Source organism: Salvelinus namaycush, unplaced genomic scaffold, assembly GCF_016432855.1.
Source record: "Salvelinus namaycush isolate Seneca unplaced genomic scaffold, SaNama_1.0 Scaffold990, whole genome shotgun sequence".
Classification (NCBI taxonomy): Eukaryota; Metazoa; Chordata; class Actinopteri; order Salmoniformes; family Salmonidae; genus Salvelinus; species Salvelinus namaycush.
The window spans coordinates 38,968-95,613 of NW_024061742.1; the positions used below are offsets into that span (position 1 = coordinate 38,968).

General features: G+C 47.0%; 1 protein-coding gene across 4 annotated transcripts; it reads left to right on the forward strand.

Moving 5' to 3' along the window:
* The first annotated feature begins 18,598 nt into the window (after window positions 1-18,598).
* LOC120043671 (cytoplasmic protein NCK1-like) lies at window positions 18,599-55,428 on the forward strand. 4 transcript variants are annotated; one of them, XM_038988222.1, is made up of 3 exons: window positions 18,599-18,686; window positions 49,735-50,489; window positions 54,778-55,428. In XM_038988222.1, exons 1-3 carry the CDS (start codon window positions 18,680-18,682, stop codon window positions 54,976-54,978), a joined length of 963 nt encoding a protein of 320 aa, XP_038844150.1. In that variant the 5' UTR covers window positions 18,599-18,679; the 3' UTR covers window positions 54,979-55,428. The 4 variants fall into 4 exon arrangements, with proteins under 4 accessions (XP_038844150.1, XP_038844149.1, XP_038844151.1 ...); XM_038988221.1 differs by lacking the exon at window positions 18,599-18,686 and adding an exon at window positions 19,559-19,725; XM_038988223.1 differs by lacking the exon at window positions 18,599-18,686 and adding an exon at window positions 32,520-32,581.
* Window positions 55,429-56,646: the final 1,218 nt, after the last annotated feature.

Genomic DNA, 56,646 nt, shown 5'->3' on the forward strand with positions numbered 1-56,646 from the left:
ATAGTCACATAGGCAGGAACTGTCCTAACCTTAACCTCAGTCACACTAGGTCAGGAACTGTCCTAACATTAAACCTCAGTCACACTAGGTCAGGAACTGTTCCCTAACCTCAGTCACAACTAGGTCAGGAACTGTCCTAACCTTAACCTCAGTCACACTAGTCAGGAACTGTTCCTACTAGTCAGAACTGTCTAACCTCAGTCACACTAGGTCAGGAACGTTCCTAACCTCAGTCACACTAGGTCAGGAACTGTCCTAACCTTAACCCAGACACTAGTAGAACTGCTGAACCTCAGTCACACTAGGTCAGGAAACTGTCCTAACCTCAGTCACCACTAGGTCAGAACTGTCCTAACCTCAGTCACACTAGGCAGGAACTAGTCCTACCTCAGTCACACTAGGTCAGGAACTGTCCAACCTTAACCTCAGTCACACTAGGTCAGAAACTGCCTCCTAACCTCAGTCACACTAGGTCAGAAACTGTCCTAACCTCAGTCACTACTAGTCAGGAACTGTCCTAACCTTAACCTCAGTCACACTAGGTCGAAACTGTCCTAACCTCAGTCCACACTAGGTCAGGAACTGTCCTAACCTCAAGTCACACTAGGTCAGGAAACTGTCTAACCGTAACCTCAGTCACACTAGTCAGAACTGTCCTAACCTTAACCTCAGTCACACTAGGTCAGAAACTGTCCTAACTCAGTCACCACTAGGTCGAATCTGTGCCTACCTTAACCCCAGTCACACTAGGTCAGAAACTGCTCACCTTAACACCAGTCACACTAGGTCAGAAACTGCTGTAACCTCAGTCACACTAGGTCAGAAACTGTCCTAACCTCAGTCACACTAGGTCAGGAACTGTCCTAACCTCAGTCACACTAGGTCAGAAACTGTCCTAACCTCAGTCACACTAAGTCAGGAACTGTCCTAACCTTAACCTCAGTCACACTAGGTCAGAAACTGTCCTAACCTCAGTTCACACTAGGTCAGGAACTGTCCTAACCTCAGTCACACTAAGGTCAGGAACTGTCCTCGCTAACCTCAGTCACACTAGGTCAGGAGCTGTCCTAACCTTAACCTCAGTCACACTAGGTCAGGAACTGTCCTAAACCTCAGTCACACTAGGTCAGGAACTGTCCTAACCTCCAGTCACACTAGGTCAGGAACTGTCCTAACCTTAGTCACACTAGGTCAAGGAACTGCTGCTTAACCTCAGTCACACTAGGTCAGAAACTGCTGTAAACCTCAGTCACACTAGGTCAGAACTGCTAACCTCAGTCACAACTAGGTCAGAAACTGCTTAACTCAGTCACACTAGGTCCGAGAACTGTCAACTAACCTCAGTCACACTAGGTCAGGAAAACTGTTAACCTAACCTCAGTCACACTAGGCAGAAACTGTCCCTTAACCTCAGTCACACTAGGTCAGAAAACGTCCTCCTTAACCTCAGTCACACTAGGTCAGAACTGTCCTAACCTCAGTCACACTGGGTCAGGAACTGTCCTAACCTCAGCACACTAGGTCAGGAACTGTCCAACCTTAACCTCAGTCACACTAGGTCAGAAACTGTTCCTAACCTCAGTCACACATAGTCAGGAAACTGTCCCTAACCTCAGTCACACTAGGTCAGGAACTGTCCAACCTTAACCTCAGTCACACTAGGTCAGGAAACTGTCCTGTAACCTCAGTCACACTAGGTCAGGAACTGCTGTAACCTCAGTCACCCCTAGGTCAGAAACTGCGTAACCTCAGTCACACTAGGTCAGAAACTGCTTGTAACCTCAGTCACACTAGGTCAGCAAACTGTCCTAACCTCAGTCACAACTAGGTCAGGAACTGTCCGTAACCTTAACCTCAGTCACACTAGGTCAGGAACTGTCCTAACCTAACCTCAGTCACACTAGGTCAGGAACTGTCCTAACCTTAACCTCAGTCACACTAGGTCAGGAAAACTGTCCTAACCTCAGTCAAACTAGGTTCAGGAACTGTCCTAACCTCAGTCACACTAGGTCAGGAGACTGTCCTAACCTCAGTCACACTAGGTCAGGAACTGTCCTAACCTCAGTCACAAAGGTCAGAAACTGCTGTAACCTCAGTCACACTAGGTCAGAGAAACTGCTGTAACCTCAGTCACATAGGTCAGAAACCTGCCTGGCCTAACCTCCAGTCACACTAGGTCAGAAACTGCTGTAACCTCAGTCACACTAGGGTCAAGAACTGCTGTAACCTCAGTCACACTAGGTCAGAAACTGCTAACCTCAGTCACACTAGGTCAGAAAACTGTCCTAACCTCAGTCACACTAGGTCAGAACTGTCCTAACCTCAGTCACACTAGGTCAGAATCTGTCCTAACCTTAAAACCCCAGTCACACTAGGTCAGAAACTGTCCTAACCTTAACCCAGTCACACTAGGTCAGAAACTTGTCCTAACCTACCCCAGTCACACTAGGTCAGAAACTGTCCTAACCTTAACCCCAGTCACACTAGGTCAGAAAGCTGTAACCTCAGTCACACTAGGTCAGAAACTGTCCTAACCTCAGTCCACACTAGGTCAGGAACTGTCCTAACCTTAACCTCAGTCACACTAGGTCAGGAACTGTCCTAACCTTAACCTCAGTCACACTAGGTCAGGAACTGTCCTAACCTTAACCTCAGTCACACTAGGTCAGGAACTGTCCTAACCTTAACCTCAGTCACACTAGGTCAGGAACTGTCCTAACCTCAGTCACACTAGGTCAGAAACTGTCCTAACCTCAGTCACACTAGGTCAGAAACTGTCCTAACTCAGTCACACTAGGTCAGGAACGTCCTAACTAACCTCATCACACTAGGTCAGAAACTGCTAACCTCAGTCACACTAGGTCAGAAACTGCTGTAACCTCAGCCACACTAGGTCAGAAACTGTCCTAACCTCAGTCCACTAGGTCAGGAACTGTCTAACCTAACTCAGTCACACTAGGTCAGGAACTGTCCTAACCTTAACCTCAGTCACACTAGGGTCAGAAACTGTCCTAACCTCAGTCACACTAGTCAGGAACTGTCTAACCTAACCTCAGTCACACTAGGTCAGAAAACTGTTCCTAACCTCAGTCACACTAGGTCAGAATCGTCCTAACCTTAACCCAGTCACACTAGGTCAGAAACTGTCCTAACCTTACCACCAGTCCACTAGGTCAGAAACTGTCCTAACCTCAGTCACACTAGGTCAGGAACTGTCCTAACCTCAGTCACACTAGGTCAGGAACTGTCCTAACCTCAGTCACACTAAGGTCAGGAAACTGTCCTACCTTAACCTCAGTCACACTAGGTCAGAAACTGTCTAACCTCAGTCACACTAGGTCAGGAACTGTCTAACCTCAATCACACTAGGTCAGGAACTGTCTAACCGTAACCTCAGTCACACTAGGTCAGGAACTGTCCTAACCTTAAACCTCAGTCACACTAGGTCAGGAAACTGTCCAACCTTAACCTCAGTCACACTAGGTCAGAACTGTCCTAACCTCAGTCACACTAGGTCAGGAACTGTCCTAACCTCGTCACACTAGGTCAGGAGCTGTCCAACCTTAACCTCAGTCACTAGGTCAGGAACTGTCTAACCTCAGTCACACTAGGTCAGAAACTGCTGTAACCTCAGTCCACACTAGGTCAGAAACTGTCCTAACCTCAGTCACACTAGGTCAGGAACTGTCCTAACTCAAGTAACCCCAACTAGGGTCAGAACTGTCCTAACCGTACCTCAGCTCACACTAGGTCAGGAAACTGTCCTAACCTTAACCTCAGTCACACTAGGTCAGGAAACTGTCCTAACCTTAACCTCAGTCACACTAGGTCAGGAACTGTCCAACCCAGTCACACTAGGTCAGGAACTGTCCTAACCTCAGTCACACTAGGTCAGGCAGCTGTTCCTAACCTTAACCTCAGTCACACTAGGTCAGGAACTGTCCTAACCTCAGTCACACTAGGTCAGGAAACTGTCCTAACCTCAGTCACACTAGGTCAGGAAACTGTCCTAACTTAGTCACCACTAGGTCAGGAACTGCTGCTAACCTCAGTCACACTAGGTCGAAACTGCTGTAACCTCAGTCACACTAGGTCAGAAACTGCTGTAACCTCAGTCACACTAGGTCAGAAACTGCTGTAACCTCAGTCACACTAGGTCAGGGAACTGTACTAACCTAAGTCACACTAGGTCAGGAACTGTCCTAAACCTTAACCTCAGTCCACACTAGTTCAGGAACTGTCCTAACCTTAACCTCAGTCACACTAGGTCAGAAACGTCCTAACCTACTAGTCACACTAGGTCAGAACTGTCCCTAACCTCAGTCACACTAGGTCAGGAACTGTCCTAACCTAACGTCACACTAGGTCAGGACTGTCCTAACCTTAACCTCAGTCACACTAGGTCAGGAACTGTCCTAACCTCAGTCACACTAGGTCAGGAACTGTCCTAACCTAGTCACACTAGGTCAGGAAACTGTAACCTCAGTCACACTAGTCAGAATGCTCCTTAACCCATCCACTAGGTCAGAACTGTCCTAACCTTACCCAGTCACACTAGGTCAGAACTGCTGTAACCTCCGTCACATAGGTCAGAAACTGTCTAACCTCAGTCACACTAGGTCAGGAACTGTCCTAACCTCAGTCACACTAGGTCAGGAACTGTCCTAACCTCAGTCACACTAGGTGAAACTGTCCTATACCTCAGTCACACTAGGTCAGGAAACTGTCCTAACCTTACCTCAGTCACACTAGGTCAGAAACTGCTGTAACCTCAGTCACACTAGGTCAGAAACTGCTGTAACCTCAGCCACACTAGGTCAGAAACTGTCCTAACCTCAGTCACACTAGGTCAGGAACTGTCCTAACCTAACCTCAGTCACACTAGGTCAGAAACTGTCCTAACCTCAGTCACACTAGGTCAGGAACTGTCCTAACCTCCAGTCACACTAGGTCAGGAACTGTCCTAACCGTAACCTCAGTCACACTAGGTCAGGAACTGTCCTAACCTTCAACCTCAGTCACACTAGGTCAGGAACTGTCCTAACCTTAACCTCAGTCACACTAGGTCAGGAACTGTCCTAACCTCAGTCACACTAGGTCAGGAACTGTCCTAACCTCAGTCACACTAGGTCAGGCTGTCCTAACCTTAACTCAGTCACACTAGGTCAGGAACTGTCCTAACCTCAGTCACACTAGGTCAGAAACTGTCTAACCTCAGTCACACTAGGTCAGGAACTGTCCTAACCTTAGTCACACTAGGTCAGAAACTGCTGTAACCTCAGTCCACTAGGTCAAAAACTGCTGTAACCTCAGTCACACTAGTCAGAAACTGCCTGTAACCTCAGTCACAATAGGTCAGAACTGCTGTAACCTCAGTCACACTAGGTCAGGAACTGTCCTAACCTCAGTCACCCTAGGTCAGGAACTGTCCTAACCTTAACCTCAGTCACACTAGTTCAGGAACTGTCCTAACCTTAACCTCAGTCACACTAGGTCAGAAACTGTCCTAACCTTAACCTCAGTCACACTAGGTCAGAAACTGTCCTAACCTCAGTCACACTAGGTCAGGAACTGTCCTAACCTCAGTCACACTAGGTCAGGAGCTGTCCTAACCTTAACCTCAGTCACACTAGGTCAGGAACTGTCCTAACCTCAGTCACACTAGGTCAGGAACTGTCCTAACCTTAGTCACACTAGGTCAGAAAATGCTGTAACCTCAGTCACACTAGGTCAGAAAACTGTCCTAACCTTAACCCCAGTCACACTAGGTCAGAACTGTCCTAACCTTAACCCCAGTCACACTAGGTCAGAAACTGCTGTAACCTCAGTCACACTAGGTCAGAAACTGTCCTAACCTCAGTCACACTAGGTCAGGAACTGTCCTAACCTCAGTCACACTAGGTCAGGAACTGTCCTAACCTCAGTCACACTAGGTCAGAAACTGTCCTAACCTCAGTCACACTAGGTCAGGAACTGTCCTAACCTTAACCTCAGTCACACTAGGTCAGAAACTGCTGTAACCTCAGTCACACTAGGTCAGAAACTGCTGTAACCTCAGCCACACTAGGTCAGAAACTGTCCTAACCTCAGTCACACTAGGTCAGGAACTGTCCTAACCTTAACCTCAGTCACACTAGGTCAGGAACTGTCCTAACCTTAACCTCAGTCACACTAGGTCAGGAACTGTCCTAACCTTAACCTCAGTCACACTAGGTCAGGAACTGTCCTAACCTCAGTCACACTAGGTCAGGAACTGTCCTAACCTTAACCTCAGTCACACTAGGTCAGGAACTGTCCTAACCTTAACCTCAGTCACACTAGGTCAGAAACTGTCCTAACCTCAGTCACACTAGGTCAGAATCTGTCCTAACCTTAACCCAAGTCACACTAGGTCAGAAACTGCTGTAACCTCAGTCACACTAGGTCAGAAACTGTCCTAACCTCAGTCACACTAGGTCAGGAACTGTCCTAACCTCAGTCACACTAGGTCAGGAACTGTCCTAACCTCAGTCACACTAGGTCAGGAACTGTCCTAACCTTAACCTCAGTCACACTAGGTCAGAAACTGTCCTAACCTCAGTCACACTAGGTCAGAAACTGTCCTAACCTCAGTCACACTAAGTCAGGAACTGTCCTAACCTTAACCTCAGTCACACTAGGTCAGAAACTGTCCTAACCTCAGTCACACTAGGTCAGGAACTGTCCTAACCTCAGTCACACTAGGTCAGGAACTGTCCTAACCGTAACCTCAGTCACACTAGGTCAGGAACTGTCCTAACCTTAACCTCAGTCACACTAGGTCAGGAACTGTCCTAACCTTAACCTCAGTCACACTAGGTCAGGAACTGTCCTAACCTCAGTCACACTAGGTCAGGAACTGTCCTAACCTCAGTCACACTAGGTCAGGAGCTGTCCTAACCTTAACCTCAGTCACACTAGGTCAGGAACTGTCCTAACCTCAGTCACACTAGGTCAGAAACTGCTGTAACCTCAGTCACACTAGGTCAGAAACTGCTGTAACCTCAGTCACACTAGGTCAGAAACTGCTGTAACCTCAGTCACACTAGGTCAGAAACTGCTGTAACCTCAGTCACACTAGGTCAGAAACTGCTGTAACCTCAGTCACACTAGGTCAGAAACTGCTGTAACCTCAGTCACACTAGGTCAGAAACTGTCCTAACCTCAGTCACACTAGGTCAGAAACTGTCCTAACCTCAGTCACACTAGGTCAGAATCTGTCCTAACCTTAACCCCAGTCACACTAGGTCAGAAACTGTCCTAACCTTAACCCCAGTCACACTAGGTCAGAAACTGTCCTAACCTTAACCCCAGTCACACTAGGTCAGAAACTGTCCTAACCTTAACCCCAGTCACACTAGGTCAGAAACTGTCCTAACCTTAACCCCAGTCACACTAGGTCAGAAACTGCTGTAACCTCAGTCACACTAGGTCAGAAACTGTCCTAACCTCAGTCACACTAGGTCAGGAACTGTCCTAACCTTAACCTCAGTCACACTAGGTCAGGAACTGTCCTAACCTTAACCTCAGTCACACTAGGTCAGGAACTGTCCTAACCTTAACCTCAGTCACACTAGGTCAGGAACTGTCCTAACCTCAGTCACACTAGGTCAGGAACTGTCCTAACCTCAGTCACACTAGGTCAGAAACTGTCCTAACCTCAGTCACACTAGGTCAGGAACTGTCCTAACCTCAGTCACACTAGGTCAGGAACTGTCCTAACCTTAACCTCAGTCACACTAGGTCAGAAACTGCTGTAACCTCAGTCACACTAGGTCAGAAACTGCTGTAACCTCAGCCACACTAGGTCAGAAACTGTCCTAACCTCAGTCACACTAGGTCAGGAACTGTCCTAACCTTAACCTCAGTCACACTAGGTCAGGAACTGTCCTAACCTTAACCTCAGTCACACTAGGTCAGAAACTGTCCTAACCTCAGTCACACTAGGTCAGGAACTGTCCTAACCTTAACCTCAGTCACACTAGGTCAGAAACTGTCCTAACCTCAGTCACACTAGGTCAGAATCTGTCCTAACCTTAACCCCAGTCACACTAGGTCAGAAACTGTCCTAACCTTAAACACCAGTCACACTAGGTCAGAAACTGTCCTAACCTCAGTCACACTAGGTCAGGAACTGTCCTAACCTCAGTCACACTAGGTCAGGAACTGTCCTAACCTCAGTCACACTAGGTCAGGAACTGTCCTAACCTTAACCTCAGTCACACTAGGTCAGAAACTGTCCTAACCTCAGTCACACTAGGTCAGGAACTGTCCTAACCTCAATCACACTAGGTCAGGAACTGTCCTAACCGTAACCTCAGTCACACTAGGTCAGGAGCTGTCCTAACCTTAACCTCAGTCACACTAGGTCAGGAACTGTCCTAACCTCAGTCACACTAGGTCAGGAACTGTCCTAACCTCAGTCACACTAGGTCAGGAACTGTCCTAACCTTAGTCACACTAGGTCAGGAACTGCTGTAACCTCAGTCACACTAGGTCAGAAACTGCTGTAACCTCAGTCACACTAGGTCAGAAACTGCTGTAACCTCAGTCACACTAGGTCAGAAACTGCTGTAACCTCAGTCACACTAGGTCAGGAACTGTCCTAACCTCAGTCACACTAGGTCAGGAACTGTCCTAACCTTAACCTCAGTCACACTAGTTCAGGAACTGTCCTAACCTTAACCTCAGTCACACTAGGTCAGAAACTGTCCTAACCTTAACCTCAGTCACACTAGGTCAGAAACTGTCCTAACCTCAGTCACACTAGGTCAGGAACTGTCCTAACCTCAGTCACACTAGGTCAGGAGCTGTCCTAACCTTAACCTCAGTCACACTAGGTCAGGAACTGTCCTAACCTCAGTCACACTAGGTCAGGAACTGTCCTAACCTTAGTCACACTAGGTCAGAAAATGCTGTAACCTCAGTCACACTAGGTCAGAAACTGTCCTAACCTTAACCCCAGTCACACTAGGTCAGAAACTGTCCTAACCTTAACCCCAGTCACACTAGGTCAGAAACTGCTGTAACCTCAGTCACACTAGGTCAGAAACTGTCCTAACCTCAGTCACACTAGGTCAGGAACTGTCCTAACCTCAGTCACACTAGGTCAGGAACTGTCCTAACCTCAGTCACACTAGGTCAGAAACTGTCCTAACCTCAGTCACACTAGGTCAGGAACTGTCCTAACCTTAACCTCAGTCACACTAGGTCAGAAACTGCTGTAACCTCAGTCACACTAGGTCAGAAACTGCTGTAACCTCAGCCACACTAGGTCAGAAACTGTCCTAACCTCAGTCACACTAGGTCAGGAACTGTCCTAACCTTAACCTCAGTCACACTAGGTCAGGAACTGTCCTAACCTTAACCTCAGTCACACTAGGTCAGGAACTGTCCTAACCTTAACCTCAGTCACACTAGGTCAGGAACTGTCCTAACCTCAGTCACACTAGGTCAGGAACTGTCCTAACCTTAACCTCAGTCACACTAGGTCAGGAACTGTCCTAACCTTAACCTCAGTCACACTAGGTCAGAAACTGTCCTAACCTTAAACACCAGTCACACTAGGTCAGAAACTGCTGTAACCTCAGTCACACTAGGTCAGAAACTGTCCTAACCTCAGTCACACTAGGTCAGGAACTGTCCTAACCTCAGTCACACTAGGTCAGGAACTGTCCTAACCTCAGTCACACTAGGTCAGGAACTGTCCTAACCTTAACCTCAGTCACACTAGGTCAGAAACTGTCCTAACCTCAGTCACACTAGGTCAGAAACTGTCCTAACCTCAGTCACACTAAGTCAGGAACTGTCCTAACCTTAACCTCAGTCACACTAGGTCAGAAACTGTCCTAACCTCAGTCACACTAGGTCAGGAACTGTCCTAACCTCAGTCACACTAGGTCAGGAACTGTCCTAACCGTAACCTCAGTCACACTAGGTCAGGAGCTGTCCTAACCTTAACCTCAGTCACACTAGGTCAGGAACTGTCCTAACCTCAGTCACACTAGGTCAGGAACTGTCCTAACCTCAGTCACACTAGGTCAGGAACTGTCCTAACCTTAGTCACACTAGGTCAGGAACTGCTGTAACCTCAGTCACACTAGGTCAGAAACTGCTGTAACCTCAGTCACACCATGTCAGAAACTGCTGTAACCTCAGTCACACTAGGTCAGAAACTGCTGTAACCTCAGTCACACTAGGTCAGGAACTGTCCTAACCTCAGTCACACTAGGTCAGGAACTGTCCTAACCTCAGTCACACTAGGTCAGGAACTGTCCTAACCTTAACCTCAGTCACACTAGGTCAGGAACTGTCCTAACCTTAACCTCAGTCACACTAGGTCAGAAACTGTCCTAACCTTAACCTCAGTCACACTAGGTCAGAAACTGTCCTAACCTCAGTCACACTAGGCCAGGAACTGTCCTAACCTCAGTCACACTAGGTCAGGAACTGTCCTAACCTTAACCTCAGTCACACTAGGTCAGAAACTGTCCTAACCTCAGTCACACTAGGTCAGGAACTGTCCTAACCTCAGTCACACTAGGTCAGGAACTGTCCTAACCTTAACCTCAGTCACACTAGGTCAGAAACTGCTGTAACCTCAGTCACACTAGGTCAGAAACTGCTGTAACCTCAGTCACACTAGGTCAGAAACTGCTGTAACCTCAGTCACACTAGGTCAGAAACTGCTGTAACCTCAGTCACACTAGGTCAGAAACTGTCCTAACCTCAGTCACACTAGGTCAGGAACTGTCCTAACCTTAACCTCAGTCACACTAGGTCAGGAACTGTCCTAACCTTAACCTCAGTCACACTAGGTCAGAAACTGTCCTAACCTTAACCTCAGTCACACTAGGTCAGAAACTGTCCTAACCTCAGTCACACTAGGTCAGGAACTGTCCTAACCTTAACCTCAGTCACACTAGGTCAGAAACTGTCCTAACCTCAGTCACACTAGGTCAGAAACTGTCCTAACCCCAGTCACACTAGGTCAGAAACTGCTGTAACCTCAGTCACACTAGGTCAGAAACTGCTGTAACCTCAGTCACACTAGGTCAGAAACTGCTGTAACCTCAGTCACACTAGGTCAGAAACTGCTGTAACCTCAGTCACACTAGGTCAGGAACTGTCCTAACCTTAACCTCAGTCACACTAGGTCAGGAACTGTCCTAACCTTAACCTCAGTCACACTAGGTCAGGAACTGTCCTAACCTCAGTCACACTAGGTCAGGAACTGTCCTAACCTTAACCTCAGTCACACTAGGTCAGAAACTGTCCTAACCTCAGTCACACTAGGTCAGAAACTGTCCTAACCTCAGTCACACTAGGTCAGGAACTGTCCTAACCTTAACCTCAGTCACACTAGGTCAGAAACTGCTGTAACCTCAGTCACACTAGGTCAGGAACTGTCCTAACCTTAACCTCAGTCACACTTGGTCAGGAACTGTCCTAACCTTAACCTCAGTCACACTAGGTCAGGAACTGTCCTAACCTCAGTCACACTAGGTCAGGAACTGTCCTAACCTTAACCTCAGTCACACTAGGTCAGAAACTGTCCTAACCTCAGTCACACTAGGTCAGAAACTGTCCTAACCTTAACCTCAGTCACACTAGGTCAGAAATTGCTGTAACCTCAGTCACACTAGGTCAGGAACTGTCGTAACCTCAGTCACACTAGGTCAGGAACTGTCCTAACCTCAGTCACACTAGGTCAGGAACTGTCCTAACCTCCGTCACACTAGGTCAGGAACTGTCCTAACCTTAACCTCAGTCACACTTGGTCAGGAACTGTCCTAACCTTAACCTCAGTCACACTAGGTCAGAAACTGTCCTAACCTCAGTCACACTAGGTCAGGAACTGTCCTAACCTTAACCTCAGTCACACTTGGTCAGGAACTGTCCTAACCTTAACCTCAGTCACACTAGGTCAGGAACTGTCCTAACCTTAACCTCAGTCACACTAGGTCAGGAACTGTCCTAACCTCAGTCACACTAGGTCAGAAACTGCTGTAACCTCAGTCACACTAGGTCAGGAACTGTCCTAACCTCAGTCACACTAGGTCAGGAACTGTCCTAACCTCAGTCACACTAGGTCAGGAACTGTCCTAACCTCAGTCACACTAGGTCAGGAACTGTCCTAACCTTAACCCCAGTCACACAGTTGACAGAAAACGGTTTGTTCTTGTTGGGATTCATTAAGTAACTGGCTTCTGTTATTTTAACCTTTTTGGAGCTTCATCCCTCCAGCTCTCAGCTCAGTCTCTCTCTCTCTCTTTCTGCCAGCTCTCGATCAGAAACGCTCACAGAGAGAACGTGATTGTCTTTCAATATGTCTTCCTATGTGTTACAGATGTGACACAGTCTATGAAGTTGGCTGACTGGTACATGTGTTCCTATGTGTTACAGATGTGACACAGTCTATGAAGTTGAAAATACTATACTGACAGCTGATCGTAAAACTGTAGTACTTAGAGATTGTCCCTTCTTTGTAACAAGTACATCTAAGAAATGTATAGACGTAATGTTATTTTCCATAGTGAAGGAAATGGATTGTCCTCTAGAGTTCAGGAAGTTGGGATCCCGTCCAGATCACAAAGCAATCGTCTATATAGTGGGTCCAATATTAGACAGGACCTTTGTACGGATGATTAAATCCAATGTGAATTTCTTCACGAAGAGATTTGTGTAGTTAGGAGATAATGGGGGTTTCCCATCACTGTTCCAAGGGTCTGGAGGTAGTCTGTCAAATAGAAAATAGTTTTTTAGTGACAACTAGTTGAATGCTGTAATTTGTTGGCATGTCGCTGGTTGGAGAGGAAGACCTAGAAGGCCACCGTACCTCCATCATTCAGAATGTACAGAGATGAGACATCAAGACACCCGTCACTTATAACTTTGTCTGTTGTAGTTTCATTAGAAAGTCAGTGGTGTCTTTTTAAATGTTTGACTAATGGATGAATGTGAAAGTCCACGTCAGACCGTTTTTCAGTTAGGGAGCCGGTTCCTGAAACAACATTTACATTTACATTTAAGTCATTTAGCAGACGCTCTTATCCAGAGCGACTTACAAGTACATACATTCATACTTTTTTTGTACTGGTCCCCCGTGGGAATCGAACCCACAACCCTGGCGTTGCAAGCGCCATGCTCTACCAACTGAGCCACAACAGTTAGGGAGCCGGTTCCTGAAACGACAGGTCTTAAAGGAGGGGCTGATTTTTGTCAACCTTAAACAGGACCATAAAACGATTGAAACTGGAGGTTTTTGGGACAAAGATATTTCAATTCCTGTTCTGTCAAACATTTTATTTTGTAGTCCTTTATCGAAGGACTTTTATTCACTTCGATTTTGTAGTTGGAGGTATCATCAAAAATCTATTGTACACATTTTTAGATGTTTAATATACATGTTACTATTAGGAATCACTAATCCCACCTGCCTTATCTGATAATGAAGGATAATTCATTAAGTCATGAGGGCATTGCTGCGTTGACGTTGTAAATGTGGCACTCCGTCTCTGTAGTCACTTTTCATATAGACTTGAAAGGGGGTTTGTAACTGTATATGATACAAAGGAAAAACCCTTTGCTTAAAACATCCGTTTGTTCACTAGAAAGCTGTTTATCTGATAAGTTATAAACTAGAAATATCTGGGAGTTTGGATGAGAACTTCACTAGTCCTGTTGAGAACCTGGAGAAGAAGCTGAAGTTGAGAAAAGGTTTTATTACGGGCATAAGGCTGTGTTTTTCCTTTAGAGGCCAGACGAGAGCCTCTACGGTGTACGTTCCTGTCTGTGTTGGACTACAGCGTTGTAATAGCACTACCCTGATGATGCTGTGTATCCTGCCCAGCACTACCCTGATGATGCTGTGTATCCTGCCCAGCACTACCCTGATGATGCTGTGTATCCTGCCCAGCACTACCCTGATGATGCTGTGTATCCTGCCCAGCACTACCCTGATGATGCTGTGTATCCTGCCCAGCACTACCCTGATGATGCTGTGTATCCTGCCCAGCACTACCCTGATGATGCTGTGTATCCTGCCCAGCACTACCCTGATGATGCTGTGTATCCTGCCCAGCACTACCCTGATGATGCTGTGTATCCTGCCCAGCACTACCCTGATGATGCTGTGTATCCTGCCCAGCACTACCCTGATGATGCTGTGTATCCTGCCCAGCACTACCCTGATGATGCTGTGTATCCTGCCCAGCACTACCCTGATGATGCTGTGTATCCTGCCCAGCACTACCCTGATGATGCTGTGTATCCTGCAGCTCTTGGGGTTATCATCTACCATATATACAGGGCATTCTCAAAGTATTCCTCCAATTGGTCCACAGTTTGATACGTTACAGCCTCATTGTGAAATGGAGTATATCGGTTTTTCTCTCATCAATCTACACACAATAACCCATAATGACAATGCAAAAATAGGTTTTTAGAATTTTGTTGTATTGTATTTACATAAGTGTTCAGACCCTTTACTCAGTACTTTGTTGAAGCACCTTTGTCAGCGATTACAGCCTCGAGTCTTCTTGGGTATGACGCTACAAGCTTGGCACACCTTTGTTGAGTTTCTCCCATTCTTCCCTGCAGATCGTCTCAAGCTCTGTCAGGTTGGATCCCCCATCCTGCATCACTGCAGGAATATTTTGGTACCCTTCCCCAGATCTGTGCCTCGACACAATCCTGTCTCTGAGCTCTAAGGACAATTACATCAACCTCATGGCTTGGTTTTTTGCTCTGACATTCACTGTCAACTGTGGGACATTATATAGACAGGTGTGTGCCTTTCCAAATCATGTCCAATCAATTGAATTTACCACAGTTGGACTCCTATCAAGTTGTAGAAACATCCCAAGGATTATCAATGGAAACAGGATGCACCTGAGCTCCATTTCGAGTCTCATAGCAAAATGTCTGAATTTAATTTTTATTTGCAAACATTTCTATAAACCTGTTTTTGCTTTGTCATTATGGGGTATTGTGATGTCATAATGGGGTATTGTGATGTCATAATGGGGTATTGTGATGTCATTATGGGGTATTGTGATGTCATCATGGGGTATTGTGATGTCATTATGGGGTATTGTGATGTCATTATGGGGTATTGTGATGTCATCATGGGGTATTGTGTGTAGATTGATGAGGGAACATTTTTATTGAATCCCTTTTAGAATAAGGCTGTAACGTAACAAAATGTGGAAAAAGGGTTCTGAATACTTTCCAAATGCACTGTATCTCTCTCCTCTCTCTCTCTTCCTCTCTCCCTCTCTTTCTCTTCCTCTCTCTTTCTCTCTCTGCCAGCTCTCAGCTCAGTCTCTCTCTCTGCCAGCTCTCAGCTCAGTCTCTCTCTCTCTGCCAGCTCAGCTCAGTCTCTCTCTCTCTGCCAGCTCTCAGCTCAGTCTCTCTCTCTCTGCCAGCTCTCAGCTCAGTCTCTCTCTCTCTGCCAGCTCTCAGCTCAGTCTCGCTCTCTCTCTGCCAGCTCTCAGCTCAGTCTCTCTCTCTCTGCCAGCTCTCAGCTCAGTCTCTCTCTCTCTGCCAGCTCTCAGCTCAGTCTCTCTCTCTCTGCCAGCTCTCAGCTCAGTCTCGCTCTCTCTCTGCCAGCTCTCAGTCTCTCTCTCTCTGTCAGCTCTCAGCTCAGTCTCTCTCTCTCTGCCAGCTCTCAGCTCAGTCTCTCTGCCAGCTCTCATCTCAGTCTCTCTCTCTGCCAGCTCTCAGCTCAGTCTCTCTCTCTCACTCTCTCTCTCTGCCAGCTCTCAGCTCAGTCTCTCTCTCTCTGCCAACTCTCAGCTCAGTCTCTCTCTCTCTCTCTGCCAGCTCTCAGCTCAGTCTCTCTCTCTCTCTTCCTCTCTCTTTCTCTCTCTCTGCCAGCTCTCAGATCAGTCTCTCTCTCTCTCTCTCTGCCAGCTCTCAGCTCAGTCTCTCTCTCTCTCTCTCTCTGCCAGCTCTCAGCTCAGTCTCTCTCTCTCTCTCTCTCTCTCTGCCAACTCTCAGCTCAGTCTCTCTCTCTCTCTCTCTCTCTCTCTGCCAGCTCTCAGCTCAGTCTCCATCTCTCTGCCAGCTCTCAGCTCAGTCTCCATCTCTCTGCCAGCTCTCAGCTCAGTCTCCATCTCTCTGCCAGCTCTCAGCTCAGTCACTCTCTCTCTCTGCCAACTCTCAGATCAGTCTCTCTCTCTCTCTGCCAACTCTCAGATCAGTCTCTCTCTCTCTGCCAGCTCTCAGCTCAGTCTCTCTCTCTCTCTCTGCCAGCTCTCAGCTCAGTCTCTCTCTCTCTCTGCCAGCTCTCAGCTCAGTCTCTCTCTGCCAGCTCTCAGCTCAGTCTCTCTCTCTCTCTCTCTTTCTCTCTCTCTCTGCCAGCTCTCAGCTCAGTCTGTCTTTGTTGGCTCTTTGTTTTAGACCACATTGTTGCTTTGCTATCCACCACAGGAAAGAAAGAGATGGTCCTCTGTGTTGGACCAGCCGGTTAGGTTAGCTAGAGCTACTGTTGTCTGACCTTCTCAGCATTGTGGACCTGAAGGCTACCGTAGTAGCAGACTGACTGGCTGGCACAGCTTTGGTTTTTACTTTGTGATTGTGAATGACCATTTGATAACGAGCTAACAAATAGTTAGATGGAGGTTAAGACCGCTCTGTTCTGAAGGAACAGAAGGACTTGTTTGGCTTGTGATAAACACGGGGAAACTTTGTAACACTTTATTAAGAAAACAGGAAGATCCCCTATTCATCTGTGATCTGAGCAATCAAGTGTGTGCGGCGGGACCGCTGAGGGTAAAATCTTTGTCCTCTGATAAGAATGTTACAACAACAGGAAGAGTCTCTTGAGTCATAGACAGACACACAGCACAGCTCAGCTCAGCTCAGCAGCTATTGAGACTACTGACATGTAGCCTGATGTGATGTATAGCTTGAGCACATACAGCCTACACTGAAATCAACTGAGCAGGGTGACTGGAGCCGGGTGGCTGGAGCCAGGTGACTGGAGCAGGGTGACTGGAGCCGGGTGGCTGGAGCCAGGTGACCACAAAATGTAGAACAATGTAGAACATGTCATATTTCGGGGAGATTCTCTAGCTACATTCCAGCTGTAGAGCCACACAGCTGTTGTATGAATGTTCTGAATGAGTGAAACTGCAGGATATGAGCTGTGTGTGTTTTGGGGCCACGGCTGTTTTTAAATTTTTTTATTTCACCTTTATTTAACCAGGTCGGCCAGTTGAGAACAAGTTCTCATTTACAACTGCGACCTGGCCAAGATAAAACACAGCAGTTCGACACATACAACAACACATAGTTACACATGGAGTAGAACAAACATACAGTCAATAATACAGTAGAAAAATAAGTCTATATACAACGAGAGCAAGTGAGGTGAGATAAGGGAGGTAAAGGCAAAAAAAGGCCATGGTGGCGAAGTAAATACAATATAGCAAGTAAAACACTGGAATGGTAGATTTGCAGTGGAAGAATGTGCAAAGTAGAGATAGAAATAATGGGGTGCAAAGGAGCAAAATAAATAAATAAATAAATACAATAGGGGGAGAGGTAGTTGTTTGGGCTAAATTACAGATGGGCTATATACAGGTGCAGTAATCTGTGAGCTGCTCTGACAGCTGGTGCTTAAAGCTAGTGAGGGAGATAAGTGTTTCCAGTTTCAGAGATTGTTTTAGTTCGTTCCAGTCATTGGCAGCAGAGAACTGGAAGGAGAGGCGGCCAAAGGAGGAATTGGCTTTGGGGGTGACCAGAGAGATATACCTGCTGGAGCGCGTGCTACAGGTGGGTGCTGCTATGGTGACCAGCGAGCTGAGATAAGGGGGGACTTTACCTAGCAGGGTCTTGTAGATGACCTGGAGCCAGTGGGTTTGGCGACGAGTATGAAGCGAGGGCCAGCCAACGAGAGCATACAGGTAGCAGTGGTGGGTAGTATATGGGGCTTTGGTGACAAAACGGATGGCACTGTGATAGACTGCATCCAATTTATTGAGTAGGGTATTGGAGGCTATTTTGTAAATGACATCGCCGAAGTCAAGGATCGGTAGGATGGTCAGTTTGACGAGGGTATGTTTGGCAGCATGAGTGAAGGATGCTTTGTTGCAAAATAGGAAGCCAATTCTAGATTTAACTTTGGATTGGAGATGTTTTATGTGAGTCTGGAAGGAGAGTTTACAGTCTAACCAGACACCTAGCTATTTATAGTTGTCCACATATTCTAGGTCAGAACCGTCCAGAGTAGTGATGCTAGTTGGGCGGGCGGGTGCGGGTAGCGATCGGTTGAAGAGCATGCATTTAGTTTTACTAGCTTTTAAGAGCAGTTGGAGGCCACGGAAGGAGAGTTGTATGGCATTGAAGCTCGTCTGGAGGTTAGTTAACACAGTGTCCAAAGAAGGGCCAGATGTATACAGAATGGTGTCGTCTGCGTAGAGGTGGATCAGAGAATCACCAGCAGCAAGAGCGATAGTACATTGTATCATCATTGATGTATACAGAGAAGAGAGTCGGCCCAAGAATTGAACCCTGTGGCACCCCCATAGAGACTGCCAGAGGCCCGGACAACAGTTTGGTATTCAATATTACATTTGCTCTTGTTTTGTAGCTGGTAAGATCTGCAAACAGACATCCATGGTTCTGTCCCATCATCAAACCTTTCTCCGTCTGGATGTCTGGTGGGTAAACAGTCTCCATAGCAACGCTGGTGATATCTGCTACAATAGAAGCCGACCTTTTCCAAAACAGCGTTGTTTCTTGTATTATTGTCTTTAGAGGACTGTTTTACTTTAATGTCCTTTGTCTTCTGTCCTTTTGTCTTTCTATTATTTTGTTAACTAGCTGTTTTTTAGTTAGCTAGCTAGCTTATTTTAGGAGAGTCCCTAGCAACTGCTTAGCAACCCAGCTAAGCTAACTGCACAATTTTATAAAAATATATACTTTTTCACAAGCCTATTTTCATGTGTTGCTTGTTTAGTCTCCCATTCGGTCTTGTACTTTTCTTTTGTTTTTTCCAATGTTCCAAAACCATGGTAATTTCAATATTTATAGGAGCTCATTTTTTCAGCAGCTGCTGCTCAATTTGGAACTCTGGAATCTCTCTCTCTCTCTCTCTCTCTCTCTCTCTCTCTCTCTCTCTCTCTCTCTCTCTCTCTCTCTCTCTCTCTCTCTCTCTCTCTCTCTCTCTCTCTCTCTCTCTCTCTCTCTCTCTCTCTCTCTCTCTCTCTCTCTCTCTCTCTCTGTGTATCTCTCTTGTTTCTCTCTCTCTCTGTGTATCTCTGTGTGTCTCTCTCCTTCACCTCTCTCTCTCTCCTTCGCCTCGCTCTCCCCCGTACCTCTCTCTCTGTCTCTCTCTCCTTCACCTCTCTCTCCTTCGCCTCTCTCTCTCCCCGTACCCCTCTCTCTCCCCCGTTCCTCTCTCACTCCTTCGCCTCTCTCTCTCTCCCAGAGGGAGGCTTAGCTCGGCCTGTTCCTTTCTTTCCCTCTCTCTCTCTCTGAGACACATTGACTGGGCTGTGCTCAGTGGGAAGTTAGCCGAGGCCTCTATCCCTGCCTCCCTATTGGTTGAGTCAGGTCACATGTCCAGGGAGTGGGCTGCCTGCCCTCCTCTGGGTGTTCACATGGAATAACTCTGCAGCTGTAGTGGGAAGAGTAGAGAGAGAGAAAGAGAGGGAGCGCCCAACATGGACATGGCTAACCTCTTCAAGCACTTCTTTCGTGAGTTGACATTTCTGGTCTGATAGAGATCCTCTGCTTTTCTGTTTGGATATGACTTGGTAATGACTTAGTTTAAGATTCAGTTGTTTCTTCCCTCCCTGGGTTTGGAGGAAGAGGGGCTGTCGTTTGTTTCCCTTCCTATTTTTCCACTCAGTGATTCCTAGTTTTTTTTTCTCTGGTTTAGGGAGTGTTCTAGAATGTGTGTTGTAGAGAGAAGAGGATTATGGGAATCCAGCCATGTTGTCTGTTAGTTAGGCAAGTTAGTTGGTGTTAGTTGTACACGAGTAGAGCCTGTATTCTTCTACACTAAAGTGGGCTGTAGTTGCCTACAGTAAAGTGGGCTGTAGGGCTGTAGTTTTCTACACTAAAGTGGGCTGTAGTTTCCTACAGTAAAGTGGGCTGTAGGGCTGTAGTGTCTACACTAAAGTGGGCTGTAGTTTCCCACAGTAAAGTGGACTGTGGGGCTGTAGTTTCCTACAGTAAAGTGGGCTGTAGGGCTGTAGTGTCTACACTAAACTGGGCTGTAGTTTCCTACAGTAAAGTGGGCTGTAGGGCTGTAGTTTCCTACAATAAAGTGGGCTGTAGGGCTGTAGTGTCTACACTAAAGTGGGCTGTAGTTTCCTACAGTAAAGTGGGCTGTAGTTTCCTACACTAAAGTGGGCTGTAGTTTCCCACAGTAAAGTGGGCTGTGGGGCTGTAGTTTCCTACACTAAAGTGGGCTGTAGTTTCCTACAGTAAAGTGGGCTGTAGGGCTGTAGTGTCTACACTAAAGTGGGCTGTAGTTTCCTACAGTAAAGTGGGCTGTAGGGCTGTAGTTTCCTACACTAAAGTGGGCTGTAGTTTCCCACAGTAAAGTGGACTGTGGGGCTGTAGTTTCCTACAGTAAAGGGGGCTGTGGCGCTGTAGTTTCCTACAGTAAAGTGGGCTGTAGTTTCCTACAGTAAAGTGGGCTGTAGGGCTGTAGTGTCTACACTAAAGTGCGCTGTAGTTTCCTACAGTAAAGTGGGCTGTAGGGCTGTAGTTTCCTACACTAAAGTGGGCTGTGGGGCTGTAGTTTCCTACACTAAAGTGGGCTGTAGTTTCCTACAGTAAAGTGGGCTGTAGGGCTGTAGTGTCTACACTAAAGTGGGCTGTAGTTTCCCACAGTAAAGTGGGCTGTGGGGCTGTAGTTTCCTACAGTAAAGTGGGCTGTGGCGCTGTCGTTTCCTACAGTAAAGTGGGCTGTAGTTTCCTACAGTAAAGTGGGCTGTAGTTTCCTACAGTAAAGTGGGCTGTAGTTTCCTACAGTAAAGTGGGCTGTAGTTTCCTACAGTAAAGTGGGCTGTAGTTTCCTACAGTAAAGTGGGCTGTAGTTTTCTACACTAAAGTGGGCTGTGGGGCTGTAGTTTCTACACTAAAGTGGGCTGTGGGGCTGTAGTTTCCTACAGTAAAGTGGGCTGTGGCGCTGTCGTTTCCTACAGTAAAGTGGGCTGTAGTTTCCTACAGTAAAGTGGGCTGTAGTTTCCTACAGTAAAGTGGGCTGTAGTTTCCTACAGTAAAGTGGGCTGTAGTTTTCTACACTAAAGTGGGCTGTGGGGCTGTAGTTTCTACACTAAAGTGGGCTGTGGGGCTGTAGTTTCCTACAGTAAAGTGGGCTGTAGTTTCCTACAGTAAAGTGGGCTGTAGTTTCCTACAGTAAAGTGGGCTGTAGTTTTCTACACTAAAGTGGGCTGTGGGGCTGTAGTTTCTACACTAAAGTGGGCTGTGGGGCTGTAGTTTCCTACAGTAAAGTGGGCTGTGGGGCTGTAGTTTCCTACAGTAAAGTGGGCTGTAGGGCTGTAGTTTTCTACACTAAAGTGGGCTGTAGTTTCCCACAGTAAAGTGGACTGTGGGGCTGTAGTTTCCTACAGTAAAGTGGGCTGTGGGGCTGTAGTTTCCTACAGTAAAGTGGGCTGTAGTTTCCTACAGTAAAGTGGGCTGTAGGGCTGTAGTTTCCTACAATAAAGTGGGCTGTAGTTTCCTACAATAAAGTGGAATGTAGGTTTGTAGTTTCCTACAATAAAGTGGAATGTAGGTTTGTAGTTTACTACAATGGAGTGGAAGGTAGGGCTGTAGTTTACTACAATAAAGTGGAAGGTAGGGCTGTAGTTTACTACAATGAAGTGGAAGGTAGGGCTGTAGTTTACTACAATAAAGTGGAAGGTAGGGCTGTAGTTTACTACAATGAAGTGGAAGGTAGGGCTGTAGTTTACTACAATGAAGTGGAAGGTAGGGCTGTAGTTTACTACAATGAAGTGGAAGGTAGGGCTGTAGTTTACTACAATTAAGTGGAAGGTAGGGCTGTAGTTTACTACAATGAAGTGGAAGGTAGGGCTGTAGTTTACTACAATGAAGTGGAAGGTAGGGCTGTAGTTTACTACAATGAAGTGGAAGGTAGGGCTGTAGTTTACTACAATGAAGTGGAAGGTAGGGCTGTAGTTTACTACAATGAAGTGGAAGGTAGGGCTGTAGTTTACTACAATGAAGTGGAAGGTAGGGCTGTAGTTTACTACAATGAAGTGGACGGTAGGGCTGTAGTTTACTACAATGAAGTGGACGGTAGGGCTGTAGTTTACTACAATGAAGTGGAAGGTAGGGCTGTAGTTTACTACAATGAAGTGGAAGGTAGGGCTGTAGTTTACTACAATGAAGTGGAAGGTAGGGCTGTAGTTTACTACAATGAAGTGGAAGGTAGGGCTGTAGTTTCCTACAATGAAGTGGAAGGTAGGGCTGTAGTTGTTGTTTTCTACACTAGAGAAAGCTGTAGGTTGTACTGTAGTTTTTCCTGATTATAATCCTTCCTAAATTCCATGTTTTGGAACTGTACAAGAGTATGTGTAAAGATTTACTAAAAAGTCAATTAGGCTAGCTGCTTTCAGTCTGTGGAGTTAATGTAAATTCAGGGAGGGTTACTGCTGGGAGGGTTACTGCTGGGAGGCTTGGAGGGTTTACTGCTGGGAGGCTTGGAGGGTTTACTGCTGGGAGGCTTGGAGGGTTTACTGCTGGGAGGCTTGGAGGGTTACTGCTGTGAGGCTTGGAGGGTTTACTGCTGGGAGGCTTACTGCTGGGAGGGTTACTGCTGGGAGGCTTGGAGGGTTACTGCTGGGAGGCTTACTGCTGGGAGGCTTACTGCTGGGAGGCTTGGAGGGTTTACTGCTGGGAGGCTTACTGCTGGGAGGCTTACTGCTGGGAGGCTTGGAGGGTTTACTGCTGGGAGGCTTACTGCTGGGAGGGTTACTGCTGGGAGGGTTACTGCTGGGAGGGTTACTGCTGGGAGGGTTACTGCTGGGAGGCTTACTGCTGGGAGGCTTACTGCTAGGAAGACCTTTGGGCTGTGGGTCACTCCCCTTCTCTAATGAGTTACAGTAGGGGGGGATGTGGGGTAAGACCTTTGGGTTGTGGGTCACTCCCCTTCTCTAATGAGTTACAGTAGGGGGGATGTGGGGTAAGACCTTTGGGTTGTGGGTCACTCCCCTTCTCTAATGAGTTACAGTAGGGGGGATGTGGGGTAAGACCTTTGGGCTGTGGGTCACTCCCCTTCTCTAATGAGTTACAGTAGGGGGGGATGTGGGGTAAGACCTTTGGGTTGTGGGTCACTCCCCTTCTCTAATGAGTTACAGTAGGGGGGGGATGTGGGGTAAGACCTTTGGGTTGTGGGTCACTCCCCTTCTCTAATGAGTTACAGGTAGGGGGGGATGTGGGGTAAGACCTTTGGGCTGTGGGTCACTCCCCTTCTCTAATGAGTTACAGTAGGGGGGGATGTGGGGTAAGACCTTTGGGTTGTGGGTCACTCCCCTTCTCTAATGAGTTACAGTAGGGGGGGGATGTGGGGTAAGACCTTTGGGTTGTGGGTCACTCCCCTTCTCTAATGAGTTACAGTAGGGGGGGATGTGGGGTAAGACCTTTGGGCTGTGGGTCACTCCCCTTCTCTAATGAGTTACAGTAGGGGGGGATGTGGGGTAAGACCTTTGGGCTGTGGGTCACTCCCCTTCTCTAATGAGTTACAGTAGGGGGGATGTGGGGTAAAACCTTTGGGTTGTGGGTCACTCCCCTTCTCTAATGAGTTACAGTAGGGGGGGATGTGGGGTAAGACCTTTGGGCTGTGGGTCACTCCCCTTCTCTAATGAGTTACAGTAGGGGGGGATGTGGGGTAAGACCTTTGGGCTGTGGGTCACTCCCCTTCTCTAATGAGTTACAGTAGGGGGGGATGTGGGGTAAGACCTTTGGGCTGTGGGTCACTCCCCTTCTCTAATGAGTTACAGTAGGGGGGGATGTGGGGTAAGACCTTTGGGTTGTGGGTCACTCCCCTTCTCTAATGAGTTACAGTAGGGGGGGATGTGGGGTAAGACCTTTGGGTTGTGGGTCACTCCCCTTCTCTAATGAGTTACAGTAGGGGGGGATGTGGGGTAAGACCTTTGGGTTGTGGGTCACTCCCCTTCTCTAATGAGTTACAGTAGGGGGGGGATGTGGGGTAAGACCTTTGGGTTGTGGGTCACTCCCCTTCTCTAATGAGTTACAGTAGGGGGGATGTGGGGTAAGACCTTTGGGCTGTGGGTCACTCCCCTTCTCTAATGAGTTACAGTAGGGGGGGATGTGGGGTAAGACCTTTGGGCTGTGGGTCACTCCCCTTCTCTAATGAGTTACAGTAGGGGGGATGTGGGGTAAGACCTTTGGGTTGTGGGTCACTCCCCTTCTCTAATGAGTTACAGTAGGGGGGGATGTGGGGTAAGACCTTTGGGTTGTGGGTCACTCCCCTTCTCTAATGAGTTACAGTAGGGGGGATGTGGGGTAAGACCTTTGGGCTGTGGGTCACTCCCCTTCTCTAATGAGTTACAGTAGGGGGGGATGTGGGGTAAGACCTTTGGGTTGTGGGTCACTCCCCTTCTCTAATGAGTTACAGTAGGGGGGATGTGGGGTAAGACCTTTGGGCTGTGGGTCACTCCCCTTCTCTAATGAGTTACAGTAAGGGGGATGTGGGGTAAGACCTTTGGGTTGTGGGTCACTCCCCTTCTCTAATGAGTTACAGTAGGGGGGATGTGGGGTAAGACCTTTGGGCTGTGGGTCACTCCCCTTCTCTAATGAGTTACAGTAGGGGGGATGTGGGGTAAGACCTTTGGGTTGTGGGTCACTCCCCTTCTCTAATGAGTTACAGTAGGGGGGATGTGGGGTAAGACCTTTGGGCTGTGGGTCACTCCCCTTCTCTAATGAGTTACAGTAGGGGGGATGTGGGGTAAGACCTTTGGGCTGTGGGTCACTCCCCTTCTCTAATGAGTTACAGTAGGGGGGGGATGTGGGGTAAGACCTTTGGGTTGTGGGTCACTCCCCTTCTCTAATGAGTTACAGTAGGGGGGATGTGGGGTAAGACCTTTGGGCTGTGGGTCACTCCCCTTCTCTAATGAGTTACAGTAAGGGGGATGTGGGGTAAGACCTTTGGGTTGTGGGTCACTCCCCTTCTCTAATGAGTTACAGTAGGGGGGGGGATGTGGGGTAAGACCTTTGGGCTGTGGGTCACTCCCCTTCTCTAATGAGTTACAGTAGGGGGGATGTGGGGTAAGACCTTTGGGCTGTGGGTCACTCCCCTTCTCTAATGAGTTACAGTAGGGGGGGGGATGTGAGGGAAGACCTTTGGCTTCCAGGTAGAACATTAGTTATTGTGTTATAGGATGGGGGTCTGTCTCCTGTCTGTCTATATGTTGATTGATTAGTACAGGATATCTACTCTTCAGCCAGTCAGTTATCAGGAGCAGGAATGTGCATACTGAGCTTTTGTGGTCAGAGATATTACTTTACTCTCCTCTCATCACCCTCCTCTCCTCTCTTCACCCTCCTCTCCTCTCTTCACCCTCCTCTCCTCTCTTCACCCTCCTCTCCTCTCTTCACCCTCCTCTCCTCTCTTCACCCTCCTTTCCTCTTCACCCTCCCCTCCTCTCCTCTCTTCACCCTCCTCTCCTCTCTTCACCCTCCTCTCCTCTCTTCACCCTCCTCCTCCTCTCTTCACCCTCCTCCTCCTCTCTTCACCCTCCTGTCCACTACTTGGTCAATTGATTGATTTCACAGCATGTTTAATCTCTGCAAATAAACTATATGAAACGATCGTTCCCCTCGGTTTTTATTTTACTCTGTAACAGGTAGCCTATATTGTAATCATGTGTTCAAGCTAATCAAATCAAAGTTTATTTATGATACAGTGAAATCTACACAATACAATGAATGACCCAGTCACAGTAAAGCTCTCCTCGTAAACAGAGCCACGATATTAAGTTATATGTATTTACATGAGGCTATTGCCTACAAATAGCTTTACCACGTAGTCAGATGCCTATTAGGCTATAGGCTACAAATAGCTTTACCACGTAGTCAGATGCCTATTAGGCTATAGGCTACAAATAGCTTTACCACGTAGTCAGATGCCTATTAGGCTATTGCCTACAAATAGCTTTACCACGTAGTCAGATGCCTATTAGGCTATAGGCTACAAATAGCTTTACCACGTAGTCAGATGCCTATTAGGTTATAGCCTACAAATAGCTTTGCCACGTAGTCAGATGCCTATTAGGCTATAGCCTACAAATAGCTTTATATTAGGCTATAGCCTACAAATAGCTTTATATTAGGCTATAGGCTACAAATAGCTTTATATTAGGCTATAGGCTACAAATAGCTTTATATTAGGCTATAGCCTACAAATAGCTTTATATTAGGCTATAGGCTACAAACATGGCATAGTCAGCCTATATAGTTACATGTTTTCGCTCCTCCCTTGTACTTGATTGATGAATTAAGGTCACTAATTAATAAGGAACTCCCCTCACCTGGTTGTCTAGGTCTCAGTAAGGAACTCCCCTCACCTGGTTGTCTAGATCTCAGTAAGGAACTCCCCTCACCTGGTTGTCTAGGTCTCAGTAAGGAACTCCCCTCACCTGGTTGTCTCAGTAAGGAACTCCCATCACCTGGTTGTCTAGGTCTCAGTAAGAAACTCCCCTCACCTGGTTGTCCAGGTCTCAGTAAGAAACTCCCCTCACCTGGTTGTCTAGGTCTCAGTAAGAAACTCCCCTCACCTGGTTGTCTAGGTCTCAGTAAGGAACTCCCCTCACCTGGTTGTCCAGGTCTCAGTAAAGAACTCCCCTCACCTGGTTGTCCAGGTCTCAGTAAAGAACTCCCCTCACCTGGTTGTCTAGGTCTCAGTAAGGAACTCCCCTCACCTGGTTGTCTAGGTCTCAGTAAGGAACTCCCCTCACCTGGTTGTCTAGGTCTCAATAAGGAACTCCCCTCACCTGGTTGTCTAGGTCTCAGTAAGGAACTCCCCTCACCTGGTTGTCCAGGTCTCAGTAAAGAACCCCCCTCACCTGGTTGTATAGGTCTCAGTAAGGAACTCCCCTCACCTGGTTGTATAGGTCTCAGTAAGGAACTCCCCTCACCTGGTTGTATAGGTCTCAGTAAGGAACTCCCCTCACCTGGTTGTATAGGTCTCAGTAAGGAACTCCCCTCACCTGGTTGTATAGGTCTCAGTAAGGAACTCCCCTCACCTGGTTGTATAGGTCTCAGTAAGGAACTCCCCTCACCTGGTTGTCCAGGTCTTAATAAGGAACTCCCCTCACCTGGTTGTCTAGGTCTCAGTAAGGAACTCCCCTCACCTGGTTGTCCAGGTCTCAGTAAGAAACTCCCCTCACCTGATTGTCTAGGTCTCAGTCAGGAACTCCGCTCACCTGGTTGTCTAGATCTCAGTAAGGAACTCCCCTCACCTGGTTGTCCAGGTCTCAGTAAGGAACTCCCCTCACCTGGTTGTATAGGTCTCAGTCAGGAACTCCGCTCACCTGGTTGTCTAGATCTCAGTAAGGAACTCCCCTCACCTGGTTGTCCAGGTCTCAGTAAGGAACTCCGCTCACCTGGTTGTCTAGATCTCAGTAAGGAACTCCGCTCACCTGGTTGTCCAGGTCTCAGTAAGGAACTCCGCTCACCTGGTTGTCCAGGTCTCAGTAAGGAACTCCCCTCACCTGGTTGTCTAGATCTCAGTAAGGAACTCCGCTCACCTGGTTGTCCAGGTCTCAGTAAGGAACTCCCCTCACCTGGTTGTCTAGATCTCAGTAAGGAACTCCGCTCACCTGGTTGTCCAGGTCTCAGTAAGGAACTCCGCTCACCTGGTTGTCCAGGTCTCAGTAAGGAACTCCCCTCACCTGGTTGTCCAGGTCTTAATTGAAAGGAAAAACCTGCAGCCACTAGGCCCTCCGTGGAATGAGTTTGACACCCCTGGTGTAGATAATCATTGTACCATCTAAAACGCTGTGAAATATATTTTCCATAACCCCAAAATATGTTTAGCTGTTTGAAGCTGGTGTACAAAAACTAAAGTAAAAGACGCAAAAAATCAAATCTTAAGAAGGGGAGTATAGGAATAGCACTAATAGAACAGATCTACCACTTTTTAGTATTTCTTTCACTGACTGACATATCTGTAACACACACTTCTATGTGAATTTGGTCTGGTAAAAAAAAGAAAAAGTTTTGCGGTTAGAGTCTTTCCTTAACGATAAGGATCCCAACTAAACGTTTACACCCCTATTTCTAACATGTATTGACACGGGGCCGAATACTTATTTAATCAAGATACATTTCATTCATTTAAAAAAAAAAATTCATCCACTTTGACAGAAACGTATAATTAAATCCATCTTATTCCCACTTTGTAACAATAAAATGTGAACAAATCCAAGGTTGTTGAGTACTTATGATAGGCACTGTATGGGTCTACCAGAGTGGTGTATCTCAGACTGGCTGACGTGTGTGTTGGTGTAGCCAGAGGAAGAGCCCTGGAATGAAGGGAAGTGGAGGGGTCAGGAGGTCCCACGGAGACAAAGGACAGCTGGGGAGGAGAGGATGAGAAGAGGGAGGAGAGGATGAGAAGAGGGAGGAGAGGAGGTGGTGTTATGGAACTATAGACTTCCTGTCTCATACCCGTTAGTCCTTAACTTTCTTCTCCTACCTCCTTTTCTTCTCTCTCTCTGCCCCCTTTTCTTCTTCTCTCCCTCTGACCTGCCTCAGTTCATCAAGAGAATAACACAGGACATGAGGAGGGGAAGGAGCAAGCATTATTCACGTCCAAACCCTCTGATTGGAGGGGAAGGAGGAAGCATTATTCACGTCCTAACCCTCTGATTGGAGGGGAAGGAGCAAGCATTATTCACGTCCAAACCCTCTGATTGGAGGGGAAGGAGGAAGCATTATTCACGTCCTAACCCTCTGATTGGAGGGGAAGGAGCAAGCATTATTCACGTCCAAACCCTCTGATTGGAGGGGAAGGAGGAAGCATTATTCACGTCCTAACCCTCTGATTGGAGGGGAAGGAGGAAGCATTATTCACGTCCTAACCCTCTGATTGGAGGGGAAGGAGGAAGCATTATTCACGTCCTAACCCTCTGATTGGAGGGGAAGGAGGAAGCATTATTCATTCTGTCTACTACAGGGAACCACCTTCTACTACAGGGACCACCTTCTACTACAGGGAACCACCTTCTACTACAGTTAACCACCTTCTACTACAGGGACCACCTTCTACTACAGGGAACCACCTTCTACTACAGGGACCACCTTCTACTACAGGGAACCACCTTCTACTACAGGGACCACCTTCTACTACAGGGAACCACCTTCTACTACAGGGACCACCTTCTACTACAGGGAACCGCCGTCTACAGGGACCACCTTCTACTACAGGGACTACCTTCTACTACAGGGACCACCTTCTACTACAGGGACCACCTTCTACTACAGGGGACCACCTTCTACTACAGGGAACCGCCGTCTACAGGGACCACCTTCTACTACAGGGACCACCTTCTACTACAGGGACCACCTTCTACTACAGGGACCACCTTCTACTACAGGGAACCGCCGTCTACAGGGACCACCTTCTACTACAGGGACCACCTTCTACTACAGGGACCACCTTCTACTACAGGGAACCACCTTCTACTACAGGGACCACCTTCTACTACAGGGAACCACCTTCTCCTACAGGGAACCACCTTCTACTACAGGGACCACCTTCTACTACAGGGAACCGCCGTCTACAGGGACCACCTTCTACTACAGGGACCACCTTCTACTACAGGGACCACCTTCTACTACAGGGACCACCTTCTACTACAGGGACCACCTTCTACTACAGGGACCACCTTCTACTACAGGGAACCACCGTCTACAGGGACCACCTTCTACTACAGGGACCACCTTCTACTACAGGGACCACCTTCTACTACAGGGACCACCTTCTACTACAGGGACCACCTTCTACTACAGGGAACCGCCGTCTACAGGGACCACCTTCTACTACAGGGACCACCTTCTACTACAGGGAACCGCCGTCTACAGGAACCACCTTCTACTACAGGGAACCGCCGTCTACAGGGACCACCTTCTACTACAGGGACCACCTTCTCCTACAGGGACCACCTTCTACTACAGGAACCACCTTCTACTACAGGGACCACCTTCTACTACAGGGACCACCTTCTACTACAGGGACCACCTTCTACTACAGGGACCACCTTCTACTACAGGGACCACCTTCTACTACAGGAACCACCTTCTACTACAGGGAACCACCTTCTACTACAGGGAACCACCGTCTACTACAGGAACCACCGTCTACTACAGGGACCACCGTCTACTACAGGGAACCACCGTCTACTACAGGGACCACCGTCTACTACAGGGAACCACCGTCTACTACAGGGAACCACCGTCTACTACAGGGAACCACCGTCTACTACAGGGAACCACCGTCTACTACAGGAACCACCGTCTACTACAGGGACCACCTTCTACTACAGGGACCACCTTCTACTACAGGGACCACCTTCTACTACAGGGACCACCGTCTACTACAGGGAACCACCGTCTACTACAGGGACCACCGTCTACTACAGGGAACCACCGTCTACTACAGGGAACCACCGTCTACTACAGGGAACCACCGTCTACTACAGGAACCACCGTCTACTACAGGGACCACCTTCTACTACAGGGAACCACGGTCTACTACAGGGACCACCTTCTACTACAGGGACCCACTGTCTACAGGGACCACCGTCTACTACAGGGACCACCTTCTACTACAGGGACCACCTTCTACTACAGGAACCACCGTCTACTACAGGGAACCACCGTCTACTACAGGGAACCACCGTCTACTACAGGGAACCACCGTCGTCTACTACAGGGAACCACCGTCGTCTACTACAGGGAACCACCGTCGTCTACTACAGGGAACCACCGTCTACTACAGGGAACCACCGTCTACTACAGGGACCACCTTCTACTACAGGGACCACCTTCTACTACAGGGACCACCTTCTACTACAGGGACCACCTTCTACTACAGGGACCACCTTCTACTACAGGGACCACCTTCTACTACAGGGAACCACCTTCTACTACAGGGACCCACTGTCTACAGGGACCACCGTCTACTACAGGGACCACCTTCTACTACAGGGAACCACCATCTACTACAGGAACCACCATCTACTACAGGAACCACCGTCTACTACAGGGAACCACCGTCTACTACAGGGACCACCGTCTACTACAGGGGACCACCGTCTACTACAGGGACCACCGTCTACTACAGGGACCACCGTCTACTACAGGGAACCACCTTCTACTACAGGGACCACCTTCTACTACAGGGAACCACCGTCTACTACAGGGACCACCGTCTACTACAGGGACCACCGTCTACTACAGGGACCACCTTCTACTACAGGGGACCACCGTCTACTACAGGGAACCACCGTCTACTACAGGGAACCACCGTCTACTACAGGGAACCACCGTCTACTACAGGGAACCACCGTCTACTACAGGGAACCACCTTCTACTACAGGGACCACCGTCTACTACAGGGACCACCGTCTACTACAGGGAACCACCGTCTACTACAGGGAACCACCGTCTACAGGGACCACCGTCTACTACAGGGACCACCTTCTACTACAGGAACCACCTTCTACTACAGGGACCACCTTCTACTACAGGGACCACCTTCTACTACAGGGACCACCTTCTACTACAGGAACCACCGTCTACTACAGGGACCACCTTCTACTACAGGGAACCACCTTCTACTACAGGGAACCACCTTCTACTACAGGGGACCACCTTCTACTACAGGGAACCACCGTCTACTACAGGGACCACCTTCTACTACAGGGACCACCTTCTACTACAGGGACCACCTTCTACTACAGGGAACCACTGTCTACAGGGACCACCGTCTACTACAGGGAACCACCGTCTACTACCGGGACCACCTTCTACTACAGGGACCACCATCTACTACAGGGACCACCTTCTACTACAGGGACCACCTTCTACGACAGGGGACCACCGTCTACTACAGGGGACCACCGTCTACTACAGGGACCACCGTCTACTACAGGGAACCACCGTCTACTACAGGGGACCACCTTCTACTACAGGGGACCACCGTCTACTACAGGGACCACCTTCTACTACAGGGACCACCTTCTACTACAGGGACCACCTTCTACTACAGGGGACCACCTTCTACTACAGGGACCACCTTCTGACGTAGAGAGATAAAAAGGGGGGGTGAGAGAGAGGCTGATGGACTAGACAGTGGTTCCCTGTAGACAGTGGTTCCCTGTAGTAGACGGCGGTTCCCTGTAGACGACGGTGGTTCCCTGTAGACGACGGTGGTTCCCTGTAGTAGACGGTGGTTCCCTGTAGTAGACAGTGGTTCCCTGTAGTAGACAGTGGTTCCCTGTAGTAGAAGGTGGTTCCCTGTAGTAGACAGTGGTTTGAGATATCAGCTGATGTAAGAAGGGCTATATAAATACATTTGATTTGATTTGACATGCTTACCACAAAAAAAAAATACATTAAACTTGAGTGTGCATAACTATTCACCCCCTCAAAGTCAATACTTTGTAGAGCCACCTTTTGCAGCAATTACATCTGCAAGTCTCTTGGGGTATGTCTCTATAAGCTTGGCACATCTAGCCACTGGGATTTTTGCTCATTCTTCAAGGCAAAACTGCTCTAGCTCCTTCAAGATGCATGGGCTCCCCGCTGGTGTACAGCAATCTTTAAGTCATACCACAGATTCTCAAATGGATTGAGGTCTGGGCTTTGACTAGGCCATTCCAAGACATTAAAATGTTTCCCCTTAAACCACTCGAGTGTTGCTTTAGCAGTATGTTTAGGGTCATTGTCCTGCTGGAAGGTGAACCTCCGTCCCAGTCTCAAATCTCTGGAAGACTGAAACAGGTTTCCCTCAATAATTTCCCTGTATTTAGCGCCATCCATCATTCCTTCAATTCTGACCAGTTTCCCAGTCCCTGCCGATGTTTTGGGAGTCTCCCACATTTGCCTATTTTTTTCTTTAAGCAATGGCTTTTTTTCTGGCCACTCTTCCGTAAAGCCCAGCTCTATGGAGTGTACAGCTTACTGTGGTCCTATGGACAGATACTCCAATCTCCGCTGTGGAGCTTTGCAGCTCCATCAGGGTTATCTTTGGTCTCTTTGTTGCCTCTGATTAATGCCCTCCTTGCCTGGTCCGTGAGTTTTGGTGGGCGGCCCTCTCTTGGCAGGTTTGTTATGGTGCCATATTCTTTCCATTTATTAATAATAATGATGTAATGGTGCTCTGTGGGATGTTCAAAGTTTTCAGATATTTTTTATACCCCAACCCTGATCTGTACTTCTCCACAATGTTGTCCCTGACCTGTTTGGAGAGCTCCTTGGTCTTCATGGTGCCGCTTGCTTGGTGGTGCCCCTTGCTTAGTGGTGTTGCAGACTCTGGGGCCTTTCAGAACAGGTGTATATATACTGAGATCATGTGACAGATCATGTGACACTTAGATTGCACACAGGTGGACTTTATTTAACCAATTATGTTACTTCTGAGGGTAATTGGTTGCACCATATCTTATTTAGGGGCTTCATAGCAAAGGGGGTGAATAGTGCATATGCAGGCACCACTTTTCCGTTTTTTATTTTTGAGAATTTTTATTTTTTAAGTAATTTTTTTCATTTCACTTCACCAATTTGGACTATTTTGTGTATGCCCATTACATGGAATCCAAATAAAAATCAATTTAAATTACAGGTTGTAATGCAACAAAATAGGGAAAAATGCCAAGGGAGATGAATACTTTTGCAAGGCACTGTTTTGTGAGGCATCTGTTTCTCAAACTAGACACTCTAACGTACTAGTCCTCTTGCTCAGTTGTGCACCGGGGCCTCCCACTCCTCTTTCTATTCTGGTTAGAGCCAGTTTGTGCTGTTCTGTGAAGGGAGTAGTACACAGCGTTGTATGAGATCTTCAGTTTCTTGGCAATTTCTCATATGAAATTGCCTTAATTTCTCAGAACAAGAATAGACTGACGAGTTTCAGAAGAAAGGTATTTGTTTCTGGCCATTTTGAGCCTGTAATCGAACCCACAAATGCTGATGCTCCACATACAGTGGGGCAAAAAAGTATTTAGTCAGCCACCAATTGTGCAAGTTCTCCCACTTAAAAAGATGAGAGAGGCCTGTAATTTTCATCATAGGTACACTTCAACTATGACAGACAAAATGAGAAAAAAAATTCCAGAAAATCACATTGTAGGATTTGTTATGAATTTATTTGCAAATTATGGTGGAAAATAAGTATTTGGTCACCTACAAACAAGCAAGATTTCTGGCTCTCACAGACCTGTAACTTCTTCTTTAAGAGGCTCCTCTGTACTCCACTCGTTACCTGTATTAATGGCACCTGTTTGAACTTGTTATCAGTATAAAAGACACCTGTCCACAACCTCAAACAGTCACACTCCAAACTCCACTATGGCCAAGACCAAAAAGCTGTCAAAGGACACCAGAAACAAAATTGTAGACCTGCACCAGGCTGGGAAGACTGAATCTGCAATAGGTAAGCAGCTTGGTTTGAAGAAATCAATTGTGGGAGCAATTATTAGGAAATGGAAGACATACAAGACCACTGATAATCTCCCTCGATCTGGGGCTCCACGCAAGATCTCACCCTGTGTGGTCAAAATGATCACAAGAACGGTGAGCAAAAATCCCAGAACCACACGGGGGGACCTAGTGAATGACATGCAGAGTGCTGGGACCAAAGTAACAAAGCCTACCATCAGTAACACACTACGCCGCCAGGGACTCAAATCCTGCAGTGCCAGACGTGTCCCCCTGCTTAAGCCAGTACATGTCCAGGCCCGTCTGAAGTTTGCTAGAGAGCATTTGGATGATCCAGAAGAAGATTGGGAGAATGTCATATGGTCAGATGAAACCAAAATATAACTTTTTGGTAAAAACTCAACTCGTCGTGTTTGGAGGACAAAGTATGCTGAGTTGCATCGAAAGAACACCATACCTACTGTGAAGCATGGGGGTGGAAACATCATGCTTTGGGGCTGTTTTTCTGCAAAGGGACCAGGACGACTGATCCGTGTAAAGGAAAGAATGACTGGGGCCATGTATCGTGAGATTTTGAGTGAAAACCTCCTTCCATCAGCAAGGGCATTGAAGATGAAACGTGGCTGGGTCTTTCAGCATGACAATGATCCCAAACACACCGCCCGGGCAACGAAGGAGTGGCTTCGTAAGAAGCATTTCAAGGTCCTGGAGTGGCCTAGCCAGTCTCCAGATCTCAACCCCATAGAAAATCTTTGGAGTGAGTTGAAAGTCCGTGTTGCCCAGCAACAGCCCCAAAACATCACTGCTCTAGAGGAGATCTGCATGGAGGAATGGGCCAAAATACCAGCAACAGTGTGTGAAAACCTTGTGAAGACTTACAGAAGACGTTTGACCTCTGTTATATACCCTTTGTTGGCAATGACAAAGTATTGAGATAAACTTTTGTTATTGACCAAATACTTATTTTCCACCATAATTTGCAAATAAATTCATTAAAAATCCTCCAATGTGATTTTCTGGGAAAAAAAATCTAATTTTGTCTGTCATAGTTGAAGTGTACCTATGATGAAAATTACAGGCCTCTCTCATCTTTTTAAGTGGGAGAACTTGCACAATTGGTGGCTGACTAAATACTTTTTTGCCCCACTGTACTCAACTAGTCTAAAGGCCAGTTTTATTGCTTCTTTAATCAGCCCAACAGATTTCAGCTGTGCTAACATAATTGCAAAAGGGTTTTCTAATGATCAATCAGCCTTTTAAAATGATAAACTTGGATTAGCTAACATAACGTGCCATTGGAACACAGGAGTGATGGTTGCTGATAATGGGCCTCTGTACGCCTATGTAGATATTCCATTAAAAATCTGCCGTTTCCAGCTACAATAGTCATTTACAACATTAACAACGTCTACACTGTAATTTCTGATACATTTTATGTTATTTTAATGGAGCAAAAATGTGCTTTTCTTTCAAAAACAAGGACTGTGACCCCAAACTTTTCAACGGTGGTGTGTGTGTGTGTGTGTGTGTGTGTGTGTGTGTGTGTGTGTGTGTGTGTGTGTGTGTGTGTGTGTGCGTGTGCGTGTGCGTGTGCGTGTGTGTGTGTGTGTGTGTGTGTGTGTGTGTGTGTGTGTGTGTGTGTGTGTGTGTGTGTGTGTGTGTGATGGGATATATTATAGACAGGCATAGCAGCAGGGAAGACACTTTTATTACAGGACTCATGAGGATAATGCACTTTCCTGTTTAACAAATGCATGGTTTTATCCGCCCCCCCAAAAATTACGTTTTTATTTAGGTGACCAGGGAGAATGTGCAGGTCGCACCAGTGCGACCAATATCACACAGCCAAGTCAAAGGGTCACAAAATGGGACTAAATGGTCACAGACTGGAGCATTGTGCAGGAAATTAACTTTAAAACTGCAAAGTGATCTCTTAGCTCCATGCCAAACTGTGTAGATTTGCACAGAATTAAAAATTAAAACAATTACAATTAAAACAGCACAATGTTATCTACTCCGCTAAGATCCCTTAACCTATCTAGCTAATAGACTTAGTTTACACTTCCAATCAACTGGGGGAGGTCAAAATAATAAACTGTCTACCAAATCTATTCATTTTAAAATGTTGATTACTTGCCATTATCATTCACCTGATGATAAGACAAGATGTTACTTAGACTTTTTTGCTAACATATTTTCGTGGTCTCTGGGTTACCGGTTTGTGTGGGCAGCTGGCCCTGGGAAAGAAAAGTTTAAACTGGCCTAGATTCCTCTTATCTTCCACCAAGCTCATCTCCCTATCACTCCAGAGGATTCAAACTACCATTCACCTCCATAACTGCCTGATAGTAGCATGGCAGGGAGAGTGTGAGGGACTGAGCATCCAGCCAGGCAAATTCAGCATTCAGTCTCTGCTTCCATGCTGTTTTAATGCAAAGTGGTTGTTTTGAATAGTGGAGGAAGAGCTAAGTCAATTCCCTTAATGCTCAGTGTGATAACACTACTTTCACCTTGGTACACTTGTAGAAAAAAAGTGTTATATAAAGCCAAGTTCTATATATGACACCCTAAAGATCCAATATAGAACCAAGTTCTATATATGACACCCTAAAGATCCAATATAGAACAAAGTTCTATATATGACACCCTAAAGATCCCATATAAAACCAAGTTCTATATATGACACCCTAAAGATCCAATATAGAACCAAGTTCTATATATGACACCCTAAAGATCCAATATAGAACCAAGTTCTATATATGACACCCTAAAGATCCCATATAAAACCAAGTTCTATATATGACACCCTAAAGATCCAATATAGAACCAAGTTCTATATATGACACCCTAAAGGATCCAATATAAAACCAAGTTCTATATATGACACCCTAAAGATCCAATATAGAACCAAGTTCTATATATGACACCCTAAAGATCCAATATAGAACCAAGTTCTAAATATGACACCCTAAAGATCCAATATAGAACCAAGTTCTATAAATGACACCCTAAAGATCCAATATAGAACCAAGTTCTATAAATGACACCCTAAAGATCCAATATAGAACCAAGTTCTATATATGACACCCTAAAGATCCCATATAGAAGCCCCAATGAAACAGAAAAGGGTATACAGTGCTTTCAGAAAGTATTGACACCCCTCGACTTTTTCCAAATTTTGTTGTTTCAGTTTGAATTTAAATAGAGATTTTTTTGTCACTGGCCTGCACACAATACATCATAATATCAAAGTGGAATTATGTTTTTTGAAATTTTGACAAACGTAATAAAAAAAGATAAGCTGAAATGTCTTGAGTCAATAAGAATTCAACCCCTTTAAAGGGGAATTTCGGCTTGTTTTCATCATGTCTGAGGCATTTCTAGGACAGTGAGGAACTCAAGGTCAGGGCTTCTCACGCTGAATGATACACCCTTTGACGGCTTCCGAGATTAAAAAATTTATGTAGTCCTGCTTTGTGGCATTTCGCGAAGACTCGGTGTTATGTTTATCGCACTATACGTTTTTGTTGTGTAGATGTGGTTGTCCATGTTTGATAGAGCCTTTGGACGTCTTTCAGCCATGGTCCTACCGGCGGATTCATTGTTAAATATCCAAGCAGACACAGTTATTTTTCCTGTAAGTCACCTAGCTAACTTTAGTTTATCTACTGAAACCCATATTGTGTATTGCTGGCTGACATACATGGGAAATCAAATCATTTTTCTGTTTGCTAACTTAGCTAGCTAGATAACCAACTACCGGTAACCATATCTATGACTAAAAATAGAAGAGGTTTTACAATCAGAGATCTTTTGTATCTCGATTGTAAACACCTCTTCTCATTTTAGTTGTAGATATGGCTACTAAACAGCAAGCTACATGTTACAACCAGCCACCTAAAGCTAGGTTTGTCAGCAAATGTTAGCACATGACGGGAGTTGGCTAGCTAGTTAGCCTGTTGCCTGCTAATTTATGCGCCACGCCTCACATTTGTAACTTGTTCGCAAATGTGTAACATCAGCAACTAAATAATCTTACTAGCTAGCTATGTAACATAATGGATGAGGGTTGACAGTGAAATACATCCATGGTCATAATCATAACCAATCTCACTAAATTACAGGCATGATGCAAGATAGGATTACAAACAGATATAAATAACAAGTATTGTATATCCACCAAGCTAGCTAGCTAAGTTTACTAGCAAACAGTGAGGAGAAACAATATTACAACAATTTACTGTTGTAAATCTCTAAAACTGTAACTATAAAAAATATTTGCCTGAGCATGCCTGATAGACATGATGCCTGATAGACATGGCTATAGGTAGATACTGTCTGCCTACCTACCTAGGCTCATTTGTATGTTCTGGTCACTGTGCAATGGTTGAGGGTTATGCCATATTTCTTCCTATTAGGGTAGATATTTTTCTAAATGTAATCCCTGTGCCTGTGCACATTTATGCATGTTCAACTAGTCCCTAATGTTAAAGTTAAGCTGGCATGGTTCAACTGTTATTCAAACTGTACAATAGAGTATAGTTTTTGTCTTCCAGACAATACCTTGTGGTGCCTGGGCTTCTTCCTGGAGTGGATTCTAGATACTGAAACAGAATTCCTTTGCCTGCGTCATTGTAGCAGAACTGTATCCAGTGAAGGGTATTCCTTTCGAGAGATTAGACATTATGCTGGATTTCAAGCAGATGACTCATGAGGAGCTGAATGGCAGTTTGATCATGACAACACTCCTCCCACAGCTGTGCAAGTATACCGTGAACTTAGTGTGTTCCTTTGTGAATGGCAGTTTCATCATGACCACCTCTCCCATCATCTGCTGATCACCAGTTATCTTAGCCACAGACTGTTACACCAGTTAGTGTGATTTAACCACAGAGTGTTGGTGTCCATTACTGGAAGTTAAATGATAGCTACTGTTTGGTGTAACATAGAGAATTTTCAACCAACCTTCGCCATGTCGTCTTCGTCCTTGATTCGGGGAAACAGGAGTCTCACAAAACGTCTGTGTTCAGATGCAGGGGGTCAGTTTGAATTTAAAAAATGCTCTGTCATTAAAATAAAAAATGTTTTGCTCCATAAAGTAATCCAACAAGGTGTGCGCCACCATCGTGTCTATTTCAAGTCTTCTCACTCATTGATCGAAACATGTCTCTGTCATCAGGACATGCAGTATTTTGGATTGGACAGCCACCTGTCTCAATCAATGAGAGAAGACTTGATATAGACAAGATTTCTGCAAAACTCTTTGGGTAAATAATATTATCTGCTGTAATAATCTGTAGCTACAGTTCTCTGCACTTGTGTGTCTCTACACCTGAGACTCGGACACGCTGAACTGTTCATAATATATATGTTTTACTTTGACCATATACAATTCTTGTTGAATACCCAGTTCTCTTGAGTTAGCATTAAATAGTGTACACTCCCCTGTATTTTAGAATTTGACAAATAAACAAACATTCTTTGGCTATCTGAATGTCCGGCATCTGTTTGGTGCTACAGAGCCCTGTACAGCTTATTTAAATATCTTCTGTGAATCCATAAGGGCTGATACATTTCAAAGATTAATAGAAATTATGCATATTTATTTGATGGTTGTTTTAAATCAGTGCACTCCAACCCTGTTCCTGGAGAGCTACCCTCCTGTAGGTTTACAGGACGGTCTCTCTCAGGAACAGGGTTGGAGTTAAAACCTACAGGAGGGTATCTCCAGGAACAGGGTTGGAGTTAAAACCTCCAGGAGGGTATCTCTCCAGGAACAGGGTTGGAGTTAAAACCTCCAGGAGGGTATCTCTCCAGGAACAGGGTTGGAGTTAAAACCTACAGGAGGGTATCTCTCCAGGAACAGGGTTGGAGTTAAAACCTACAGGAGGGTTTCTCTCCAGGAACAGGGTTGGAGTCAAAACCTACAGGAGGATATCTCTCCAGGAACAGGGTTGGAGTTAAAACCTACAGGAGGGTCTCTCTCCAGGAACAGGGTTGTAGTTAAAACCTACAGGAGGGTAGCTCTCCAGGAACAGGGTTGGAGTTAAAACCTACAGGAGGGTCTCTCCAGGAACAGGGTTGGAGTTAAAACCTACAGGAGGGTATCTCTCCAGGAACAGGGTTGGAGTCAAAACCTACAGGAGGGTTTCTCTCCAGGAACAGGGTTGGAGTTAAAACCTACAGGAGGGTCTCTCTCCAGGAACAGGGTTGGAGTCAAAACCTACAGGAGGGTGTCTCTCCAGGAACAGGTTTGGAGTTAACAAATGTCTCACCAAGCACTGTGTGTGTGTGTGTGTGTGTGTGTGTGTGTGTGTGTGTGTGTGTGTGTGTGTGTGTGTGTGTGTGTGTGTGTGTGTGTGTGTGTGTGTGTGTGTATTGGTATGACGGGGAGGTCAGAGCTTGCCTGGTCTGCCAAGACATTCCTGTCTGGTAACACCATTTTCACCGCTGGCCCTGCCAAAGATCAGCTCAGCTTCCCTGGCTACTAGGGTGTAACCCGCCTGGCTAGGCTACATGAGGTAGAGCTGGCTAGGCTACACGAGGTAGAGCTGGATAGGCTACATGAGGTAGAGGGGGGTCCAGCGCAGCTAGTAAGCTCCAGGCTGGGCAGAGAGGCTGGATGAGGAACCACTAGACTGGGCAGAGAGGCTGGATGAGGAACCACTAGACTGGGCAGAGAGAGGCTGGATGAGGAACCACTAGACTGGGCAGAGAGGCTGGATGAGGAACCACTAGACTGGGCAGAGAGGCTGGATGAGGAACCACTAGACTGGGCAGAGAGAGGCTGGATGAGGAACCACTAGACTGGGCAGAGAGAGGCTGGATGAGGAACCACTAGACTGGGCAGAGAGAGGCTGGATGAGGAACCACTAGACTGGGCAGAGAGGCTGGATGAGGAACCACTAGACTGGGCAGAGAGGCTGGATGAGGAACCACTAGACTGGGCAGAGAGAGGCTGGATGAGGAACCACTAGACTGGGCAGAGAGAGGCTGGATGAGGAACCACTAGACTGGGCAGAGAGAGGCTGGATGAGGAACCACTAGACTGGGCAGAGAGAGGCTGGATGAGGAGCCACTAGACTGGGCAGAGAGAGGCTGGATCAGGAACCACTAGACTGGGCAGAGAGAGGCTGGATGAGGAACCACTAGATTGGGCAGAGAGAGGCTGGATGAGGAACCACTAGACTGGGCAGAGAGGCTGGATGAGGAACCACTAGACTGGGCAGAGAGAGGCTGGATGAGGAACCACTAGACTGGGCAGAGAGAGGCTGGATGAGGAACCACTAGACTGGGCAGAGAGGCTGGATGAGGAACCACTAGACTGGGGAGAGAGAGGCTGGATGAGGAACCACTAGACTGGGCAGAGAGAGGCTGGATGAGGAACCACTAGACTGGGCAGAGAGAGGCTGGATAAGGAACCACTAGACTGGGCAGAGAGAGGCTGGATGAGGAACCACTAGACTGGGCAGAGAGGCTGGATGAGGAACCACTAGACTGGGCAGAGAGAGGCTGGATGAGGAACCAATAGACTGGGCAGAGAGAGGCTGGATGAGGAACCACTAGACTGTGCAGAGAGAGGCTGGATGAGGAACCACTAGACTGGGCAGAGAGAGGCTGGATGAGGAACCACTAGACTGGGCAGAGAGAGGCTGGATGAGGAACCACTAGACTGGGCAGAGAGAGGCTGGATGAGGAACCACTAGACTGGGCAGAGAGGCTGGATGAGGAACCACTAGACTGGGCAGAGAGGCTGGATGAGGAACCACTAGACTGGGCAGAGAGAGGCTGGATGAGGAACCACTAGACTGGGCAGAGAGAGGCTGGATGAGGAACCACTAGACTGGGCAGAGAGAGGCTGGATGAGGAACCACTAGACTGGGCAGAGAGGCTGGATGAGGAACCACTAGACTGGGCAGAGAGGCTGGATGAGGAACCAATAGACTGGGCAGAGAGAGGCTGGATGAGGAACCACTAGACTGGGCAGAGAGAGGCTGGATGAGGAACCACTAGACTGTGCAGAGAGAGGCTGGATGAGGAACCACTAGACTGGGCAGAGAGAGGCTGGATGAGGAACCACTAGACTGGGCAAAGAGAGGCTGGATGAGGAACCACTAGACTGGGGAGAGAGAGGCTGGATGAGGAACCACTAGACTGGGCAGAGAGGCTGGATGAGGAACCACTAGACTGGGCAGAGAGAGGCTGGATGAGGAACCACTAGACTGGGCAGAGAGAGGCTGGATGAGGAACCACTAGACTGGGCAGAGAGAGGCTGGATGAGGAACCACTAGATTGGGCAGAGAGAGGCTGGATGAGGAACCACTAGACTGGGCAGAGAGAGGCTGGATGAGGAACCACTAGACTGGGCAGAGAGGCTGGATGAGGAACCAATAGACTGGGCAGAGAGAGGCTGGATGAGGAACCACTAGATTGGGCAGAGAGAGGCTGGATGAGGAACCACTAGACTGGGCACTTGGGGGGGAAATCGATAGTTCCATATCGGGGTGTTATTTTTGCCAATATATTTTGTCGTATCGTTTTGCTAGATGGCTGTACCTGCACCAAAACTCCAGTATGTTTTCTTCATAGCTTCTTCTCCTTTCTTTAAAAAAAAAATAGGGAGCCAATTTGTTTTAGCACTTGTACTTCCATGCCTGATCTAAACTAGTTTCCTCATGGCTCTCTCTGGTCCCTCTGCAACATGGTGCTCTTAGCAATTCAGAAATCATACAACATAGTTACATGTCCATGGTATCGCACCGAGACAAGTAAACCAAAGATCAAAGTCAAAATCTAAAGTAACAGTCAGTATCTGGTGTGGCCACCAGCTGCATTAAGTACTGCAGTGCATCTCCTCCTCATGGACTGCACCAGATTTGCCCGTTCTTGCTGTGAGATGTTACCCCACTCTTCCACCAAGGCACCTGCAAGTTTCCTGACATTTCTGGGAGGAATGGCCCTAGCCCTCACCCACCGATCCTACATGTCTCAGACGTACTCAATGGGATTGAGATCCGGGCTCTTCGCTGGCCATGGCAGAACACTGACATTCCTGTCTTGCAGGAAATCACGCACAGAACGAGCAGTATGGCTGGTGGCATTGTCATGCTGGAGGGTCATGTCAGGATGAGCCTGCAGGAAAGGTATCACATGAGGGAGGAGGATGTCTTCCCTGTAACGCACAGCGTTGAGATTGCCTGCAATGACAACAAGCTCAGTCCTATGATGCTGTGACACACCGCCCCAGACCATGACGGACCCTCCACCTCCAAATCGATCCCGCTCCAGAGTACAGGCCTCGGTGTAACGCTCATTCCTTCGACGATAAACACGATTCCGCCCATCACCCCTGGTGAGACAAAACCGCGACTCGTCAGCGAAGAGCATTTTTTGCCAGTCCTGTCTGGTACAGCGACGGTGGGTTTGTGCCCATAGGCGACGTTGTTGCCGGTGATGTCTCGTGAGGACCTGCATTACAACAGGCCTACAAGCCCTCAGTCCAGCCTCTCTCAGCCTATTGCGGACAGTCTGAGCACTGATAGAGGGATTGTGCGTTCCTGGTGTAACTCGGGCAGTTGTTGTTGCTGCCATCCTGTACCTGTCCTGCAGGTGTGATGTTCGGATGTACCGATCCTGTGCAGATGTTGTGACACGTGGTCTGCCACTGCGAGGACGATCAGCTGTCTGTCCTGTCTCCCTGTAGTGCTGTCTTAGGCGTCTCACAGTACGGACATAGCAAATTATTGTCCTGGCCAAATCTACAGTCCTCCAGCCTCCTTGCAGCATGCCTAAGGCACGTTCACGCTGATGAGCAGGGACCCTGGGCATCTTTCCTTTGGTGTTTTTCAGTACAAAGGCCTCTTTAGTGTCCTAAGTTTTCATAACTGTGACCTTAATTGCCTACCGTCTGTAAGCTGTTAGTGTCTTAATGACCGTTCCACAGGTGCATGTTCATTAATTGTTTATGGTTCATTGAACAAGCATGGGAAACAGTGTTTAAACCCTTTACAATGAAGATCTGTGAAGTTATTTGGATTTTTATCTTTAAAAGACAGGGTCCTGAAAAAGGGATGTTTCTTTTTTTGCTGAGTTTATATACAGGGTCAGTACCATATTAACAATGTACAGGGATACTGGAGTAATGGAGGTAGATATGTATAGGGGTAAGGTGACTATATACAGGGTCAGTACCATATTAACAATGTACAGGGATACTGGAGTGATGGAGGTAGATATGTATAGGGGTAAGGTGACTATATACAGGGTCAGTACCATATTAACAATGTGCAGGGATACTGGAGTGATGGAGGTAGATATGTATAGGGGTAAGGTGACTATATACAGGGTCAGTACCATATTAACAATGTACAGGGATACTGGAGTGATGGAGGTAGATATGTATAGGGATAAGGTGACTATATACAGGGTCAGCTCCATATTAACAATGTACAGGGATACTGGAGTGATGGAGGTAGATATGTATAGGGGGAAGGTGACTATATACAGGGTCAGTACCATATTAACAATGTACAGGGATACTGGAGTGATGGAGGTAGATATGTATAGGGGGAAGGTGACTATATACAGGGATACTGGAGTGATGGAGGTAGATATGTATAGGGGTAAGGTGACTATATACAGGGTCAGTACCATAGTAACAATGTACAGGGATACTGGAGTGATGGAGGTAGATATGTATAGGGGGAAGGTGACTATATACAGGGATACTGGAGTGATGGAGGTAGATATGTATAGGGATAAGGTGACTATATACAGGGTCAGCTCCATATTAACAATGTACAGGGATACTGGAGTGATGGAGGTAGATATGTATAGGGGGAAGGTGACTATATACAGGGTCAGTACCATATTAACAATGTGCAGGGATACTGGAGTGATGGAGGTAGATATGTATAGGGGGAAGGTGACTATATACAGGGTCAGTACCATATTAACAATGTACAGGGATACTGGAGTGATGGAGGTAGATATGTATAGGGGGAAGGTGACTATATACAGGGATACTGGAGTGATGGAGGTAGATATGTATAGGGGTAAGGTGACTATATACAGGGTCAGTACCATATTAACAATGTGCAGGGATACTGGAGTGATGGAGGTAGATATGTATAGGGGTAAGGTGACTATATACAGGGATACTGGAGTGATGAAGGTAGATATGTATAGGGGTAAGGTGACTATATACAGGGTCAGTACCATATTAACAATGTGCAGGGATACTGGAGTGATGGAGGTAGATATGTATAGGGTTAAGGTGACTATATACAGGGTCAGTACCATATTAACAATGTACAGGGATACTGGAGTGATGGAGGTAGATATGTATAGGGGGAAGGTGACTATATACAGGGATACTGGAGTGATGGAGGTAGATATGTATAGGGGTAAGGTGACTATATACAGGGTCAGTACCATATTAACAATGTGCAGGGATACTGGAGTGATGGAGGTAGATATGTATAGGGGTAAGGTGACTATATACAGGGATACTGGAGTGATGAAGGTAGATATGTATAGGGGTAAGGTGACTATATACAGGGTCAGTACCATATTAACAATGTACAGGGATACTGGAGTGATGGAGGTAGATATGTATAGGGGTAAGGTGACTATATACAGGGTCAGTACCATATTAACAATGTACAGGGATACTGGAGTGATGGAGGTAGATATGTATAGGGGGAAGGTGACTATATACAGGGTCAGTACCATATTAACAATGTACAGGGATACTGGAGTGATGGAGGTAGATATGTATAGGGGTAAGGTGACTATATACAGGGTCAGTACCATATTAACAATGTGCAGGGATACTGGAGTGATGGAGGTAGATATGTATAGGGGTAAGGTGACTATATACAGGGTCAGCTCCATATTAACAATGTACAGGGATACTGGAGTGATGGAGGTAGATATGTATAGGGGTAAGGTGACTATATACAGGGTCAGTACCATATTAACAATGTGCAGGGATACTGGAGTGATGGAGGTAGATATGTATAGGGGGAAGGTGACTATATACAGGGTCAGTACCATATTAACAATGTACAGGGATACTGGAGTGATGGAGGTAGATATGTATAGGGGGAAGGTGACTATATACAGGGTCAGTACCATATTAACAATGTACAGGGATACTGGAGTGATGGAGGTAGATATGTATAGGGGTAAGGTGACTATATACAGGGTCAGTACCATATTAACAATGTACAGGGATACTGGAGTGATGGAGGTAGATATGTATAGGGGGAAGGTGACTATATACAGGGTCAGTACCATATTAACAATGTACAGGGATACTGGAGTGATGGAGGTAGATATGTATAGGGGTAAGGTGACTATATACAGGGTCAGTACCATATTAACAATGTGCAGGGATACTGGAGTGATGGAGGTAGATATGTATAGGGGTAAGGTGACTATATACAGGGTCAGTACCATATTAACACTGTACAGGGATACTGGAGTGATGGAGGTAGATATGTATAGGGGTAAGGTGACTATATACAGGGATACTGGAGTGATGGAGGTAGATATGTATAGGGGGAAGGTGACTATATACAGGGTCAGTACCATATTAACAATGTACAGGGATACTGGAGTGATGGAGGTAGATATGTATACGGGTAAGGTGACTATATACAGGGTCAGTACCATATTAACAATGTGCAGGGATACTGGAGTGATGGAGGTAGATATGTATAGGGGTAAGGTGACTATATACAGGGTCAGTACCATATTAACAATGTACAGGGATACTGGAGTGATGGAGGTAGATATGTATAGGGGTAAGGTGACTATATACAGGGTCAGTACCATATTAACAATGTACAGGGATACTGGAGTGATGGAGGTAGATATGTATAGGGGTAAGGTGACTATATACAGGGTCAGTACCATATTAACAATGTACAGGGGGGGGGGAAATACAGAAACCTTCCCGCTTGCCATGATTGGCCGAGATAACGGATGGGCTGGACATGCTGAGAGATGAGTTTGGATTGGTCTGCCATGTAGTACGCTTCTTTCTATAACAGGAGATGCTAATTATGTTTGGATAATCCTGTCTCATTAATAACGTTTTGCTACTGCTCTCAACATTGCTGCCCTGAAGTTAACGGCACTATCGACAAAGCTCAGTGGGAAAACAGACAACTCTCTGGAGGATGATCGTTTCATGCTGACTCTGAAAAGGAATCAGACAATGAGGGAGTCCCTGATTTTAGGTAAAAACATTTGAATTGAACCAGACATTGTCGAGTCTTCTGATGACGGTGTCACGGAAGAGGTTGGCCGAGTTTTGAAATCAGTGGAATGCCCGGTGGAAGCAGGGAGATTATTGCCAAATGCGCAGAGAGTCCAAAAAGAGAACACAGAAAGGTGTAAAACACCTGTCTCCGGATTACATCTTCAAAAGGGTAACCATGGCATCCGTGACAGAGAGGGAGAAGCATTCATCCATGTATACGAGTCTAGCTACATTTTCAGATATCCGTCTAATTTTAACATTAAGACACTATCTATGAGTGGTGATGGCCATTAGTAAAATAGACAGTACAGTAACATTCTATACTGTTGAAGTACAGTTCTAGAACACTCAGACATGTATCCATCACAGTAACATTCTGTACTGTTGAAGTACAGTTCTAGAACACTCAGACATGTATCCATCACAGTAACATTCTATACTGTTGAAGTACAGTTCTAGAACACTCAGACATGTATCCATCACAGTAACATTCTATACTGTTCAAGTACAGTTCTAGAACACTCAGACATTACATGTATCCATCACAGTAACATTCTATACTGTTGAAGTACAGTTCTAGAACACTCAGACATTACATGTATCCATCACAGTAACATTCTATACTGTTGAAGTACAGTTCTAGAACACTCAGACATGTGTAGGACTGAGGCCTATACATCTCTCCCGGTCTTCCCCAACCAGATTTCCAGACTTCCCGAAGACGAGGTCTCATGCACCCTCCCATATAGCGTTCTTGTTTTCCTCCACAACCACCACTCAGACCCAGGGCTGTTGCCTGGTGGATTTGGTCCTCCGTCCACCACAGTCTTTAGCAGGGACACGACTGTCAGAATTCAAGGCTGTTTTCCTAGCTTCTTGAAGACTAGAGCTAAATGAGGCTTTTCCCCAAAGCCTGTTGTCAAGACCACTAATAGATCCTCCCCAAAGGCTCAACATGCTTCTAGTTGCTCCTGTTTTAATCCCTCAATTGGTGGTTACTTTGTGGCAGTATCTCCTTTTCAGAAAGATCCATCACTGAGTTTTTCTCCTTTTAGTGTTAGTTAGCTAGACTAGCTAGCCCAACTAGACGAGTGTTAGTTAGCTAGACTAGCTAGCCCAACTAGACCAGTGTTAGTTAGCTAGACTAGCTAGCCCAACTAGACGAGTGTTAGTTAGCTAGACTAGCTAGCCCAACTAGACCAGTGTTAGTTAGCTAGACTAGCTAGCCCAACTAGACCAGTGTTAGTTAGCTAGACTAGCTAGCCCAACTAGACCAGTGTTAGTTAGCTAGACTAGCTAGCCCAACTAGACCAGTGTTAGTTAGCTAGACTAGCTAGCCCAACTAGACCAGTGTTAGTTAGCTAGACTAGCCCGACAGCTAGCCTAACTTTAGCTTGGCTTGTTTACCTCTCCAATAGCAAATTGACGAGGAAGGTGTTGTGCATGCAAATAGCGCGTATACTGTATGAGAACCAATCAAAAAGTCTGTCAAAATTTGAGCTAACCTCCCCTTTTTACAAGCCTGAGATACCAGACCAGTAAGCCAGGCTCATTAAAATATACCAGATGCCACCAGTGTTCAGTCTATTTGGCTAACTACTCCACGTACTGAGGGAAAACACTGGCATAGAGTATTTATTGTTATATTACCGATCACACAGGTATCAGAATGTCCCTTTTATAAGAGCTCATGGTGCATCTCTCCTAACAGACCATAATATAACTGTCTGAATACCCTCTCAGTAACCATAACAACCTTTCCTGGTGTTTCCCAACAGGCATTGGGAAGGTGAAGCGTAAAACGGGGATGCGTGACACGGCCTCCAACGCAGACGCTGACATGTACTCCGACAACGGCGAGCGCCTGTACGACCTCAACCTGCCGGCACTCGTCAAGTTCAACTACACCGCCGAGCGGGAGGACGAGCTCTCGTTGGTCAAGGGCACCCACGTCATCGTCATGGAGAAGTGTAGCGATGGCTGGTGGCGTGGGGGGTACCAGGGGCGTTCCGGGTGGTTCCCCTCCAACTACGTGACGGAGGACGCAGACGGGACAGCGGGGGGAGGAGGTTTGGGGGACCCGGCAGGGTCGCTGACGGAAAAGCTAGCAGCAGTAGTTCACAGTGCGTCTAACGGGAACCAGGTTCTCCACACGGTGCAGGCGCTGTACCCTTTCAGCTCGGGGAACGAGGAGGAGCTGAACTTTGAGAAGGGAGAGGTGATGGAGGTGGTAGAGAAACCAGACAACGACCCTGAGTGGTGGAAGTGCCGTAAAGCAGACGGACAGCTGGGACTAGTGCCTAAAAACTACGTCACTGTGCTGCCTCCCCAGCAGGACTCTACTACCCAGAATGCCTCACTGGGCCCCGCGGGGCCGCCCACGCCCGACTGTGACTACATCTCTCCGGCCACGGTGGGGCGGTTTGCGGGGAAGCAGTGGTACTATGGCAAGGTGACGCGTCATCAGGCAGAGGTGGCTCTAAACCAGAGAGGAGCGGAGGGAGACTTCCTCATCAGAGACTCTGAGTCATCGGTGAGTCCTGACCGCTATCTATAACTCCATCTACAGAGCTATACAGCCGTCTGTAGAGCTATACAGCCATCTATAGAGCTTCACAGCCATCTGTAGAGCTTCATAGCCATCCGTAGAGCTATACAGCCATCTATAGAGCTTCACAGCCATCTGTAGAGGTGTATAGCCATCTAGAGAGCTATACAGCCATCTGTAGAGCTTCACAGCCATCTGTAGAGCTTCACAGCCATCTGTAGAACTATACAGCCATCTGTAGAGCTATACAGCCATCTATAGAGCTTCACAGCCATCTGTAGAGGTGTATAGCCATCTAGAGAGCTTCACAGCCATCTGTAGAGCTTCACAGCCATCTGTAGAGCTTCACAGCCATCTGTAGAGCTATACAGCCATCTGTAGAGCTATACAGCCATCTATAGAGCTTCACAGCCATCTGTAGAGGTGTATAGCCATCTAGAGAGCTATACAGCCATCTGTAGAGCTTCACAGCCATCTGTAGAGCTTCACAGCCATCTGTAGAGCTTCACAGCCATCTGTAGAGCTATACAGCCATCTGTAGAGCTTCACAGCCATCTATAGAGCTTCACAGCCATCTATAGAGCTTCACAGCCATCTGTAGAGCTATACAGCCATCTGTAGAGCTATACAGCCATCTATAGAGCTATACAGCCATTTATAGAGCTTCACAGCATTGTGCATTGTGTTGCATTGCCTGCATTGTGTTGTTTGCTGCCATCAGTCCTGCATTGTGTTGTTTGCTGCCATCAGTCCTGCATTGTGTTGTTTGCTGCCATCAGTCCTGCATTGTGTTGTTTGCTGCCATCAGTCCTGCATTGTGGTGTTTGCTGCCATCAGTCCTGCATTGTGTTGTTTGCTGCCATCAGTCCTGCATTGTGTTGTTTGCTGCCATCAGTCCTGCATTGTGTTGTTTGCTGCCATCAGTCCTGCATTGTGTTGTTTGCTGCCATCAGTCCTGCATTGTGTTGTTTGCTGCCATCAGTCCTGCATTGTGGTGTTTGCTGCCATCAGTCCTGCATTGTGTTGTTTGCTGCCATCAGTCCTGCATTGTGGTGTTTGCTGCCATCAGTCCTGCATTGTGTTGTTTGCTGCCATCAGTCCTGCATTGTGTTGTTTGCTGCCATCAGTCCTGCATTGTGTTGTTTGCTGCCATCAGTCCTGCATTGTGTTGTTTGCTGCCATCAGTCCTGCATTGTGGTGTTTGCTGCCATCAGTCCTGCATTGTGGTGTTTGCTGCCATCAGTCCTGCATTGTGTTGTTTGCTGCCATCAGTCCTGCATTGTGGTGTTTGCTGCCATCAGTCCTGCATTGTGTTGTTTGCTGCCATCAGTCCTGCATTGTGGTGTTTGCTGCCATCAGTCCTGCATTGTGGTGTTTGCTGCCATCAGTCCTGCATTGTGGTGTTTGCTGCCATCAGTCCTGCATTGTGGTGTTTGCTGCCATCAGTCCTGCATTGTGTTGTTTGCTGCCATCAGTCCTGCATTGTGTTGTTTGCTGCCATCAGTCCTGCATTGTGGTGTTTGCTGCCATCAGTCCTGCATTGTGTTGTTTGCTGCCATCAGTCCTGCATTGTGTTGTTTGCTGCCATCAGTCCTGCATTGTGGTGTTTGCTGCCATCAGTCCTGCATTGTGTTGTTTGCTGCCATCAGTCCTGCATTGTGGTGTTTGCTGCCATCAGTCCTGCATTGTGGTGTTTGCTGCCATCAGTCCTGCATTGTGGTGTTTGCTGCCATCAGTCCTGCATTGTGTTGTTTGCTGCCATCAGTCCTGCATTGTGTTGTTTGCTGCCATCAGTCCTGCATTGTGTTGTTTGCTGCCATCAGTCCTGCATTGTGTTGTTTGCTGCCATCAGTCCTGCATTGTGTTGTTTGCTGCCATCAGTCCTGCATTGTGGTGTTTGCTGCCATCAGTCCTGCATTGTGTTGTTTGCTGCCATCAGTCCTGCATTGTGTTGTTTGCTGCCATCAGTCCTGCATTGTGTTGTTTGCTGCCATCAGTCCTGCATTGTGTTGTTTGCTGCCATCAGTCCTGCATTGTGTTGTTTGCTGCCATCAGTCCTGCATTGTGGTGTTTGCTGCCATCAGTCCTGCATTGTGTTGTTTGCTGCCATCAGTCCTGCATTGTGGTGTTTGCTGCCATCAGTCCTGCATTGTGTTGTTTGCTGCCATCAGTCCTGCATTGTGGTGTTTGCTGCCATCAGTCCTGCATTGTGTTGTTTGCTGCCATCAGTCCTGCATTGTGTTGTTTGCTGCCATCAGTCCTGCATTGTGTTGTTTGCTGCCATCAGTCCTGCATTGTGGTGTTTGCTGCCATCAGTCCTGCATTGTGGTGTTTGCTGCCATCAGTCCTGCATTGTGGTGTTTGCTGCCACCAGTCCTGCATTGTGTTGTTTGCTGCCATCAGTCCTGCATTGTGTTGTTTGCTGCCATCAGTCCTGCATTGTGTTGTTTGCTGCCATCAGTCCTGCATTGTGTTGTTTGCTGCCATCAGTCCTGCATTGTGTTGTTTGCTGCCATCCGTCCTGCATTGTGTTGTTTGCTGCCATCAGTCCTGCATTGTGTTGTTTGCTGCCATCAGTCCTGCATTGTGTTGTTTGCTGCCATCAGTCCTGCATTGTGTTGTTTGCTGCCATCAGTCCTGCATTGTGTTGTTTGCTGCCATCAGTCCTGCATTGTGTTGTTTGCTGCCATCAGTCCTGCATTGTGTTGTTTGCTGCCATCAGTCCTGCATTGTGTTGTTTGCTGCCATCAGTCCTGCATTGTGTTGTTTGCTGCCATCAGTCCTGCATTGTGGTGTTTGCTGCCATCAGTCCTGCATTGTGGTGTTTGCTGCCATCAGTCCTGCATTGTGGTGTTTGCTGCCATCAGTCCTGCATTGTGTTGTTTGCTGCCATCAGTCCTGCATTGTGTTGTTTGCTGCCATCAGTCCTGCATTGTGTTGTTTGCTGCCATCAGTCCTGCATTGTGTTGTTTGCTGCCATCAGTCCTGCATTGTGTTGTTTGCTGCCATCAGTCCTGCATTGTGGTGTTTGCTGCCACCAGTCCTGCATTGTGGTGTTTGCTGCCATCAGTCCTGCATTGTGTTGTTTGCTGCCACCAGTCCTGCATTGTGGTGTTTGCTGCCACCAGTCCTGCATTGTGGTGTTTGCTGCCATCAGTCCTGCATTGTGTTGTTTGCTGCCATCAGTCCTGCATTGTGTTGTTTGCTGCCACCAGTCCTGCATTGTGTTGTTTGCTGCCACCAGTCCTGCATTGTGTTGTTTGCTGCCATCAGTCCTGCATTGTGTTGTTTGCTGCCACCAGTCCTGCATTGTGTTGTTTGCTGCCACCAGTCCTGCATTGTGTTGTTTGCTGCCATCAGTCCTGCATTGTGTTGTTTGCTGCCATCAGTCCTGCATTGTGTTGTTTGCTGCCACCAGTCCTGCATTGTGTTGTTTGCTGCCACCAGTCCTGCATTATGTTGTTTGCTGCCACCAGTCCTGCATTGTGTTGTTTGCTGCCATCAGTCCTGCATTGTGTTGTTTGCTGCCACCAGTCCTGCATTGTGTTGTTTGCTGCCACCAGTCCTGCATTGTGTTGTTTGCTGCCACCAGTCCTGCATTGTGTTGTTTGCTGCCACCAGTCCTGCATTGTGTTGTTTGCTGCCATCAGTCCTGCATTGTGTTGTTTGCTGCCACCAGTCCTGCATTGTGTTGTTTGCTGCCATCAGTCCTGCATTGTGTTGTTTGCTGCCATCAGTCCTGCATTGTGTTGTTTGCTGCCACCAGTCCTGCATTGTGTTGTTTGCTGCCACCAGTCCTGCATTGTGTTGTTTGCTGCCACCAGTCCTGCATTGTGTTGTTTGCTGCCATCAGTCCTGCATTGTGTTGTTTGCTGCCACCAGTCCTGCATTGTGTTGTTTGCTGCCACCAGTCCTGCATTGTGTTGTTTGCTGCCACCAGTCCTGCATTGTGTTGTTTGCTGCCACCAGTCCTGCATTGTGGTGACCTGAGGTGGTTAGTGTTGCTGTAGAGCAGTCAGAGGTTTTAGAGGGTGGAGGTATTAGTGGTGACATAAGGACTGTAGGAACAATGTCTCAGACCTGGGGATTGATTTCATATTGCAGGATGATTATCAACATCCCAGCTGAGCCCTGTGTTTTAACGGTCAGTTTACAGCTTTTATTGACTCTCTCTCTCTTTCTCTCTCTCTCCCTTTCTCTTTCTCTTTCTCCTCTCTGTCTCTGTCTCCCTCTTTCTCTCTCTCCCTCCCTTCCCCTGCTTTCCTCCCTCCAGCCCAGTGATTTCTCCATCTCTCTGAAGGCCCAGGGGAAGAACAAGCATTTTAAGGTTCAGTTGAAGGATGTTGTGTACTGCATTGGCCAGCGGAAGTTCAGTTCTCTGGAGGACTTGGTGGACCACTACAAGAAGGCTCCCATCTTCACCAGCGAGCAGGGAGACAAGCTCTACCTGGTTAAGGCCCTGGCTGCGTCTTGATCACACACTCTTAAACACACACACACACACACACAGACAAACGTACAGTAACAGACTTTTACACATCACAAGGACTTCCTGTGTGCAGGGAGCCGGGATCATTCCATTAGGAAAGGGGGAGGATGAGAGAAAGAGAAGTGGAGAGGGAGAAAAGGACATTGGACTCTCCTTTATGTAAATCATCCTATCTTACCCAGATCATCTGTTTACTTCTAGGTCATAATGCCATCTTCTAGTTATAGGCTGTTTCTGTTTATAATATATATATATATTCTTTTAAGTTTCTTTAAAAAACAAAAGGTGATGTTTTGAACTCATACAACAAGGAGGCGTGGTGATGAGGCGGTTTGGTTGCCTAGCGACACATTTCAACGGACTTGTTGTGTCGTTGTCGGACAATAATCCACACTTCTCCTAACTGCTCAACCTAAATAAAAATGATTAAGTGAATCAAAGTTTATTTATTGGTTTAATTTCACCCATCATAGTTATTGATACACTATATGTACAGCAGTATGTGGACACCCCTTCAAATGAGTGGGTTTGGCTATTTCAGCCACACCCGTTGCTGACAGGTGTGTAAAATCGAGCACACGGCCATGCAATCTCCATAGACAAACATTGGCAGTAGAATGGCGTTACTGAAGAGCTCAGTGACTTTCAACGTGGCATCTTCATAGGATGCCACTTTTCCAACTAGTCAGTTCATCAAATGTCTGCCCTGCTCAAATGTATTAATGAATGAAATGTTATTTTTGTGTCAAATCCCTTATGGGATTAATTGACACATTTGCAAACATTACAGTAATTCACTGTGGTAACTAAATCATAATTCTTCCTGTGTTCTCTGTGTTGCGCATCACATGAAGAGGGAAAAATAATGTAGAAATCAATGCACTAAATAAGGTTATCAAACAATAATTATAGAGCAGTAAAATAATATGCATACAGGATGTGCTGTTATTGTGAAGTGGAATCGGCTAGGAGCAACAACGGCTCAGCCGCGAAGTGGTAGGCCACACAAGCTCACAGAACGGGACCGCCGAGTGCTGAAGCGCGTAGCGCATAAAAATTGTCTGTCCTTGTTTGCATCACTCACTACCGAGTTCCAAAATGCCTCTGGAAGCAACGTCAGCACAATAACTGTTCGTCAGGAGCTTCATGAAATGGGTTTCCATGGCCGAGCAGCTGCTCACAAGCCTAAAATCACTATGTGCAATGCCAAGCGTCAGCTGGAGTGGTGTAAAGTTCGCCGCCGTGATATGATCGGGGGGGGGGGGGGGGGAGCTACCTAGCCAGCCAACAGCAGGGGGGGGGGTCAGTGAGCTACCTAGCCAGCCAACAGCAGTGATATGATCGGGGGGGGGGGGGGGGGGTCAGGGAGCTACCTAGCCAGCCAACAGCAGTGATATGATCGGGGGGGGGTCAGTGATCTACCTAGCCAGCCTATAACAGTGATATGATCGGGGAGGGGGGGGGGGTTCAGTGAGCTACCTAGCCAGCCTATAACAGTGATATGATCGGGGGGGTTCAGTGAGCTACCTAGCCAGCCTATAACAGTGATATGATCGGGGGGGTTCAGTGAGCTACCTAGCCAGCCTATAACAGTGATATGATCGGGGGGGGGGGGGGGGGTTCAGTGAGCTACCTAGCCAGCCTATAACAGTG

Excerpts from the sequence above, each read along its gene's own strand:
- LOC120043671 (XM_038988221.1), top strand. The coding sequence starts at position 19,692 with ATGGACATGGCTAACCTCTTCAAGCACTTCTTTC. Across the intron at positions 19,726-49,734 it reads CCTCTTCAAGCACTTCTTTC|GCATTGGGAAGGTGAAGCGT; the intron begins GTGAGTTGACAT and ends GTTTCCCAACAG. Across the intron at positions 50,490-54,777 it reads TCAGAGACTCTGAGTCATCG|CCCAGTGATTTCTCCATCTC; the intron begins GTGAGTCCTGAC and ends TCCTCCCTCCAG.